The following is a 72,089-nucleotide window of genomic DNA, read 5'->3' as shown; positions in this document are numbered from 1 at the left end:
CTGAGGCCGGTCCCAGTTGTGCCAAATATCGGCCTACGTGCTCGATGGAGCTGGAACCATCTGATCCACTGAATTTGGAGAAATCAGGGAGCCGATATTTAGGTGGTAGTGGGATCATCTCGTAGTCGTCGGGGTACGGCTTGGAATAGCCGATTGCCCTCCTTTTCGGCACCATGCCGAACTGGTCTCTCAGTATGGTACTGATCTGATCCGCTGTGCTGGCTGCAGGAGTTGAACTCTGAAGATTCGCCGGGGTGGCGTACTTAGCCAGCCATGTTTGCTTTTCCAGTTCTGAGCCAACTGCAGGAGCTGAGCTCTGGAGGTTCTCGGGGTGGCGTACTTAGTTAGCCACGTCTGCTTCTCAAGATCTGTTGCTAACGTCCCTCCTGTTTTCCCAGGAGTCCCTGATGTTGTGGCCTGGTTTGTGAGCGCCCAGTTACCGCAATCTGGCACATACGTGCACGTGTACCCGTGAGGGATCTCCTTAGGCGCCTCAGACAAGAACTGGTAGTCACTAGGGTCACCACCGATCTTGTAGATGACGAATGCCGGTGAAGTCGGCACTTCTGGTGCTGCCAACGCAAATGGCAGCGGTGGACGGGACTGGAGTGGCAACTCTCCTTGATGCGTCCCGAGAGCTGGTCCTGACGGCGAGTACTGGTGCCTCATGATCTCCTGGATCACGCGAAGAGCGACACGCTCCAACGTGTTGACCAGGTTCTCAGAGTGGCGGTGTAGCGAGTGAGCCACCAAGTAGTTGATCTCCTGCCGCAGGGACCTGGTGCGTTCTTCCGACGGGGCAGAGAGATCTATCCCATCGAGCGCACCACTAGGTGAGAACCCCTTCCACCTGATGCCATGTGAACGGGTTCTGTGGAAAGAGCCGATGAGGTCGGCTTCGAGGATGACTTTGATCTCGTCATACTTCTTCTTGAGCTCGTCAGTCAGATCCTCGTACGTGACTGGAGTGCCGTCCGCCATCTCAGATGTAGATGGCGATGTGGTTGATGACGAAGCTGGTCCCACCGGGCGTGCCAGAATGTGTTGCTGCCAAAACCCACCGGCGGGCAGCGACGGGCAACACCGTAGAGCCGGGAACAACCTAGGGCTGCGGCTGGCCGAGGTCCCTCCGAGCGACGGCCCGCAAAGCCTTCTGGTCACACGTCCGATGCTGATTGCAAGGGCGTGCCACCTGACCTATACCTGGTCAGGAAGGTGATGGAGATGCCTCGCTTAGTTTCCTGCATGGCATACACGTAAACATTAAATACGAGCCTCGATCGGCTATCAGGTTATCCTGTGAATCGGCTCAGGGAGCCGATCCACCCATGATTCGTACGAGGTGCACGAATATATGGTGGTCCTGCTTGATCAAGATAAAGCTAATGAGATCTACGACGATTTAGGGCTTTCACCGCATAATCGGATCATCCTACTCAGGATTGGGCCTCGCGGCCACGCACGATGATCATAAGCCGATCCTAGACAAGGCCTAAAAACCAACACGAGGTTGATCCCCGGAACATCCTGTCTAGGACTAGCAAACGACACCCTACGTGCCGCTGGATCCTCCAGCCCTTTGTAAGGCCTAACTATTGCAGATATTAAACTAATCCTCGATGAACAAGGAGCAATCGTAACGGATCAGATCTACTAAATAATGATCAAGCGGGGTGCCGCCCCTACACCTAAGATAGGTGTAAGGGCGGCTAGACATGCAAGAGTTGCACTACGATAGCATGTTACGCGAAGAACTATGCTAACCCTAACACATCTATGATAACTACGTTGCTCGCCATCAAAAAGGCTTCAGTACGAGCAACGCATGAACAACGTGGAGCTTCTGCTGCCTAGATCGCAAGATGCGATCTCGGCAGCATGGTGCTTACCGGTAGAAACCCTCGAGACGAAGGAGTTGGCGATGCGCCGAGATTGATTTGTTGGTTGAACGTTGGTTGTTGTTTATTTCATAAATCCTAGATACATATTTATAGTCCAGGGGACTTTCTAACGTGGGAATAATCCCAACCGTGCACGAGACAAACTCTAACTTTTAATCTACGATGCAATCTACTATAATTAAAGATACACGGGCAATCTAGCCCAAACTCTTCGTGCGAGGCCGCTTCAGAGATCTTCCACGTGTAATCTTCCAAGCCCATCTCCCTTACGGCCCACCTCCTGATTTGGCCAAAATCTGGTGATAACAACTGCTACTGCTATAAAACTGTTGCTACTGATAAACTATTGCGAGCAAGTCTGTTTCCAGGTGCAGCTGAATTGTCAACTCTGCTGTTAAGGCTTACAAATATTCTTTGGCCTCCCTTGTGTCGAATCAATAAATTGGTTTTTACTTCCCTCGAAGTCCGTTGCGATCCCCTATACTTGTGGGTCATCAGGTTGCTGTGTTGGGTGTTGTTCGGATGCTCCATAACACGTGGGGTAACTCATCAATCCAATTGTGCAGCGCTTTTTCCAATGGTGTTAGCAACCTCTTCTTGATGCCATTGCAGATGACACCGTTTGCTTTCTCGACTTGGCCATTAGTTTGCGGGTGTGCCACCGATGTGAAATGTAGTTTGATGCCTACTTCTGCGCAATACTCCCTGAATTTTCGAGAGGTGAAGTTGCTACCATTGTCCGTAACTATGCTATTAGGGCACCAAACCGAAAAACTATCCCCTTCACGAAGTTCACTGCTGATGTTGCGTCTGCCGAAGTTACTGGCGCTGCCTCTATCCACTTGGTAAATTTGTCGACAACTACAAGTAAATATACGTGTCTTCCTGGACAAGACTTGTGTAATTTTCTCACCATATTGAGCCCCCATTGCGCGAAAGGCCACGCCAATGGTATTGGCATCAGTTCTGCTGCCGGTGAATGAGGTTTAGCCGCAAATCTCTGACACATATTGCACGTGCGACTATGTCTTTGGCATCTTCGACTGTTGTCAACCAATAAAATCCTGCCCGAAAAGCTTTGGCTGCTATTGCTCGACTACTTGCGTGGTGGCCACATACTCCCTCATGTATATCTTTTAATATAACTTGCCCTTCTTCGGGTGTGATGCACCGTTGCGTACTCATGAGATGCTCCTTTTGTATAATTCTCCCTTGACCACAATGAACGCTTTAGATTGTCGAATAACTCGTCGTGCTTCTACCAGATCTTCGGGTATCTCTTTCCATGTGATGTATTCCACGTAAACCTGCATCCATGGAACTTGTATCATCATAACCTCTTCAGGTTCCTCTTCATATTCCGATGCGTTTGTTTCTTGAGCTGCTGGAGCCCCCGAGCCTTCCTTGGCATTTTCTTTTTTTCTTCGGCTTCTTTGGTGCTTTCTTCGCCTTAGTTGATCTTTCACTTATCTCCTCCCAGAAAACACCAGGTGGTATTGGTAAGCATTGCGAGCCGATGTTTGCCAAAACATCGGCTTCATCGTTGCTAAGTCTGCTAATGTGATTTACTTCGCAACCATCAAAGAGTTTCTTGAGTTTATTGTACACCTCCTTGTATGCTATCATGCTATTGTTGACTGCGTCGCACTTGTTCATCACCTGTTGATCCACCAACTGGGAGTCGCCGAAGATTTTTAATCGAGTTGCGCCGCACACCTTTGCCATCTTCATCCCGTGTATGAGGGCTTCATATTCTGCCTCGTTATTGGACGCGTTGGGGAACGTCATCCGCATTATATATTTAATTTTGTCGCCTTGGGGTGACACAAGTATCACGCCTGCTCCAGCTCCTTCCAATCTTTTGGACCCGTCAAAGTTCATATCCCACGTACTCGACAAATCTGGGGTCCTATATTTTGTAGTTCTATCCACTCTGCGACAAAGTCCGGCAGAATCAGCGAATTGATCGCCTTTCTTTTTTCGTAAGTGATGTCCCGAGGGAAATCTCAATGCCCCAAAGGGAGACACGTCCTGTGGCTTCGGGATTGTTCAGGATGTTTGACAGAGGTGCCTCATTGGCTACTATTATCGGGTGTGCCAAAAATAATGCCGTAACTTTCTTGTTGTTGTGAATACTCCATACGCAAGTTTCTGATAGTGCGGGTAACGTTTCTTGGATGGTGATAGCACCTCGCTGATGAAGTATACTTGCCGCTGAACTCCGTGAATCTTCCCTTCTTCTTCTTGTTCCACCACGAGAACTGTGCTGACCACCTGAGGTGTGGCCGCAATGTATAGCAGGAGTGGTTCCTTTTCCTTCGGAGCCACCAGCACTGGAGGTGTCGAAATTGTGCGCTTCAGATGCTCGAAAGCTTTGTCTGCTTCTTTGTTCCACTCAAACTTTTCTCCTTGCTTGATGAACGCGTAGAAGGGTAGCGCTTTTTCTCCTAGCCTGGCGACAAGCCTGCTCAAAGCTGCGACACGGCCCGTCAGCTGTTGTATCTCCTTGAGCTTGGTTGGCTTCCTCATCGTCACGATGGCCTGTATTTTTCGGGATTTGCCTCGATTCCTCTGGCTGATACCAAGTACCCCAGGAGTTCTCCCGCAGGAACACCAAAAGAGAATTTTGTCGGATTTAGCTTGAGGCGAAACTTGTCGAGGTTGTCGAAGGTTTCTCTAAGATCATCGATCAGAGATGACCCTTGCTTTGTTGTTATGACGATGTCGTCGATGTATACTTGGACATTCTTGCCAATCTGTGTGGCGAGACACTTCTGCATCATCCTCTGATAGGTAGCTCCCACGTTTTTCAACCCGAAGGGTATTGTTCTGTAGCAAAACACGCCATAAGGGGTTATAAAAGCTGTTTTGACTTCATATTCTTCTTTTAGGCGGATTTGGTTGTAACCAGAATACGCGTCCAGGAAGGAAAGACGTCTGCATCCCGCTGTGGAGTCGATAATTTGATCGATCCTCGGGAGGGGAAGTGATCCTTTGGACAATGTACGTTTATTGAGACACGTGAAGTCGACGCACATGCGAAGGACATCAGTGTTTTTCTTCGGGACCAACACTGGGTTAGCGACCCATGTAGCCTCTGTGTGTAGTTCTTTGATGAAATTTACTTCTCGAAGTCGATTAATCTCTGATAGCATAGCTTTGCGGTTTGGTTCCGAGAAACGCCGCAAAGGTTGTCGAATTGGCCTGGCTCTTGGATCCAAATTAAGGGGGTGCCCGGCAAGTTCCCTGGGTACTCCTGGCACGTCAGCTGGACACCATGCGAAGATTTCTCAGTGCTCACGGAGGAACTCGACGAGCGCTCTTTCCTATGCGCTATCCATGTTTGTTGCGATAGCTGTCATTTTCTTAGGATTCGTCAGGTGAATCTGTACTTCCTTTGAATTCTTAGAGGTGTCGAAGGTTTGCTCTTTGAGCGGCCTTCCTCTGTCGGGTAGCACATCGTAGTCGGTGGTTAGCCTAGAAGCTGCATACTTAGCTTGCATCCCGAAAGTTTTGGAAAGCTTATGAAAGTCCTTGTCACATTTATCTGCTAGAGCAAAACTTCCCTTCATTGTGATTGGACCTTTGGGACCAGGAATCCTCCATAGCAAGTATGTGTAGTGCGGTACAGCCATGAATCTGGCATACGTGGGTCGACCCAATATAGCGTGATACTGTGATGGAAAATCGATAACCTCAAACTCCAACTTCTCCCTTCTATAATTTTCTCGAGTTCCAAATTGCACGCACACGTCGAGGTTTATCTTTCCCAATGGATAGTTCGGCTTCTCTGGTGTGATGCCATGAAAGCGCGTATCTGTTGGAGTCAGATTTGCTAGGGAGATATTCATCTTCCTCAAAGTGTCTGCATATATGAGATTCAAGCTGCTCCCTACATCTATGAATATACGCGAGACCTCGAATCCCGCGATCACTGCCGGTAAAATCATGGCTGCTTGCCCTGGTCGTGGTACTTGGGGTGGGTGATCTGCTTGAGTAAATCCTATGTCCTGTCCTGACCAATTGAGGTGCTCGATGGTTGGTGGAGGAATCTTCTATGCCATGTATACCTGTCGCGAAATTACCTTTTGAGTTCTTTTCGAGGGTCTCCCCTTCTGAATCACCAACACTGCTCCTATTGTGTCAATGTAAGGACCGTTGTTTGTTGTAGCTGCCGCCAATTGTAGCTGATGTTGATTTTCACTAGTAATTGCGGGTGGTGGTGGCAGGTGAACCTCACTCCTTGGTCCCCGCTGCTTGTGCATTTGTATGCTCCGCATATCTATGCAGAGCTAGGAATGTTTGGCAGACCTTCTGAAGGTGCCCTGATACGTCTCCGACGTATCGATAATTTCTTATGTTTCATGCCACATTATTGATGATATCTACATGTTTTATGCATACTTTATGTCATATTTATGCGTTTTCCGGAACTAACCTATTGACGAGATGCCGAAGGGCTTGTCTTTGTTTCTGCTGTTTTTGGTTTCAGAAATCCTAGTAAGGAAATATTCTCGGAATCGGACGAAATCAACGCCCGACATCTTAGAATCCCCAGAAGCATCCAGAACACCCGAGAGTCGCCAGAGTGGACCCACAGGGGGCCCAGGAGGTAGGCCGGCGCGGCCCAGGCCCTGGCCGCGCCGCCCTATCATCTCACCGCCTCTTCGACCCTCTGACGCCGCCTCTTCGCCTATTTAAGCCCCCTCGACCTAAAACCTCGAAAAAAAAGCCACGGTACGAGAAACCATCCAGAGCCGTCGCCATCGCGAAGCCAAGATCTGGGGGATAGGAGTCTCTGTTCCGGCACGCCGCCGGGACGGGGAAGTGCCCCCGGAAGGCTTCTCCATCGACACCACCGCCATCTTCATCAACGCTGCTGTCTCCCATGAGGAGGGAGTAGTTCTCCATCGAGGCTCCTGGACTGCACTCGGTAGCTATGTGGTTCATCTCTCTCCTATGTACTTCAATACAATAATCTCATGAGCTGCCTTACATGATTGAGATTCATATGATGATGCTTGTAATCTAGATGTCATTATGCTAGTCAAGTGGATTTTACTTATGTGATCTCCGGAGACTCCTTGTCCCACGTGTGTAAAGGTGACAGTGTGTGCACCGTGTGGGTCTCTTAGGCTATATTTCACAGAATACTTATTCGCTGTTATGAATGGCATAGTGAAGTGCTTATTTATATCTCTTTATGATTGCAATGTGTTTTGTATCACAATTCATCTATGTGCTACTCTAGTGATGTTATTAAAGTAGTTTATTCCTCCTGCACGGTGTAATGGTGACAGTGTGTGCATCGTGTAGTACTTGGCGTAGGCTATGATTGTGATCTCTTGTAGATTATGAAGTTAACTATTGCTATGATGGTATTGATGTGATCTATGCCTCCTTTCGTAGCGTGAAGGTGACAGTGTGCATGCTATGTTAGTACTTGGTTTGGTTATGTTGATCGGTCATGCACTCTAAGGTTATTTAAATATGAACATCGAATATTGTGGAGCTTGTTAACTCCGGCATTGAGGGTTCGTGTAATCCTACACAGTTAGTGGTGTTCATCATCCAACAAGAGGGTGTAGAGTCTAGCATCTATCTATTTATTCTGTTATGTGATCAATGTTGAGAGTGTCCACTAGTGAAAGTATGATCCCTAGGCCTTGTTCCTAAATACTGCTATCGCTTCTTGTTTACTGTTTTACTGCATCTGTACTGTCCACAATATTACCACCATCGACCACACGCCAGCAAGCACTTTTCTGGTGCCGTTACTGCTGCTCATACTATTTCATACCACCTGTATTTCACTATCTCTTCGCCAAACTAGTGCACCTATTAGGTGTGTTGGGGACATGTAACGCCCCAACTATTGTAACCTTGTTTGTTCATCCAGAGTGCAAAAATCAGGGGGAACAAAAACTTTTTTATGTTCTGCGTGCATTGATTTGTTTTTGATTGGAGATGCTTGGCTGACTTTGTTTGATGAGCGGTGTTTGCTAAACAGTGTTAAGCGAAATATTTCGAACCGCAACTTCAAGTCTCAATAAAAATACGCATGCTATGGCCGCTCTTGTATTACCTTAACCTCCTCTCTTCTATAGTATTTGAACTTTTTGACAAAATACAAAACCTCTTCTGTTCTGCCTTATGACTCCCAAATTTTGATTCAAAAGATTTTTGCCAAGAATCTTTCTTTTAAAATTGGCTATGGTCATATCTGATCGTAATATAAAAAAAGGGGTTTCTAAAAGTTATTTTGATACAAAATATTTGTCAAGTGGTTTACCTTTATTTTCCGTGACTTCAAAATTTTACCAAGTCTTTTGTATGCAGATTTTGGTTTCCTAAAGCAAAACGGAATGATCCTCATTTTTATTCTACTTTAACTATGGGTCATTCTACTCCGCCTCCTAAAACCTTCCCTTTTTCTGAAACTTTTCAAAATAAGATTTCTTATCCAGTTTAAATCTAATAAAGGCCATATACAACAAATCTCAATTTTAGGACTAATTGATCTGTGATCAATTACGCATGGCATTGGTTTTGCCACTAATACATATCATTGATCAATCATGTCATCCCATCACTCCACCTATGCTTAATCGTAGTAGATCATCATTTGTCCAACCAATGAATAATTTCCAATTCATCCCTATCTTACTTTGCATCTTTGAAACAAATCTGGACTATGAAGTTAACCCATGATCTTATGGCATTGCCAATTTCGGAAAAAAAAAACTTTGGATTTTCCCTCCGATTTGACCTAACCACTTAAAACCCTATTCTTCTCTATTTTGACTTCCATAATATTTCTAATTGTATCAAAGCTTTTCATTTTGATTTCTCAAATAAAATAGGAAATGTGTGTGGTATTTTGTATCACCTTATTTCCACCCAAAATTAATTTCTATATAATTATTTGCTTTGTTTTCTTTTCTTTTTGACAAAATGCATGTTTATGGTACTTATACCATTTCTTGCCTTTCTCTTGCTTATTATTAAATTTGAGAAAATGTATCTTGCTTAATAGAGTAAGTGGAGTTTTTTTTTTTAAAAAAATAATCTTATGTACTACGTAGCTACTGTCAACTTTCTTCAAATCCTTTTCAAAAATAAATTTCCTTCAAATAAGGCATAGGTATAGAATGTGATCCAATCAAATACCATATGAATTCAAAACTCTTGGACCAGCTCATTAGCAACATCAGCTCCTTTATGATTCTATCTACCAAATTGCATGTGGTGCTCGTCCATTTTTGCATGCACCAGAATGGAGAGGCCGGCCATGTCTAGTTATTTCATGTGACACAATTTCTTCCCCTCTTCTTCGTTTTGCACCATCATAAATCCCTCACCGGGACCTCTTCAATAGCTTTGCCTTTCCCTAATCCAACTCAAACCCATCAACACCATTAGCACCCCACCCCTGATGACCTTTAAGGCTGGCAACCACCATTGACCTCTTGTGCTTGGCAAGGATGGGACCGGCCATGCCATGCATCCCTCTCCATCTCTCTTTAATTAAATAGAGCACTAGCCACTCCAGCAGCCTACTCTTCCCTCTCTGGTCGACCTGCATGGTGACTCTGCCGTTTCTTGTCCTCTCTTGCTTGGCAGCATGGGGAGGAACCAAGCATGCCAAATCGTGACATGAGATGATGACCTCTCTCGGCCCTCTCCCTATTTATCTCACACACGCGCGCACCCAGACTCCTCTGCTGCCAAGGGACCAGCCAGTGGCCGTCGTTGACGCCTTGGTCTCCCATCTCCCTCTGTTCTTGCTCTCTAGCACACCCGAGAAACACCCGATCGCCGCCATGCACGCCGGCATTGAGACGTCCGGGCCGCTCACCCAACGCCCCTTCTCGGTGCATCTCTACCATTCTCCACGAGCTAGATGGGTATTAGAACCACCCCTGCGCGCGCCTGAGACCCGACCTGCCCGTCAACAAGCTCGACCATGCCCGACACGACCATGGTCACCACGACCGTTTCATGCTGTTACGTTCCCGACCACCCACGCCACGCCCCTCTCCGTGCGTTCTGGCCCCGCACCGCAAGAGACACATGCAACACCTCCCTCCAGGACATGCTAGAGCCGCTGCTCGCCCTAGCCTGCATGTTCCCGCCCCGTCTTTCCGCTGGCGATCTGTCGAGCACCTGGCAGACGACAAGACGCGTCGTCATCTTCGCACAGCACACGACCACTCCTCCGCTGTCTCTTGGTCGTCGCAGACCAGAAGACACCACGCCACCGCCTCCCTCTCCCTATCACTTCCTGCCACCCTCTCACCCACGCACGGACAGCCGCAGCCCTGCGCGACCGCACCTTGCCGCTGTCATATCATCGAGCGGCATGCAGGCGGACGCGACCTCTCCCGCCTTCCGATTCCCTTGCATCCCCGACGCTGGCATCGCTCCAAGACGATCGCAGCGACGCCGCATCTCTCGTCCAGTCTAGCCGCGGCCACCTCGCCCATGACTGACATGCACCGCGTCCATGGTGCACCGCCTCTCGCCTTTATAACTCGACCCAACCGCTGCACGGGTCCCCTGCTGGTCACCCTCATCCTCTCCATCTCTCAGAACTCCCAGAACGCCGAGAGGCCTTGCCCTCTTCTTTCTTCCTCGTTCTCGGCGAGAGAGACGAGTTGTCCGTCCCGGCGTCCGTGCGAGCGACGATCGAGCTGGAGCTCGGCATCAGCATCCTCTGCTCTCTCTGTGTTCTACTCTCGTCTCCCTGGTTGATTTCGTCCTAAACCTGCCTTTTTTGTCAGGGGCTGGTCGGCAGGCCGCCGTCGTCGAGCGTGCCCGTGCGGTTCTGTCCGCGGCATCGCTCTCTCCCTCGACCTCACCATCGTGCTGGTTCGAGCCTGCACAGCCGTGGCGACCAGGAAGGACTGACGCACGACGCCGCGACCCCCCCTGGCCACCTCCGTCGCCCCAGGCCCCGGTAGTCGCCGTCGTCAAGGGCGGCCACGCAGCTCCGGCCCGGCGCTAAGCTCTCCTGCGACGTCGCCGCCCACCGCGAGCCCGCCTACGCATACGAGAAGACGATGCCGAGCCTCTCATTCGCACTCCCGCGTCGTCCTCCTGGCATCCAAGCGCCACGGTGAGCTTCCCGGCTGTTTCCGTCGTCGTTCTGGACCTGGACGTGATTTGCATTGTATGTTTATCAGAACGTGGACTAGCTAGCTGGTTGCACGTTTCTTAAAGCATTCATACCCCTTTAAGTTAGCATGGTAAATCTTAGCCATTAGATCTTAATCTAACGGACCCATACTCCATCAGTTTAAGTAAGAGAATGACGTACAGGGTCCATAGTCAGGCTTTTAATATTAATTTTTTTTCATCTACTCTTCAGACCTGAACTGGGCCATTCCACTTTGTGTCGCCCGGACTCGTTGAACAGATCCAGTCTAGCTTTAAATCCACCAAAATCGTGTAATGCTCCAAATTGAGTGATTTAAATTTATTTGTGTTGATAAACAAGTTCCAGATCACCTAGACTTGCATGCATGTGTTTTTCTGCTAGAAATATTTATCAGTATTTAATCTGCTAATATAGTGTTGTTGTAGTATTTAATTAATTGAGATAGTTGTGCTTGTAAATTTTGTGGTAAAGTAAATATTAGTAGATTTGTTTTGGCATAGGTGGTGCATGCAGGAGCTTTCTGGATTTTGTGTTTCTTAGAAAGTTAGATCTAGCAAGTATGGCCGTGTGTGATTTTTAATTTGAAAAATATTTTTTTTGAATCAAAACCAACTCCCGGTGATTAGTATCACATTGGACTTGCTAGGTGCTAGAGGGAATATTTTTGTGAACTCTAGATTATTTCTAGGATTTTTTTTTTTGAAAGAAAAACAGATACCTTTTTAGTATAAAAATTGTGATAATTATTTTATAGCTCAGAAAAATGCCAAACTTATTTTGTTGGGTCTCATTTTTTAGTACCTATCAAGTGGTATGATTGATCCTATTTGTTTCTAATCTGATACATGTGTGCCTTGGAAATGGTTTCCTTTATTTTCTTCCTTGCTAAATTGTTTAAAATTAATTAAAAACTTATTTCTGAAAACTTCCAGTGGATGTGAATTCTTATTGTTATTAGCTTACAGTAGATATCATATTTGTGTTTTTGTGAGAAATAGAAAGATTTAGATCATTTATTTATTTCCTAAGCCATTTCTGGTTTTATAAAAATCATATCTTTTGTTTTAAAAATCTAAATTTAGTGAATCCAATTTCTGTAGCTTTATAAAGTCAAGATTTACTCTCTGTGATTTTACCAAATTTTTGTGTGCATTTTTATAGAGTGGTTTGAAAATATGGTGTTGTTGCTTATTACCCATAGGAAAATTGTGTTGTTTATGCTTAATTTTTTTTTTATAAACCTTGGCACCAGACCCCTACTGGTGGTTTCCAAAAGTCATTGTCCACTAAGTTTTTGTGTAGATTATACGTTGAGTGAAGTAGAACCCTTTTTAGCAAATAGATGTTTATTAAGGTCTTTTCTTGTGACAATAGAAATAGTCCCTTTTATAAATAAAGTGACCATTCTTGCCCTAGGTGTTGTTTGTTTTAAATGTTAAGTGTCCCTGATTTAGTGATTTGCTATTGTGTGTTGTTTGAGTGGATTGATGCTATGGCTAGGGATTGATTGCCTTCTCTTTTATTTTACGACGTTAGAATGCGAACACTATCGGAGAAGAGAGAATCTTGGTGAGGAATTCGAAGAGGAAGGAGGAGCAGATGATTCGTGAAGATGAAGTCCAGGGACAAATAGCCAACAAAGGAAAGCCACCTCTTGATGCATACCTTGTCCTAAATATCTTGCTCTTACATTATTACAATTTTTTATAAATTGCATGGTTTTTATTTTATTTATGTGAGTGGTTTCGCCACTCGAAGTTTTATTACTCCACCCTTACGGGTGCAGCCCTTGTGTTACCTACTGATCACACACTTACTAGTGATGTGGTGCTTAGCACCTTATCATCCTTGTCGCCGCTTTTCAAAGAAAAGTCGGACTATAGGTTGGGAGCCCTCTTTAAAAAAAAGGTTTGTGAAAATGTTTTCACGAAAGAAGTGTTTCGAAAAACCTTGGTATGGGGTAGCTCTGCCCAAGTGTGGTTTTATGAAAGACAAAAAGGTTTATAAAATAAATTTCTGGAGGCAAATGGAGATGATAAGTTGTTTTCGAAAAACTTTGGTGACTGAGTACCTAACCGGACCTAGCCAGTACAACCACATTACCCTTTAGTGGGACGGGGCGTAGCGTAGTAGTTTGTCTCGCCTTAGTTTGGGTCCTGCAAGTGTAGTGGCAGTCCGACCATGGACGCTTCGACCGGGGTTCTTCCCATGAGAAGGGACGCAACCCATTTGCCTATTTAGGTACACGGGGTACAACTTATGAGCTCCCATTGAAAGATGCCTAAGTGGTTGGATGGCATTCCGGAGGGTCAGGTGTCGGGGACTTTGCAACTCCTGGGTAAACGGCATCCCGGACTCTGGTGTTGGGAGGTACAACTCATTCGGCATGTCTTAGGCTAAGGCGAGCAGGCGAAAACTACGATCGGGTACTGGTCGTGGCATATGTTATTATGCAGGGATGATGCCCACACGATGAGTATTCGGATCTTGTGGGGAAAGTGTACAACCTCTGCAGAGTGTAAATCTATTCGAATAGCCGTGTCCGCGGTTATGGACGTGGGAATGGAAGCTGCTTGGCATTAAAGGAAAGTTTTGTTTTACAAAAGTGTTTTCCAAAAAGGTTTTGGAAATGTACCTGGGAGGTATGGAAAAATACCAGTGGGACTGGAGGAAATGTACCTGGGAGGTACGGTGGAAAAATTGGTAAAGTTGTTTTGGTCATTCCGATGGCCGGAAAGAAAATGGGTCTTCCTTACCTATTAGTCTTCAAATAAACTTGTTTTCAAAAAGGTTTTTCAACAAATATATAGAGATGTCATACTCTCGAGAGGAACTACCTCTCGCTCCTTGTAACCCTAGAATAGTGTCTGTTCCTTGCTACTGCCAAATTGCATATCCTTTACTTCTCTCTAAGGTGGTTTGTGAGTACAATTCATAATGTACTCATGGCTTTGTCCCTGGCTATTTACTTGGCCAGACTTGGTGGAGTTCGACAGATGAAGAAGAACTTGACGACGTCTATGCGAGCTAGGAACGTCTTCCCAGTCAGTTTCCTGTAGGGTTATGGCATGACTTGGGCCATGTGAACGCTTTCATCTGAAGTATTTCCGCTGTGTGATTGTTGATCTACTGCCATTGCAGCTCTTATGTAAGTATTGGTCAAGTGACCTGTTGTAATGTTTTTATTCGGTACTGTAATGGATGATGTATTTGATACCAGTTCGGTTATGCCTTCACGACACACTGATCATGGGATCGTGAATGTGTATGCATAACGGGTGTTTCGGACAGCTAGTCCGGGGCCCCACAGAGCTGGTATCAGAGCCATCCTGACTGTAGGAGACCTTAGTTAGCATGGATGTCAGATAGGGCAATACTACTTTGGTAAAATATTTACGAAACTTATTTTCCTAAGTAACTAGAAGCTTAGCTTCTATCTTCTTATCCTTTCAAAAACTTCTCATTCTTACCTTGCTCTCTGATTTCGAAAGATTTTGAAAATTTCTGATTCTACTATCTCATCCTCTTCCAAACCAAACTATTTGATGATGTCCCCAACTCAGACTCGGAGACTCGAAGTCGAAGATGGATCAACTATTCAGGAAGTCTCAAGTATCTCCGACTACAGCTACTGAAGATTGGATGTCGACTTGACAGTACGCGAATAGGGATAATAAGATCATGTCTTTGGTTGTCACCAAAGTCTGTCAAGGAGTTGACCTTGTTCCTCTTTGGACTTGCACTTTTGCAGTTATCAAGGATCAAGTCCTCAGTTCTTGACTAGTAATTTTTAGGCCAGCCACAAGAAGTTGTCGACTTTGGGAGTACCTCAACAGCTACCCTTCCGAAGACCTCACATCCCCGGGAGGTTGAGACTATGAGTTTCGAACAATTTCCGCTTCAACATCGACGACTCAACACTAGACCTGCTTCGCTACCAACTACTCCGAGAATAACCGTTGAAGTCAATATCAGCAAAATGAAGACGTCTACATCTCTGACCAACCCAAGCCTGTAGGATGGATAGGAAAATATCAATTGTTTTTTTTAGCTACCCCCACGTATCAGGCACCCCTAGGTACTTGAAATACCTCGTGTGGTTTTCATGATTGCTAGTGGTGTTGTGAAATTGATGCTTGAGTGCTGGTGATTGCCTTTTGTGTGTATTCTTGCTCTAGCCTTTCGGCCTGAAAAAACCCTTTTTGTGTGATTACCTAGTCTAGGAAACCCTCCCTAATATTTTTTTTCCTCGCATCCGGTCAAAATTCTGGTAGAAATTCTAACCATTAGTTTACAAAGTTAACGAAAAACTCTAACTCTAACTTGGGTAGCAACTAGATCGAACCTTGTTTTCCTGGAGTCCCTAACTTAGTGCGCCATTCAACCGAAGACACCATGCGATGCCAAGGAAGCAGAAGCTAGTGCCTTCAAGATTGACGGCAACCCTGCAAGAAGATGAATCCTACTAACAGGGTCTAACCGTAGGTAGAACGCCGCTAGCCATAAAGAAACCTTCCTAAGACCGAACCATAGGGTATACCATCTTCCGAGTAGAGTAGCCAAGCGAGAAGTCGTATCGAAGCCAAGATAATCTACATGCTGCACCTGGTCATCATCAAGTGAAGATTTTGAAGCGAATTCAAGACTCAAGATTTGGTGTACCTTAGTCAGCATCAACCCCAAGGCTGAAAACTGTGTCGACGACACTTGTTGCTGCTTTATGTGAAGACTCACCAGGAGTTCCGCTGACTCCCTAACTTAATTAGCGCCTTACAAAGTGGTAAACACTGTGTGTGCATCTTGGAGCTACGGACTGCACCTCACCCCTGAAGATTCTTCAACTCAAAACGGGAGATCAATGACTTCCTCAAGAGCGCCTGTCAGGACCCCATTGATGAAGCTCGGAGTTTTTTTTTCGAACACCCGATGAACAATCTTAAGGGTGGAAGACTTCGTCTTCCACTAAAAATTTGAAGCTAATTCTAAGAGTTTAGACCCTTCTAAAAGCCCCGTTTGGATGCTCTAACCCTCCAAGAATCATGGACCCCTCGAAGATTGTTAGGAAGCTACAGATCCAACACCGACATGGAGAAGTCAACCTATTCACGAAGTTTTCCCTCGCCGAAAATCTATCGTGTCTCTCAGAAGATGAAGCTGTGATCTTCCGATGACAACACGTCCACTAGAGGATGGAGTCTAACTTAGGTTAACCTATAAAACCTTTCTAGTCCTACACCTAGTAATCTCGGGACGAGATTATTTTAAGGGTGGAAGGATTTGTAACGCCCCAACTATTGTAACCTTGTTTGTTCATCCAGAGTGCAAAAATCAGGGGGAACAAAAACTTTTTTATGTTCTGCGTGCATTGATTTGTTTTTGATTGGAGATGCTTGGCTGACTTTGTTTGATGAGCGGTGTTTGCTAAACAGTGTTAAGCGAAATATTTCGAACCGCAACTTCAAGTCTCAATAAAAATACGCATGCTATGGCCGCTCTTGTATTACCTTAACCTCCTCTCTTCTATAGTATTTGAACTTTTTGACAAAATACAAAACCTCTTCTGTTCTGCCTTATGACTCCCAAATTTTGATTCAAAAGATTTTTGCCAAGAATCTTTCTTTTAAAATTGGCTATGGTCATATCTGATCGTAATATAAAAAAAGGGGTTTCTAAAAGTTATTTTGATACAAAATATTTGTCAAGTGGTTTACCCTTATTTTCCGTGACTTCAAAATTTTACCAAGTCTTTTGTATGCAGATTTTGGTTTCCTAAAGCAAAACGGAATGATCCTCATTTTTATTCTACTTTAACTATGGGTCATTCTACTCCGCCTCCTAAAACCTTCCCTTTTTCTGAAACTTTTCAAAATAAGATTTCTTATCCAGTTTAAATCTAATAAAGGCCATATACAACAAATCTCAATTTTAGGACTAATTGATCTGTGATCAATTACGCATGGCATTGGTTTTGCCACTAATACATATCATTGATCAATCATGTCATCCCATCACTCCACCTATGCTTAATCGTAGTAGATCATCATTTGTCCAACCAATGAATAATTTCCAATTCATCCCTATCTTACTTTGCATCTTTGAAACAAATCTGGACTATGAAGTTAACCCATGATCTTATGGCATTGCCAATTTCGGAAAAAAAAAAACTTTGGATTTTCCCTCCGATTTGACCTAACCACTTAAAACCCTATTCTTCTCTATTTTGACTTCCATAATATTTCTAATTGTATCAAAGCTTTTCATTTTGATTTCTCAAATAAAATAGGAAATGTGTGTGGTATTTTGTATCACCTTATTTCCACCCAAAATTAATTTCTATATAATTATTTGCTTTGTTTTCTTTTCTTTTTGACAAAATGCATGTTTATGGTACTTATACCATTTCTTGCCTTTCTCTTGCTTATTATTAAATTTGAGAAAATGTATCTTGCTTAATAGAGTAAGTGGAGTTTTTTTTTTTTTTAAAATAATCTTATGTACTACGTAGCTACTGTCAACTTTCTTCAAATCCTTTTCAAAAATAAATTTCCTTCAAATAAGGCATAGGTATAGAATGTGATCCAATCAAATACCATATGAATTCAAAACTCTTGGACCAGCTCATTAGCAACATCAGCTCCTTTATGATTCTATCTACCAAATTGCATGTGGTGCTCGTCCATTTTTGCATGCACCAGAATGGAGAGGCCGGCCATGTCTAGTTATTTCATGTGACACAATTTCTTCCCCTCTTCTTCGTTTTGCACCATCATAAATCCCTCACCGGGACCTCTTCAATAGCTTTGCCTTTCCCTAATCCAACTCAAACCCATCAACACCATTAGCACCCCACCCCTGATGACCTTTAAGGCTGGCAACCACCATTGACCTCTTGTGCTTGGCAAGGATGGGACCGGCCATGCCATGCATCCCTCTCCATCTCTCTTTAATTAAATAGAGCACTAGCCACTCCAGCAGCCTACTCTTCCCTCTCTGGTCGACCTGCATGGTGACTCTGCCGTTTCTTGTCCTCTCTTGCTTGGCAGCATGGGGAGGAACCAAGCATGCCAAATCGTGACATGATGAGATGATGACCTCTCTCGGCCCTCTCCCTATTTATCTCACACACGCGCGCACCCAGACTCCTCTGCTGCCAAGGGACCAGCCAGTGGCCGTCGTTGACGCCTTGGTCTCCCATCTCCCTCTGTTCTTGCTCTCTAGCACACCCGAGAAACACCCGATCGCCGCCATGCACGCCGGCATTGAGACGTCCGGGCCGCTCACCCAACGCCCCTTCTCGGTGCATCTCTACCATTCTCCACGAGCTAGATGGGTATTAGAACCACCCCTGCGCGCGCCTGAGACCCGACCTGCCCGTCAACAAGCTCGACCATGCCCGACACGACCATGGTCACCACGACCGTTTCATGCTGTTACGTTCCCGACCACCCACGCCACGCCCCTCTCCGTGCGTTCTGGCCCCGCACCGCAAGAGACACATGCAACACCTCCCTCCAGGACATGCTAGAGCCGCTGCTCGCCCTAGCCTGCATGTTCCCGCCCCGTCTTTCCGCTGGCGATCTGTCGAGCACCTGGCAGACGACAAGACGCGTCGTCATCTTCGCACAGCACACGACCACTCCTCCGCTGTCTCTTGGTCGTCGCAGACCAGAAGACACCACGCCACCGCCTCCCTCTCCCTATCACTTCCTGCCACCCTCTCACCCACGCACGGACAGCCGCAGCCCTGCGCGACCGCACCTTGCCGCTGTCATATCATCGAGCGGCATGCAGGCGGACGCGACCTCTCCCGCCTTCCGATTCCCTTGCATCCCCGACGCTGGCATCGCTCCAAGACGATCGCAGCGACGCCGCATCTCTCGTCCAGTCTAGCCGCGGCCACCTCGCCCATGACTGACATGCACCGCGTCCATGGTGCACCGCCTCTCGCCTTTATAACTCGACCCAACCGCTGCACGGGTCCCCTGCTGGTCACCCTCATCCTCTCCATCTCTCAGAACTCCCAGAACGCCGAGAGGCCTTGCCCTCTTCTTTCTTCCTCGTTCTCGGCGAGAGAGACGAGTTGTCCGTCCCGGCGTCCGTGCGAGCGACGATCGAGCTGGAGCTCGGCATCAGCATCCTCTGCTCTCTCTGTGTTCTACTCTCGTCTCCCTGGTTGATTTCGTCCTAAACCTGCCTTTTTTGTCAGGGGCTGGTCGGCAGGCCGCCGTCGTCGAGCGTGCCCGTGCGGTTCTGTCCGCGGCATCGCTCTCTCCCTCGACCTCACCATCGTGCTGGTTCGAGCCTGCACAGCCGTGGCGACCAGGAAGGACTGACGCACGACGCCGCGACCCCCCCTGGCCACCTCCGTCGCCCCAGGCCCCGGTAGTCGCCGTCGTCAAGGGCGGCCACGCAGCTCCGGCCCGGCGCTAAGCTCTCCTGCGACGTCGCCGCCCACCGCGAGCCCGCCTACGCATACGAGAAGACGATGCCGAGCCTCTCATTCGCACTCCCGCGTCGTCCTCCTGGCATCCAAGCGCCACGGTGAGCTTCCCGGCTGTTTCCGTCGTCGTTCTGGACCTGGACGTGATTTGCATTGTATGTTTATCAGAACGTGGACTAGCTAGCTGGTTGCACGTTTCTTAAAGCATTCATACCCCTTTAAGTTAGCATGGTAAATCTTAGCCATTAGATCTTAATCTAACGGACCCATACTCCATCAGTTTAAGTAAGAGAATGACGTACAGGGTCCATAGTCAGGGTTTTAATATTAATTTTTTTTCATCTACTCTTCAGACCTGAACTGGGCCATTCCACTTTGTCTCGCCCGGACTCGTTGAACAGATCCAGTCTAGCTTTAAATCCACCAAAATCGTGTAATGCTCCAAATTGAGTGATTTAAATTTATTTGTGTTGATAAACAAGTTCCAGATCACCTAGACTTGCATGCATGTGTTTTTCTGCTAGAAATATTTATCAGTATTTAATCTGCTAATATAGTGTTGTTGTAGTATTTAATTAATTGAGATAGTTGTGCTTGTAAATTTTGTGGTAAAGTAAATATTAGTAGATTTGTTTTGGCATAGGTGGTGCATGCAGGAGCTTTCTGGATTTTGTGTTTCTTAGAAAGTTAGATCTAGCAAGTATGGCCGTGTGTGATTTTTAATTTGAAAAATATTTTTTTTGAATCAAAACCAACTCCCGGTGATTAGTATCACATTGGACTTGCTAGGTGCCAGAGGGAATATTTTTGTGAACTCTAGATTATTTCTAGGATTTTTTTTTGAAAGAAAAACAGATACCTTTTTAGTATAAAAATTGTGATAATTATTTTATAGCTCAGAAAAATGCCAAACTTATTTTGTTGGGTCTCATTTTTTAGTACCTATCAAGTGGTATGATTGATCCTATTTGTTTCTAATCTGATACATGTGTGCCTTGGAAATGGTTTCCTTTATTTTCTTCCTTGCTAAATTGTTTAAAATTAATTAAAAACTTATTTCTGAAAACTTCCAGTGGATGTGAATTCTTATTGTTATTAGCTTACAGTAGATATCATATTTGTGTTTTTGTGAGAAATAGAAAGATTTAGATCATTTATTTATTTCCTAAGCCATTTCTGGTTTTATAAAAATCATATCTTTTGTTTTAAAAATCTAAATTTAATGAATCCAATTTCTGTAGCTTTATAAAGTCAAGATTTACTCTCTGTGATTTTACCAAATTTTTGTGTGCATTTTTATAGAGTGGTTTGAAAATATGGTGTTGTTGCTTATTACCCATAGGAAAATTGTGTTGTTTATGTTTAAATTTTTTTTTTATAAACCTTGGCACCAGACCCCTACTGGTGGTTTCCAAAAGTCATTGTCCACTAAGTTTTTGTGTAGATTATACGTTGAGTGAAGTAGAACCCTTTTTAGCAAATAGATGTTTATTAAGGTCTTTTCTTGTGACAATAGAAATAGTCCCTTTTATAAATAAAGTGACCATTCTTGCCCTAGGTGTTGTTTGTTTTAAATGTTAAGTGTCTCTGATTTAGTGATTTGCTATTGTGTGTTGTTTGAGTGGATTGATGCTATGGCTAGGGATTGATTGCCTTCTCTTTTATTTTACGACGTTAGAATGCGAACACTATCGGAGAAGAAGGAGAGAATCTTGGTGAGGAATTCGAAGAGGAAGGAGGAGCAGATGATTCGTGAAGATGAAGTCCAGGGACAAATAGCCAACAAAGGCAAGCCACCTCTTGATGCATACCTTGTCCTAAATATCTTGCTCTTGCATTATTACAATTTTTTATAAATTGCATGGTTTTTATTTTATTTATGTGAGTGGTTTCGCCACTCGAAGTTTTATTACTCCACCCTTACGGGTGCAGCCCTTGTGTTACCTACTGATCACACACTTACTAGTGATGTGGTGCTTAGCACCTTATCATCCTTGTCGCCGCTTTTCAAAGAAAAGTCGGACTATAGGTTGGGAGCCCTCTTTAAAAAAAAGGTTTGTGAAAATGTTTTCACGAAAGAAGTGTTTCGAAAAACCTTGGTATGGGGTAGCCCTGCCCAAGTGTGGTTTTATGAAAGACAAAAAGGTTTATAAAATAAATTTCTGGAGGCAAATGGAGATGATAAGTTGTTTTCGAAAAACTTTGGTGACTGAGTACCTAACCGGACCTAGCCAGTACAACCACATTACCCTTTAGTGGGACGGGGCGTAGCGTAGTAGTTTGTCTCGCCTTAGTTTGGGTCCTGCAAGTGTAGTGGCAGTCCGACCATGGACGCTTCGACCGGGGTTCTTCCCATGAGAAGGGACGCAACCCATTTGCCTATTTAGGTACGCGGGGTACAACTTATGAGCTCCCATTGAAAGATGCCTAAGTGGTTGGATGGCATTCCGGAGGGTCGGGTGTCGGGGACTTTGCAACTCCTGGGTAAACGGCATCCCGGACTCTGGTGTTGGGAGGTACAACTCATTCGGCATGTCTTAGGCTAAGGCGAGCAGGCGAAAACTACGATCGGGTACTGGTCGTGGCATATGTTATTATGCAGGGATGATGCCCACACGATGAGTATTCGGATCTTGTGGGGAAAGTGTACAACCTCTGCAGAGTGTAAATCTATTCGAATAGCCGTGTCCGCGGTTATGGACGTGGGAATGGAAGCTGCTTGGCATTAAAGGAAAGTTTTGTTTTACAAAAGTGTTTTCCAAAAAGGTTTTGGAAATGTACCTGGGAGGTATGGAAAAATACCAGTGGGACTGGAGGAAATGTACCTGGGAGGTACGGTGGAAAAATTGGTAAAGTTGTTTTGGTCATTCCGATGGCCGGAAAGAAAATGGGTCTTCCTTACCTATTAGTCTTCAAATAAACTTGTTTTCAAAAAGGTTTTTCAACAAATATATAGAGATGTCATACTATCGAGAGGAACTACCTCTCGCTCCTTGTAACCCTAGAATAGTGTCTGTTCCTTGCTACTGCCAAATTGCATATCCTTTACTTCTCTCTAAGGTGGTTTGCGAGTACAATTCATAATGTACTCATGGCTTTGTCCCTGGCTATTTACTTGGCCAGACTTGGTGGAGTTCGACAGATGAAGAAGAACTTGACGACGTCTATGCGAGCTAGGAACGTCTTCCCAGTCAGTTTCCTGTAGGGTTATGGCATGACTTGGGCCATGTGAACGCTTTCATCTGAAGTATTTCCGCTGTGTGATTGTTGATCTACTGCCATTGTAGCTCTTATGTAAGTATTGGTCAAGTGACCTGTTGTAATGTTTTTATTCGGTACTGTAATGGATGATGTATTTGATACCAGTTCGGTTATGCCTTCACGACACACTGATCATGGGATCGTGAATGTGTATGCATAACGGGTGTTTCGGACAGCTAGTCCGGGGCCCCACAGGACACAAGAGACTTCTAGCTTTGTGGTTGCAGGGTTGCTTGAGAGGGATATCTTTGACCTCTTCCTCCCTGAGATCGATAAACCTTGGGTGATCCACTTAAGGGAAACTTGCTGTTGTTCTACAAACATCTGCTCTTGGAGGCCCAACACTGTCTACAATAATAGAAGCTCCCGTAGACATCAAGCACTTTTCTGGCGCCGTTGCCGGGGAGGAAAGGTAAAAGGCACTCATACTTCGGTTCCAGGTAACAGTACTTTTCTGGCGCCGTTGTGTGTGTGCTCGAAGCTATTTCCTTTAGATCCCGCAATTGCATCTTTTTGTTTCTTGTTTACACTAGTTAGGCATAATGGAAAACAACAAAAATATGAGAGATCTTTATGAACTTTATCTTGAATTAGGACATGATGTGTTTGAAGAGAGAATTAAAAAACCCATGGAACTTTATATGCATGCTAATGGGAATGTTATTAATATGAATGCTTTGAACACTATTGTTGCTAATGCTATGGAAAATTCTAAGCTTGGGGAAGCTGGCTTTGATGAGCATGATCTTTTTAGTCCCCCAAGAATTGCGGAGAAAATTTACTTTGATGATACTTTGCCTCCTATTTATGATGATTATAATGATAGTAGTCTTTTGGTTCCACCTGTTATGGAGCATAAATTTGATTATGATTACAATATGCCTCCTATATTTGATGATAGCTACTTTGTTGAATTTGCTCCCACTACAACTAATAAAATTGATTATGCCTATGTGGAGAGTAATAATTTTATGCATGAGACTCATGATAAGAATGCTTTATGTGATAGTTATATTGTTGAGTTTGCTCATGATGCTACTGAATATTATTATGAGAGAGGAAAATATGGTTGTAGAAATTTTCATGTTACTAAAACACCTCTCTTTTTGCTGAAAATCTTGAAGCTGCACTTGTTTTATCTTTCTATGCTTGTTGCATTATGCTTCTTGAACTTGTTTATTTACAAGATTCCTTTGCATAGGAAGCATGTTAGGCTTAAATTTGTTTTGAATTTGCCTCTTGATGCTCTCTTTTGCTTCAAATACTATTTCTTGCGAGTGCATCATTAAAACTGCTGAGCCCATCTTAATGGCTATAAAGAAAGAACTTCTTGGGAGATAACCCATGTGTTTATTTTGCTACAGTACTTTATTTTTATATTTGAGTCTTGGAAGTTGTTTACTACTGTAGCAACCTCTCCTTATCTTAGTTTTGTGTTTTGTTGTGCCAAGTAAAGTCGTTGATAGTAAGGTTCATACTAGATTTGGATTACTGCACAGAAACAGATTTCTTTGCTGTCACGAATCTGGGCAGAATTCTCTGTAGGTAACTCAGAAAATTATGCCAATTTACGTGAGTGATCCTCAGATATGTTCGCAACTTTCATTCAATTTGAGCATTTTCATTTGAGCAAGTCTGGTGCCTCAATAAAATTCGTATTTACGGACTGTTCTGTTTTGACAGATTCTGCCTTTTATTTCGCATTGCTTCTTTTGCTATGTGGGATGGATTTCTTTGTTCCATTGACTTCCAGTAGCTTTGAGCAATGTACAGAAGTGTTAAGAATGATTGTGTCACCTCTGAACATGTGAATTTTTGATTATGCACTAACCCTCTAATGAGTTGTTTCGAGTTTGGTGTGAAGGAAGTTTTCAAGGGTCAAGAGAGGAGGATGATATACTACGATCAAGAAGAGTGAAAAGTCTAAGCTTGGGGATGCCCCGGTGGTTCATCCCTGCATATTTCAAGAAGACTCAAGCATCTAAGCTTGGGGATGCCTAAGGCATCCCCTTCTTCATCGACAACATTATCAGGTTCCTCCCCTGAAACTATATTTTTATTCGGTCACATCTTATGTGCTTTACTTGGAGCGTCTGTTTGTTTTCGTTTTTGTTTTTGTTTGAATAAATGCTTGTGTGGGAGAGGGACACGCTCCGCTGGTTCATATGAACATATATGTTCTTAGCTTTTAATGTTCATGGCAAAGGTTGAAACTGCTTCGTTAATTGTTATATGGTTGGAAACGGAAAATGCTACATGTAGTAATTGGTATGATGTCTTGAATAACTTGATACTTAGCAATTGTTGTGTTCATGATTAAGCTCTTGCATCATATACTTTGCACCTATTAGTGAAGAAATACATAGAGCATGCTAAAATTTGGTTTGCATAAGTGGTCTCTCTAAGGTCTAGATAATTTCTAGTATTGAGTTTGAACAACAAGGAAGACGGTGTAGAGTCTTATAATGTTTACAATATGTCTTTTATGTTAGTTTTGCTGCACCGCTTCATCCTTGTGTTTGTTTCAAATAAACCTTGCTAGTCTAAACCTTGTATCGAGAGGGAATACTTCTCATGCATCCAAAATCCTTGAGCCAACCACTATGCCATTTGTGTCCACCATACCTACCTAATACATGGTATTTCTCCGCCATTCCAAAGTAAATTGCTTGAGTGCTACCTTTAAAATTTCTATCCTCTACCTTTACAATATGTAGCTCATGGGACAAATAGCCTAAAAACTATTGTGGTATTGAATATGTACTTATGCACTTTATCTCTTATTAAGTTGCTTGTTGTGCGATAACCATGTTCCTGGGGACGCCATCAACTACTCTTTGTTGAATATCATTTGAGTTGCTATGCATGTCCGTCTTGTCTGAAGTAAGGGCGATTTACCACCTTTAATGGTTAGAGCATGCATATTGTTAGAGAAGAACATTGGGCCGCTAACTAAAGCCATAAATCATGGTGGAAGTTTCAGTTTTGGACATATATCCTCAATCTCATATGAGAAAATTAATTGTTGCTATATGCTTATGCATAAAAGAGGAGTCCATTATCTGTTGTCTATGTTGTCCCGGTATGGATGTCTAAGTTGAGAATAATCAATAGCGAGAAATCCAATGCGAGCTTTCTCCTTAGACCTTTGTACAGGCGGCATAGAGGTACCCCTTTGTGACACTTGGTTAAAACATGTGCATTGCGATAATCCCGGTAATCCAAGCTAATTAGGACAAGGTGCGGGCACTATTAGTATACTATGCATGAGGCTTGCAACTTGTAGGATATAATTTACATAACACATATGCTTTATTACTACCGTTGACAAAATTGTTTCTTGTTTTCAAAATCAAAGCTCTAGCACAAATATAGCAATCGATGCTTTCCTCTTTGAAGGACCATTCTTTTACTTTTATATTGAGTCAGTTCACCTATCTCTCTCTACCTCAAGAAGCAAACACTTGTGTGAACTGTGCATTGATTCCTACATACTTGCATATTGCACTTGTTATATTACTTTACATTGACAAATATCCATGAGATATACATGTTATAAGTTGAAAGCAACCGCTGAAACTTCATCTTCCTTTGTGTTGCTTCAATGCCTCTACTATGAATTATTTCTTTATGAGTTAACTCTTATGCAAGACTTATTGACGCTTGTCTTGAAAGTACTATTCATGAAAAGTCTTTGATATATGATTCATTTGTTTACTCATGTCATTTACCATTGTTTTGATCGCTGCATTCATTACATATGCTTACAATAGTATGATCAAGGTTATGATGGCATGTCACTCCAGAAATTATCTTTGTTATCGTTTACCTGCTCGGGACGAGCAGAAACTAAGCTTGGGGATGTTGATACGTCTCCGACGTATCGATAATTTCTTATGTTCCATGCCACATTATTGATGATATCTACATGTTTTATGCATACTTTATGTCATATTTATGCGTTTTCCGGAACTAACCTATTGACGAGATGCCGAAGGGCCAGTTGCTGTTTTCTGCTGTTTTTGGTTTCAGAAATCCTAGTAAGGAAATATTCTCGGAATCGGACGAAATCAACGCCCAGCATCTTAGAATCCCCGGAAGCATCCAGAACACCCGAGAGTCGCCAGAGTGGACCCACAGGGGGCCCAGGAGGTAGGCCGGCGCGGCCCAGGCCCTGGCCGCGCCGCCCTATCATCTCACCGCCTCTTCGACCCTCTGACGCCGCCTCTTCGCCTATTTAAGCCCCCTCGACCTAAAACCTCGAAAAAAAGCCACGGTACGAGAAACCATCCAGAGCCGCCGCCATCGCGAAGCCAAGATCTGGGGGACATGAGTCTCTGTTCCGGCACGCCGCCGGGACGGGGAAGTGCCCCCGGAAGGCTTCTCCATCGACACCACCGCCATCTTCATCAACGCTGCTGTCTCCCATGAGGAGGGAGTAGTTCTCCATCGAGGCTCGGGGCTGTACCGGTAGCTATGTGGTTCATCTCTCTCCTATGTACTTCAATACAATAATCTCATGAGCTGCCTTACATGATTGAGATTCATATGATGATGCTTGTAATCTAGATGTCATTATGCTAGTCAAGTGGATTTTACTTATGTGATCTCCGGAGACTCCTTGTCCCACGTGCGTAAAGGTGACAGTGTGTGCACCGTGTGGGTCTCTTAGGCTATATTTCACAGAATACTTATTCGCTGTTATGAATGGCATAGTGAAGTGCTTATTTATATCTCTTTATGATTGCAATGTGTTTTGTATCACAATTCATCTATGTGCTACTCTAGTGATGTTATTAAAGTAGTTTATTCCTCCTGCACGGTGTAATGGTGACAATGTGTGCATCGTGTAGTACTTGGCGTAGGCTATGATTGTGATCTCTTGTAGATTATGAAGTTAACTATTGCTATGATGGTATTGATGTGATCTATGCCTCCTTTCGTAGCGTGAAGGTGACAGTGTGCATGCTATGTTAGTACTTGGTTTGGTTATGTTGATCTGTCATGCACTCTAAGGTTATTTAAATATGAACATCGAATATTGTGGAGCTTGTTAACTCCGGCATTGAGGGTTCGTGTAATCCTACACAGTTAGTGGTGTTCATCATCCAACAAGAGGGTGTAGGGTCTAGCATCTATCTATTTATTCTGTTATGTGATCAATGTTGAGAGTGTCCACTAGTGAAAGTATGATCCCTAGGCCTTGTTCCTAAATACTGCTATCGCTGCTTGTTTACTGTTTTACTGCATCTGTACTGTCCACAATATTACCACCATCAACCACACGCCAGCAAGCACTTTTCTGGCGCCGTTACTGCTGCTCATACTATTTCATACCACCTGTATTTCACTATCTCTTCGCCGAACTAGTGCACCTATTAGGTGTGTTGGGGACACAATAGACTTCTTGCTTTGTGGTTGCAGGGTTGCTTGAGAGGGATATCTTTGACCTCTTCCTCCCTGAGATCGATAAACCTTGGGTGATCCACTTAAGGGAAACTTGCTGCTGTTCTACAAACCTCTGCTCTTGGAGGACCAACACTGTCTACAAGAATAGAAGCTCCCGTAGACATCATGCCCTGACTCTCTTTTCCCATCACTGTCGATGAAAAAGTGTATCTGGCATGGCCCATTCAGAAGATCTGCGGGTGATATATTGTATGGCTCGGGAACCATGGCCTATTATTTTGTCTACTGGAGCTTGGCGCGTCTCGATGATCATTGCGCTGCTTGTTACCTCTCAGGTAATCATCCGTATGATTTCCTCCACTCTTTCCTCAGAAGCCAGCCGCCACTTGGTTGGGACCGTCGTAATGTGAGAACTGACGAGAATATCGTCGCCTATTTTGATTGTTGTTTCTGTTGCGATCTTCTTCGGGTGATCTGTGTCGTTTATTATGAACAACATCTTCTCCATCCGCCCAGCGATTCGCTATCTCCATGAGATCTGCTATTGTTCTTGGCCTGGATCTGCCCAAATCCTCGATTAAGTCTCTTCTTTGGATCCCCGCGACAAATGCGTCGATTGCTCTTTCGTCAGATATGTTTTCTGCCGAATTTTTTATGACGTTCCACCACTGGATGTACATCCTCATTGGTTCATCATACTTTTGTTTGCAGGCTCTCAACACTTCTATTGACGCGGGTTTCTTGGATGTTGAGCGGAAATTTTTCAAGAACATGTCCTCGAAAGTTTCCCAGTTGTCGATGGATCCTTCCGGTAATTTCTTTATCCATGATCTTGCGGCTCCGCTAAGGTGAACATGGATGCTCTGCATTGCAGTTGCCCAAGTTCTCCCTATTAACTTCACTGTTTCTAGGTAATCTACCAGCCAGTCCTCTGGGTCTTGTAAGCCATCGAACTTTTTGTAATTATCGGGTAACTTAAACCCAGAAGGAACCTGAGTTTTACAGACTCGTCGAGTAAAATAGGGGAGCCTGCACATGTCCTCTTTGTCGACTTCTGGTGATTGCCGACGTTCTCTTCTCTCCTGCCGTGCTCTATCGACTCGAGCTTGTATCGCTGTGTCTCTTGGGTCCCCAGATCGAGGAGGATCTCGCGCTGCCGAAGTAGGTTGAGGATTATTTCACCTTGGTGCGCTCTTGGGTTGCGACGCACTTGCTCCTTGTATCGCTGTCCCCATGACTCCAACTCCTGCCATGGCCATGTTATACAATGTTTCCCTGGGATATCCTGCAGGTGGTTTAGATGCTAATATGAAAGCATGTGTCACCATATATCCTGCTTCCGGTGTTTTGGGGATGATGTGCCCTATTGTATCTATCGAAATAAATGACATGTCGAGGTTCTGTATCAGATTCTCTCTTTCATGCTCAGGCACATTAGCTAGCCGAGATTTTCCTCTCGTGCGTGCTGCTTGGTGACTGTCTCCCGAGGTTCCCGAGTGTTGGCTCAAGTTGGCTCTACGCCTACTCGACGCTGAGGCTGCATCTTTTCTCTGCTCCAGTACAACTTTCTCCTTTTCTATCTCCCGTCTGACACGAGCGAGTCTATATTGATATGCTTGCATCTCCTGTAATGTAGTTGTAGTGGTCATCGGCTCCGTGCCATTCATGGCTCTTGCTGCTCTGTCCCAGGCTACCTCCGGAAGTTGTAATTTCTCCCGCAGTGTGGGCCCGACGTATTTATTTCCCAATCCTCGCATGAGATCAGCGGATCGATGTATGGATTTCCCAAATCATCGAAAGCCTCTGATGTTTCGTCCTCCTGGCGACTTGAGTCACCAATTGCACAGACTTGATGATATTTTGTCATTGTGTTTTCATCTTCGGGGTCGGTGACACCGTCGTAACGATCGGTGAAGACCTCCCGAATAGAAGTAGATCTGTCGATGAAGTCGAAGCTGTCGATGCTCTCAGAGTCGATGTCTAGATCGGAATCCATGAACGACCCGAAAGACATCCCTCCGAGCAGATTGGCGAGTTCTCTGCTGGCGGCGGGCTTGACGTAGCTTGCCGACGAAGTCTCCTCGTTGCTTGACTCGATTGATGCTGATGATCTCGAGAAATCGGAATCAACCGCTAACGGTCCCGAAAGAATAGGTGCCACTAGGCGATGTGATCCTTCTCTCCCAACGCAGAAGTGGAGGCTCCCGAACGTCATCTCCATTGGCTCCTCCTGATAGGCATATGCATCCACACGGGCGGGAGGGTGAGGAACAAAATCAACGAGACCAATTTTGATCTGTTTACCTCCATCCATCGTGTTGCTTGCCACCGATGATGTTGACGATGTTGAACGTGCCATCGAGATCAACTCCTTGTCGCCTCCAATCCCCACAGATGGCGCCAATTGACAAGGTATTAACTTGTCAATGCCTACAAGTTGTAGACTAGGGTTTCGCGGAAAGTAAAGGGCAAGTAGATCTCGAAGGTTTCTGCCGAAAAGGTGCTCGACCGTTAAAAACTAGGGTATGTGTGGACGATGATTCGATCCTTTCTTTCTCCCTCGGATCCCCTTTATATAGGAGGTCGAGCCAAGGGTTTCATATCGTACAAGTTTACAATGTTTGGAAGGTTTACACGAGTCCTCTTCGTATTACATCAAGACTTCCTAATACATCTATCTTCCATATCAATACTTATTGGGCTTCCGAGCTTCAAAGAATTCGGGTCGTGGGCCTTCAGTTATCCCCGGGTACCTTATTCGGCAGGCCCATTAGGGATGCCTATGTCAGTCGTGCCTCCTCTTGCTCGTGGAACTTCCGTCGTCGCCTTTCTCTAAACCGAAGCCCCTCATGGTGGGCATTATCGAGGAACCGCCTCGTCACCGGCTTACAACGATCGAGCCGGCCTACTTCGATCACACCACAGGCAACATCAACAATGGAGATGATGTGGTGGTGGCCTTCCCAGGGCCAACATATATGCTTCCCTTCTTGCTCTTGGCACTAGCAGGTGTTCTACTTGCATATCTACTAGTTGTGCATGTTTGTCTGGTTGTGTTAAGTTGACTAGTGCACTTGTGATGATTCTTTCGCTAATTAAACTCACTAAAAAATTGCTTAATACCTAACAACCCAAAACCCTTATATGTTTAGGAATTTTTCACCATCTAGTTTTGCTGTTGCGCTCGAACCGAGCCCATTATGAGGTCTCATTTAAAGAGATGGAAAAATAAAAACCATCTTTCGGCTCACTGTTATGGCCATGGACATGCACTGGTTAGCGGCTATAACTACGAGAGGTATGCTTTCTCCTGGCAAGGATAAAGTGTTCATGAAGGACACCATTCTATTTGCGAGTTCCATTCTCAGTGTGATGCAAGACAAGTTGGTGGATGCCTATCTGAAAGTGCATGGAGACGCCATGTGTGTTTTGGTAATTAATGTCAATCCCCATAGACTAATGTTTACATTGAGTTATGTTTGTAAAAAAATTCCATAGACAATGCTTGGACCATATGTTGGTTTCAATGTTGAAATAAAAAGATGAAGTGATGACCAATGCATTAATCAAGGAGTGTTCCGAAGATTGGTCATAAGAGGAGATTGAGACTATGGCAAGTATGTCTTATTTAAAGAAGATTGAGTGATCTCTCATGTGTATCTTCAAGACATCAACAAGATGAAGAAAGAAGAAATAACGTGAAAGTTTAAGATAAGTTATCTCGAAGAGGTCATATGCTCGGAGCTTGCCATCCATATGGTGCTCGATCATGGATATGCGAATATGCGCCGAAGAAGAAGCTCTCCCATAGTAGATTATGGGAGAGAAAACCACATGACTTCATCAAGCAAGCACAATCAAGAAAGATGTTTCATCTTCATCATCTATCTCAAGTGGAATGCGCAACTTTAAGATATTTTCTTATCGATCTCGTGGTTTACTTGGGAGACCGATTTATATGATAGATGCTCATACTATCAAAAGGGCCCTCGAGTGAGTAACTTGTTCGTACCATTTGGAGAGAGATCAAACTCTTGTATACTTGGCATCATCTTTCTTGGTTTTTATTTGGATCATATCTATGTGGTGTTTTAGAGCTTGTGCTTATTCTCATGAAAAGCTCTAGTTTATAAAAAAATGGAGTTTGCACGAATTACTTGATGCGTTTTCGATATTGAAGTTTTATCGGTTCTTCGTGTTGTGAAGTTTCACCTCTAAATTTTTGGAAAATCTACCCCACTTTTTTTGGGTTAGCGCATGTCGTTATATTTCCAAAAAAATTGGTTTCAATCGAAGTTTCCAAGCTCTAGATATTGTAGTTTTCGTAAAGAGATTTCTGGAAAAATTGGAGGCCGGAAGTTCCAGCCATACCGGTCGGTACTATCGCTGGGCACGTCGGTTGCTTCCCATTTCTTCCTTCCCCATTTTGGATGAACGGAATCTGCCCGGTGATACCTACCTCCCTACTTTCGGCCAAGTTCGGGAAACTCGATTTGGGGTTGCAGAAGGGGTACTGGGAGCATTTTGCGGGTTCCCGGAAGTTGGCCGGTACTAACAGCCACCAGTAGTACCGCCCTACTTTCGCTCACTCCTTTTTTGCTTTTTTTACCATTGGGATGGTTTTCCTCATGGCTGGTAGTACTAATCCAAAGGGGCGGAAGTTCCGGTCCTACGTTTCTGCACTTAACAGTTAGATTTTCAGGATACCTATTTAAAGGGCTTTCTTCCCTAGTGGTACCCAATCTTGCACATATCATTCTTGCCCCATTGTTTACCTTCCTTGAGCTTTATATATCTCTATTTCCTCAAGATTATTGCTCCCATTTTAGGAAAAGATAAAGGATATCTAGATATACAATTTTACTAATCAAATGCCTTCTTTGTTAGGGAATCCTCTAGATCTAGATCTTGGAGAAATTTGTTGTTCTCCTTTTTTAATTCTTCCTCTCTTGTTCCCTCAACAGATTTAATAGCTTTGGTGGAATTTTAGAGTGAAGTACTTTCCATTGCATTTGGTGCATCATTTTTATTTCTCCACAGTGATACGTGGAAGTGAAATTTCTTTAGATATTTCTCTCTGGTGCTTGTACCAGGAGCTTGTTCATCTTGGGTCTTTGGACCCTAGATGGCTTGGTGATCTTTGTGGTGTTTTTAGGGCATCTGATTAAGTTGTGGAGCTTCCTCAAGAGTGAGGCATTTGTGGCGATTTCTTGAGAAGCCTCCAATTAAATTGTGGAGATTTCCCAAGCTTTTATAGGTTCGGTGACCACCTTCAAGATTCCATAATGGATCGCGAACTTCCCTTTTGGTGGGAAGGCTCGAGGAGAATATATATAGTGAGGCTTTCACGACGTTTTGGGTGCTTCGGCCTCCAGACCGCTCAAACAGAGAGTAGCACTCGCAAGAGTGTGAACTTCGGGATACATCCTCGTCTCGGTGTGCCTCGATTATTTCTATACTCAAGCTCTTTACATATGCACTTTACTTTGTCATAGCCTTCATGCACGAAGTTATGTATCTTGCTATCATATAGGTGCTTATCATAAATTTTTGGTACACATAGTTGAACCGTAATATATATAGGTTTTATGCTTGATAAATTAAATGCTAGTTTTCTTCCGCATTTGTTCAAGCCATTACCATAAAAAATTTAAACTATTCACCCCCTCTAGGCAGCATCCATTTCCTTTAACTATCTTCAAATACGAGACAAAAAGTAATTGTGGGACGCGCCCCTGAGTTTGCATGGATGATGCCATGAACTGTATGCTATGGAGAAGTTTAGCGACTACATAATGGTTGAGAACCAATCTGTAGTGGAACAAGCTCATGAGCAACAGATCATGGCAAATGAACTTCATCTCCTCAAGTGTGTGCTACTGGACAATTTCTCTGTGGGTTGCATTGTCACTAAGCTTCATTCTTCGTGGAGAAACTTTTCCACTTCCCGAAAGCATGAGATGTAGGAGTTCTCGGCTGAGGAACATTTGCATCTCTTGTTGCTAGTTTTGGCTGTGCGGTTGGTCAATTACCATTTACCTATCTTGGGCTCCCTTTGGGTGTGACTAAACCTACTATCCATGATCTTTCACCTCTGGTTGGTTTGGTTGAAAGGAGGCTAAATGCAAGAGCCCGCTTTCTTAGTTATGGTGGATATCTGGAGTTTGTAAGATCAATGCTTTCAACCTTACCTCCCTTCTATATGTCCTCTTAAAAATCAGAAAACGGTGATGAATATTTGTAATAGGGCACAAAGACATTGTCTTTGGGCCAATGATGAAGATTCCTCATTGGTGAATGCGTTGGCAGCTTGCTCCCTGGTTTGCCGCCCCAAGAAGCATGGGGGGCTGGGGGTTTTAAATCTCGAGCTTCAAAATAAAGCGCTTCTTATGAAACAACTGAACAAATTTTATTCTCGAGCAGATGTCCCTTGGGTCAAATTAGTATGGTCTTTATACGGTGATAGTGTACCGCATACAAAATCTCGGAGAGGATCATTTTGGTGGAAGGATATCTTCAGTTTTGTGGATGAATATAGGAGTATTTCTTAGTGCAAAATTGGAAATGGTTCCTCGGTTTTATTTTGGAAGGATTTTTGGGCGAATGGGGAGATTCTTTGTGATAAATACCCACGCCTTTTCTCATATGCACTAGATGAAGATGTCTTTGTGGCTTCATTAGCTTCAAATGGTGATATTACCTCTTGCTTCTCTCGCTGCCACTCTCTGTTGAGGCATTCCAAGAACTCCAGGAAGTGAGCCAGCTTGTGCAAGCAACTACCATTGATGGTGTTGTGCTGGAACAGAGGGTATTTGTGTGGGGAGCCAAATACACTCCGTCCAGCTACTATAATTTCTTATTTGGGCAAGTTCCTGTAGATGAAACACTTAGTGCAATTTAGTCTTCTAAGGCTTTGCCTAAACTCAAGGTCTTCCTTTGGCTGATGATGCATGATCGGCTGAACACCCAAGATATTATGATTCGTAAGAATTGGAATGTGGACACAAATCCGACTTGTGTCCTCTGCAATACTGCACATATTGAGACAAGGAGTCATATGTTCTTTGAGTGTGAGTTTGCAATCAATTGCTGGAATACGGTGAATATTCAGTGGGCGCCAAATTTAACTTTTTCGGGTATTCAGTGAACACACTAAGCTGGTCTGTGCCCAATAATGGAGATGATAATCGACATGCTCTTGAGAGAGTGACGCGATATCTAAAGGGAATCATGAACCATGTAATTGATGATATTGAGTTTCCGAGAGGACCTGAAGAGTATAGTGATTCAAATTAATCTCATATAGTGATGAGATGAAGGACATATGTGGATATGTATTCACTCTTGATGGTGGCGCTATTTCCTAGAAGTCTTGCAATATACCATCTTTACGAGATCAACAATGGAGTCAGAACTCACAACATTAGACAAAACAACATATCGAAGCGGAATGGCTTCATGAGCTTTGACGGACTTCAAGATTGTTGAGAAACTAATACCGTCTATCCTTATGAATTGTGACAACCAAACTATGATTATCAAAGTGAAAATTCAAAGGATAATATGACGATTTCAAAACATGCTAAGAGTAGACTAAGGTTTGCCATAAAACTGAAAAAACTCAGGAGTTATAGCGTTGGATTATGCCCAAACGGCTAGGAATATGACAGATCCTTTTAAAAAGGGACTGTCAAGGAACATGATAGACCCTGCATTGATGGAGATAGATTCATGACCCACGTGAGTTACCGAGGGGGTAACCCAACCTATGTGATGGAAGATACCATGAATTAGAACCTCAGAAAACAAGCTGGAGCAACTGAGTTGAGAGAACTTTATTCCCCCACTTTGCTGCAGATGAAATTCTCTCATAGATACTATATGTCAGATTAACTATGTCTTGGTGTGTTCTAAGCGTCTCTCTATGAGCCAGAGATGCCGTCCTACATGGTGGTCTTGAAATAACGCACTTATATGAGTGAAACTGTTAGTCACAATGCCTGATATTTGGATGAATCTCTAATAAGCTCATGAAAGGCCGAGGTGTATGACTTATAAGCTCCACCCAAGGGGAATCCCATGTTGGCTTAGCACCGAGCAAACATTGAGCGAAACTTGTTGCACAAGAATGACAATTCAAGGCCAAGTCCATTGTTCAATTGTAGTCAAGCGCATATCCTTGCCTAGGTTGGAATTCAACTTAACAGTCTCCACTGAAGTGCATGTATATTAAACATTGATTAGAGCAATTGTGCCATAATATGTGCTTCTAAGATCTGGTGGGGGATTTTTAGATGTAGATAGGTTACATCCCATGTAACCTATGATTACTGACATCTCAAGGTCTAATACTATGGCAGTTGGTTGGGTGGTTGTGGTGGCTGATGTCTACGCCCCCTCCTTTTCCTGTAGACAGTGTTGGGCCTCCAAGAGCAGAGGTTTGTAGAACAGCAGCAAGTTTCCCTTAAGTGGATCACCCAAGGTTTATCGAACTCAGGGAGGAAGAGGTCAAAGATATCCCTCTCATGCAACCCTGCAACCACAAAGCAAGAAGTCTCTTGTGTCCCCAACACACCTAATAGGTGCACTAGTTCGGCGAAGAGATAGTGAAATACAGGTGGTATGAATAAGTATGAGCAGTAGCAACGGTGCCAGAAAATAGCTTGCTGGCGTGTAGTTGATGGTGGTAGTATTGCAGCAGTAGTAACGCAGTAAAACAGTAAACAAGCAGCGATAGCAGTATTTAGAAACAAGGCCTAGGGATCATACTTTCACTAGTGGACACTCTCAACATTGATCGCTTAATAAATAACTCTTTCTCATATGTGCTACATACACTCTTTTGTTGGATGATGAACACATTGCGTAGGATTACACGAACCCTCAATGCCGGAGTTAACAAGCTCCACAATAATGTTCATATTTAAATAACCTTAGAGCATAATAGATCATTGCAAAATAAACCAAGAACTAACATAGTGCACACACTGCCCACATTACACTATGAAGGAGGAATAGATCACATCAATACTATCATAATGATAATTAACTCCACAATCTACAAGAGATCGTGATCATAGCCTACGACAAGAACCACATGGTGCACACACTAGTCACCTTTACACCATGCAGGAGGAATAGACTACTTTAATAACATCACATGAGTAGCACACAACTAGTAGCGATACAAAGCTCATCATATGGATCTCAATCATGTAAAGCAGCTCATGAGATCATTGTATTGAAGTACATAGGAGAGAGATTAACCACATAGCTACCGGTACAGCCCCGAGCCTCGATGGAGAACTACTCCCTCCTCATGGGAGACAGCAGCGGTGATGAAGATGGCGGTGGTGTCGATGGAGGAGCCTTCCGGGGGCACTTCCCCGTCCCGGCGGCGTGCCGGAACAGAGACTCCTGTCCCCCAGATCTTGGCTTCGCGATGGCGGCGGCTCTGGAAGGTTTCTGTGGGTTTCGTCGAACGTATCAGGGTTTTCGCGACAGAGGCTTTAAATAGGCGGAAGGGCAGCCTCGGAGGGGGCCTGGGGCCACCACACCATAGGGCGGCGCGGCCCCCCCTCTGGCCGCGCCAGGGTGTAGTGTGGGGCCCCCAGGGCTTCCCTCTGGCGGCTCTCGGGTGTTCTGGATGCTTCCGGGCAAAATAGGAACCTGGGCGTTGATTTCGTCCGATTCCGAGAATATTTCGTTACTAGGATTTCTGAAACCAAAAACAGCAGAAACAAAGAATCGGCACTTCGGCATCTTGTTAATAGGTTAGTTCCAGAAAATGCACGAATATGACATAAAGTGTGCATTAAACATGTAGATATCATCAATAATGTGGCATGGAACACAAGAAATTATCGATACGTCGGAGACGTATCAGCATCCCCAAGCTTAGTTCTGCTCGTCCCGAGCAGGTAAAACGATAACAAAGATAATTTCTGGAGTGACATGCCATCATAACCTTGATCATACTATTTGTAAAGCATATGTAGTGAATGCAGCGATCAAAACAATGTATATGACATGAGTAAACAAGTGAATCATATAGCAAAGACTTTTCATGAATAGTACTTCAAGACAAGCATCAATAAGTCTTGCATAAGAGTTAACTCATAAAGCAATAATTCAAAGTAAAGGCATTGAAGCAACACAAAGGAAGATTAAGTTTCAGCGGTTGCTTTCAACTTGTAACATGTATATCTCATGGATATTGTCAACATAGAGTAATATAATAAGTGCAATATGCAAGTATGTAGGAATCAATGCACAGTTCACACAAGTGTTTGCTTCTTGAGGTGGAGAGAAATAGGTGAACTGACTCAACAATGAAAGTAAAAGAATGGTCCTTCATAGAGGAAACGCATCGATTGCTATATTTGTGCTAGAGCTTTGATTTTGAAAACATGAAACAATTTTGTCAACGGTAGTAATAAAGCATATGTATCATGTAAATTATATCTTACAAGTTGCAAGCCTCATGCATAGTTAACTAATAGTGCCCACACCTTGTCCTAATTAGCTTGGACTACCGGATCATCGCGATACACATGTTTTAACCAAGTGTCACAATGGGGTACCTCCATGTCGCCTGTACAAAGGTCTAAGGAGAAAGCTCGCATTTTGGATTTCTCGCTTTTGATTATTCTCAACTTAGACATCCATACTGGGACAACATGGACAACAGATAATGGACTCCTCTTTAATGCATAAGCATGTGGCAACAATTATTATTCTCATATGAGATTGAGGATATATGTCCAAAACTGAAACTTCCACCATGAATCATGGCTTTAGTTAGCGGCCCAATGTTCTTCTCTAACAATATGCATGCTTAACCATAAGGTGGTAGATCTCTCTTACTTCAGAGAAGACGAACATGCATAGCAACTCACATGATATTCAACAAAGAATAGTTGATGGCGTCCCCAGAATCATGGTTATCGCACAACAAGCAACTTAATAAGAGATAAAGTGCATAAGTACATATTCAATACCACAATAGTTTTTAAGCTATTTGTCCCATGAGCTATATATTGCAAAGGTGAATGATGGAATTTTAAAGGTAGCACTCAAGCAATTTACTTTGGAATGGCGGAGAAATACCATGTAGTAGGTAGGTATGGTGGACACAAATGGCATAGTGGTTGGCTCAAGTATTTTGGATGCATGAGAAGTAATCCCTCTCGATACAAGGTTTAGGCTAGCAAGGCTATTTGAAACAAACACAAGGATGAACCGGTGTAGCAAAACTCACATAAAAGACATATTGTAAACATTATAAGAATCTACACCGTCTTCCTTGTTGTTCAAACTCAATACTAGAAATTATCTAGACCTTAGAGAGACCAAATATGCAAACCAAATTTTAGCATGCTCTATGTATTTCTTCATTAATGGGTGCAAAGCATATGATGCAAGAGCTTAAACATGAGCACAACGATTGCCAAGTATCACATTACCCAAGACATTTTAGCAAATTACTACATGTATCATTTTCCAATTCCAACCATATAACAATTTAACGAAGAAGAAACTTCGCCATGAATACTATGAGTAGAAACTAAGGACATACTTGTCCATATGCTACAGCGGAGCGTGTCTCTCTCCCATAAAGTGAATGTTAGGATCCATTTTATTCAAACAAAACAAAAAACAAAAACAAACCGACGCTCCAAGCAAAATACATAAGATGTGATGGAATAAAAATATAGTTTCAGGGGAGGAACCTGATAATGTTGTCGATGAAGAAGGGGATGCCTTGGGCATCCCCAAGCTTAGACGCTTGAGTCTTCTTAGAATATGCAGGGGTGAACAACGGGGCATCCCCAAGCTTAGAGCTTTCACTCTCCTTGATCATGTTGCATCATACTCCTCTCTTGATCCTTGAAAACTTCCTCCACACCAAACTTAGAACAACTCATTAGAGGGTTAGTGCACAATAAAAATTAACATGTTCAGAGGTGACATAATCATTCTTAACACTTCTGGACATTGCATAAAGCTACTGGACATTAATGGATCAAAGAAATTCATCCAACATAGCAAAAGAGGCAATGCGAAATAAAAGGCAGAATCTGTTAAAACAGAACAGTTCGTATTGACAAATTTTATCGAGGCACCAGACTTGCTCAAATGAAAATGCTCAAATTGAATGAAAGTTGCGTACATATCTGAGGATCACTCACGTAAATTGGCATAATTTTTTGAGTTACCTACAGAGAAAACAGCCCAGATTCGTGACAGCAAAGAAATCTGTTTCTGCGCAGTAATCCAAATCTAGTATGAACCTTGCTATCAAAACTTTACTTGGCACAACAAAACACAAAACTAAGATAAGGAGAGGTTGCTACAGTAGTAAACAACTTCCAAGACACAAATATAAAATAAAGTACTGTAGCAAAATAACACATGGGTTATCTCCCAAAAAGTTCTTTCTTTATAGCCATTAAGATGGGCTCAGCAGTTTTAATGATGCACTCGCAAGAAATAGTATTTGAAGCAAAAGAGAGCATCAAGAGGCAAATACAAAACACATTTAAGTCTAACATGCTTCCTATGAAGAGGAATCTTGTACACAAATAAATTCATGAAGAGCAAAGTGACAAGATTAGGAAGATAAAACAAGTATAGCTTCAAAAATTTAAGCACATAGAGAGGCATTTTAGTAACATGAAAATTTCTACAACCATATTTTCCTCTCTCATAATAACTTTCAGTAGCAACATGAGCAAACTCAATAATATAACCATCACATAAAACATTCTTATCATGAGTCTCATGCATAAAATTATTACTCTCCACATAGGCATAATCAATTTTATTAGTAATAGTGGGAGCAAATTCAACAAAGTAGCTATCATTATTATTCTCATCATCAAATATAGGAGACATATTGTAATCATAATCAAATTTATCCTCCATAACAGGTGGCAACAAAAGACTACTATCATCATCATAAATAGGAGGCAAAGTATCATCAAAGTAAATTTTCTCCTCAATGCTTGGGGGAGTAAAAAGATCATGAAAACCAGCTTCCCCAAGCTTAGAACTTTCTATATCATTATCAACAATGGTGTTCAAAGCGTTCATACTAATATTACTACCAGCATGCAAATAAGATTCCATAGGTTTTTTAATTTTCGCATCAAACAATCCATGTTTTAAATCAGGAAATAGCATAAGAAGCTCATTCTTGTCCATTATGCCAAACTAGTGTAAACAAGAAACAAAAAGATGCAATTGCAGGATCTAAAGGAAATAGCTTCGAGTACTTATAACGGCGAAAATAGCTTAGTAGCCGAGATCCGGAGTGTGAGTACCTTTTACCTTTCCTCCCCGGCAACGGCGCCAGAAAATAGCTTGATGTCTACGCCCCCTCCTTTTCCTGTAGACAGTGTTGGGCCTCCAAGAGCAGAGGTTTGTAGAACAGCAGCAAGTTTCCCTTAAGTGGATCACCCAAGGTTTATCGAACTCAGGGAGGAAGAGGTCAAAGATATCCCTCTCATGCAACCCTGCAACCACAAAGCAAGAAGTCTCTTGTGTCCCCAACACACCTAATAGGTGCACTAGTTCGGCGAAGAGATAGTGAAATACAGGTGGTATGAATAAGTATGAGCAGTAGCAACGGTGCCAGAAAATAGCTTGCTGGCGTGTAGTTGATGGTGGTAGTATTGCAGCAGTAGTAACGCAGTAAAACAGTAAACAAGCAGCGATAGCAGTATTTAGAAACAAGGCCTAGGGATCATACTTTCACTAGTGGACACTCTCAACATTGATCGCTTAATAAATAACTCTTTCTCATATGTGCTACATACACTCTTTTGTTGGATGATGAACACATTGCGTAGGATTACACGAACCCTCAATGCCGGAGTTAACAAGCTCCACAATAATGTTCATATTTAAATAACCTTAGAGCATAATAGATCATTGCAAAATAAACCAAGAACTAACATAGTGCACACACTGCCCACATTACACTATGAAGGAGGAATAGATCACATCAATACTATCATAATGATAATTAACTCCACAATCTACAAGAGATTGTGATCATAGCCTACGACAAGAACCACATGGTGCACACACTAGTCACCTTTACACCATGCAGGAGGAATAGACTACTTCAATAACATCACATGAGTAGCACACAACTAGTAGCGATACAAAGCTAATCATATGGATCTCAATCATGTAAAGCAGCTCATGAGATCATTGTATTGAAGTACATAGGAGAGAGATTAACCACATAGCTACCGGTACAGCCCCGAGCCTCGATGGAGAACTACTCCCTCCTCATGGGAGACAGCAGCGGTGATGAAGATGGAGGTGGTGTCGATGGAGGAGCCTTCCGGGGGCACTTCCCCGTCCCGGCGGCGTGCCGGAACAGAGACTCCTGTCCCCCAGATCTTGGCTTCGCGATGGCGGCGGCTCTGGAAGGTTTCTATGGGTTTCGTCGAACGTATCAGGGTTTTCGCGACGGAGGCTTTAAATAGGCGGAAGGGCAGCCTCGGAGGGGGCCTGGGGCCACCACACCATAGGGTGGCGCGGCCCCCCCTCTGGCCGCGCCAGGGTGTAGTGTGGGGCCCCCAGGGCTTCCCTCTGGCGGCTCTCGGGTGTTCTGGATGCTTCCGGGCAAAATATGAACCTGGGCGTTGATTTCGTCCGATTTCGAGAATATTTCGTTACTAGGATTTCTGAAACCAAAAACAGCAGAAAACAGCAACTGGCACTTCGGCATCTTGTTAATAGGTTAGTTCCAGAAACACTACAAGAAAACCTTGCCTACAGCAACGCATTTATGCGTATCTAAATACCCATTTAGGCGTTGCTAGGGACTCTACCAACGGATAATAATGCGTTGCGTTTTTGGGCGTTGCTAGCATGTAATGCAACGCATATAGATCCGTTGGTAACCAATGGATAAAGCGTTGCAGACTAACAACGGAGTTCCAACAACAATTGTATGCGTTGGTAGACAACATACAATGGTTGAACCTTTTATTTAAAAAATAAATATGCTATTTTACTTTCATGTAAATATTATTTGTTGGACTGTATTGTTCGAGCGCTTCATCTTTTTCCTCGGCGAGAGAATATAGTTCACAACACGCAAAAATCATAGAACAAAAATGAACTAGGTGACAAAACAATTCGATTTATATTATTCGAACCACTATCAAAATACATGAGACTTATCCGAAGAGTACACACATCTTACAATCTTGATTCAAAATATGACAATCTAACAACTCATATATATAATTCTACTAATATTCTAACTTCAGATATGTTCATAGCTTATATCCAAATATTGTAAGTCCTTGCTGATCTTCTGGTCTTGCACTAAACATAATTTCTGTCCTGCAATAAACAAAATTTCTATTTTAGTATCTAAGTGGCAAAAGTTGGAATGGTATTCTGAATTCTACTCTTAATTGCACAAAACAAAGAAAATCAAATGGAGAGAAAATGATGAATAAACTGGTCCAATGCTATTAACTTCAGGAATGAAATATTTACCAGAAAATCATATGGAAAACTGATCGTTTTCAGCATCCATGTCTTCATACCAATCATATAACGTTCTGAACATACAATGGAGTTCAGGTAATAAGTAACTGTACAAGGTACCAAACATAAGTCTTTTAATTTATGCATATATAGGTAGACTATTTATGACAAAGTTGTAGCAGCTTGTTATGGTTAACTGCAATAATCTTACTATGCGTTGATTATTGCAGCTCGAGCTCTGAAATAAACAGATATAAGTGTTGATTTCGTAAGTAGGATGAAGTACCTAACACGTTATTCTCCACCTAGTATATGATCATAAATAACCTGGTGTAATAAAAAATTATTTTACTTTCATACGTATATTCAATATGAAGCTAAATGAAACTGCATCAAAATAGATGAAAGTATTTTAATTTGGCTTCTTGCAATGGGAATTTTCTCTGAAGTATGACATGTGGTGTCTACCGAGTACCTGTATGGCTGTACGTTTTCCCTGACGAAGTGCTTATTCCCCACTAGTTTGGTGTTCGTGACAATGGACACCTGCAGTAAAAGAAAACAATGAGTGCACCTTGCAAATCCTCACCCAGCAGACCTCGCCACATAATTGCTTTCTAGGTTCCGATCCCGCGTTGTCGACAAAAACCAACCAGGGATCAATGACTACCGACCAATACGAAAATAAAGACAAAAATAGTGATGAGCAGAATGGAGCTCACTAGTCATAGGTGTCAGCTCATCCTCGACGCATCATCCAGGTTCCAGGCTCAATTTTGTTCATTTCCTGTGTACCATCCAGCGTAGTAAAAGAAACATCAAACGCATCACTGCAAAAATACACCTGCAAGGGCACAGGACAGAGACGGGAAAGAGGTGAAGCTCACCAAAACTTGTAAACGCCAAGGACTTCGCTCCCCACCCAGCAGAATGAACCTTGGTAAAGACGTCGTTGACGGAGTAGCAAGTAGCGAACATGGGTCATGGACCTGTCATATGCGCAGATCCAAGTGAGAAAAAAACGGTATGGGGATGAGGAAATAGAGATCGACCAAGAGGGAGATCGAGATCTCGTTGACGAAGGCTGATGCCTGATGCGATCCTTCATACTCCTGCTACCGGATCAACACGAAATCCACCTACCTGGCTCCGATGCATGAAAACTCAAGGAAGGCGGTCAAAGAGGCCCAGCGGCTGCCGGAGCTTCTGCACTATCGAATTGTTAGCAATCTAGGGTTAGGTAGCGGCCGCGTTTCAGATGGCGGCTGCACAAAACTGCAGGTGAACTGGGGAGATTGTGGGGAGTCTAGATCTGCGGTCTAATGTGGTGGAGGCTGCGGCCGGAAGCGATCGGAACGGTAGGGAGGATGAACTGGTACGAGGGGATAAGGATCATAGATGGGTCGGTGGTAATCGCACAGTTCATGCAGGGACGGGCGTCAACGGAAGTAGATGACGGATTGGTTACTCCATGGGCCTACTTGTAGAGAACAATGAAATTTTCAGCTACGCGCGAGCGTGAGTAGAAACCGCCACCGGGTTGAATTTTTTTCAGGCCCCGCGCTTAAAATACGTGTTCCATCCGTGAAGGTACATATTGTTTAGTGCCAATTATTTCTTTGAGAATTTATTTCAACCTTGCAAAATTATTTTTAGTTTTTTTGAGGGAAAACCATTCAAAAATATTTTTCGTTAATAAAGGTTGTCGCACTCCTACTTATTTTATCCCTCCTTGTCTAATGGAAAACATATGCAGTCGGCAACGCATATATGCGTATCTACCAAAAAGAATTGCAACATATATTCAATTGGTTGCAAAGGATATGTTGCTTAATGGGGAGTCCTCTTGTAGTGAAAATGCACGAATATGACATAAAGTGTGCATAAAACATGTAGATATCATCAATAATGTGGCATGGAACACAAGAAATTATCGATACGTCGGAGACGTATCAGTGGCTATATATGTTTAGTCCCACATTGCTAGTTCGGATGGAGTTGGAGCAACTTAAAAGAGCAGTTGTTCCAGCTCTACTAAGTGAGCGAGAATATAAGGAGTCGTCACACACGTCTCCTCTGTTGTAGCCCGCCTTGCCTCGCCAAGCATCGCAAACACGCGCGTCACATTTCGAGACTAGCTAGGGTTCAAGTTCGGAACCTGTTTTTTTGGAAGACTTCTTTTTGCTCGGTGCATCGGCTGGGCTGGGTGTGTGCGTGTAAACACACATGTGCATGTTCTACATGTGCCCGACTTCGAGAGTCTTCCTTCACCGCGTGTCAATTCGGGTTGGCAAAGTGTCTCCCTAGTCCTAGGCTATATAGATGGCATATATAACATATAACTTGAGTGGTTCTGTCATTCTTTCTCTCCATCACCGTAAGTTCCAGCTGTTGCGCCGTCCTTGGGTCTTCCCCATTCTGGTGACCATGTGCACGGCCGTCGGGAGATCAGGGCCTTCAAAACCCCGCCCGCGAGATCTTGCACCAGGAGGCGAATGAAAAGGTTTTTGGGAAGTGTCTTGGCGCGACTGCTCAATGATGTTTGAGTTCTTTGTTGCCGGCTTACAATCAATCAACCTGACCTACTTGACGACACCATGGTGACAAATGTGTAACATCCCAATTTTCTAAACAAAGAAGAAAATGAATTTTCCTTTTCCAAAAATTGGAGCCAACAAAAACTTTTATTAAATCTTTTGCTATGTATAGTGCTCATACTTAATCTTGGTGTTATTGCCATGATGTGTGTTTACAATCCTTGACAGTGTGCCAAAACCCTAAACCCTACCCCTTTTCAAAACCAAGGAGAAAGCAAGAAAATAAAACAAAATAAAAAGAGAGGCATATGTGGGCATATAGCTATACTTGCAAATATAGGTCTATGCCCTATTACCTTTCCAAAAATGTTTGAAACCCTGGAACAACTCAACCTCACAAGCAACCCAAAACAATGATCTTTGAGATCAAAGGGAAGCAAAGAAGGAGGTGAGAAAAATGAAAAGAACACCACATATGGGCCTATGGCCATTTTTGAAAATCTTTAACCTAGGCCATATAAATTTGTGCCAATGGTTTGGAAACTCTTTTAAACTCAAAAGAATCCCTTTTTCATCAAAGAAACCAAAATCAAATCAAAAGAAAAAACAAATTTAAGTTACATGTGATAATGGTCACATGTGGCAGTTTTAACATCTTACCCTCTTTGATGCCCCTGGATTAAGAGATTCTTAAACCAAACTCTCCCAACTCTTTGCACCTCATCCAAGACCTCATAAAGGTGAATACTTTTGATGTTGACCACCTTGACTAGTTCCTTTTCTATTGCTTAGTATAAGACTGCAAAGTGGCAACTTTGAAACAGATTCTAGATTCCCCCAAATTTTGGAATTTTCACAAAACCTTTCCAAAATTCAAACCAATGCCACCAATAGTTGCCAAACATTATTTATATCACTCCTATGTAGAATTTTGGCCAATTTCAAACACACATGAGACCTTGGCTTATGATCAATTTGTTTACATAGAGGTACAACCACTAGTTCAACCACTTTGTACCCCTCACCATCTGTCTCTTTGGCTCATCTATAGTGCATCATGTACCACAACAACTCCCTTTTGACATCACCTAGCCTTGCTTGCTCACCATGATACAAGACCATGCCAAGGACATGACATATGTCACACACTTTTTGGCTATGATCAAATGTGCACACTCTACCCCTCCCCAACCCTGCTCACCTTGTCAAACACTTTGGTCTCACACCACTCAACCATGCCATGCCCACAGAGACCAAAAGAAATGCATAGGAAGTCCAATGCCATGCCATGCCGGCCACTATGATCACCACCCTGCCAACTCTCACCCTGGTCTTCCCCTCTCTCTAACCTTGTCAAACGTGTTGACCTTGACCCCCTGACCTCACTGGCACACGCCCTGGCCAAGGAGAAGCTGACAATGCCCGTACACGCTCGCGCCCACGATGCCAGGACGCGCCAGAGCGCGCACGGCGACGCCCTGGACGTGTCAGTACATGCACGCGCCCCGCTGACTCTGACCACCTCGCGACCTCTCCTCTCGCCCACGGCTCTGCCACGATGCTACCAACCTCCCAGACATCCTCATTGGCTTGCTCAAGCCCTATCACCGACGCCATCGTCACCGTCCTTCCGCCAATACACACACGGACCTTGACATCGCCTGCCTGCTCCCGACCACCCCCGTCCTCTCCATCATGCGCGTGATGATCACCAAGCCATGCTGCATCGTCCACGCCCACTCCCTTGCTCCTTCGCCGCCCGTAGCGCCATCGCCACCATGACCTGCCCACTCCGCCCCGGCCACCTCTCGCTGCTATAAAAGGGGGAAGCCCCGGCCTCAAATGAGCACACCATTCGCTTCCCCTATCGACCACCTCCCTCGCCACATTATCGTCGGAGCAGCTCCAATCGCTCGCCGGAGTCCGCGGAACCACCGCAGATCAAGCAGTTGAATTAGTCCACCTCAGGCGCTCCCACGACCACCGATGACCTCGCTGTCGTCGACAACCACATCCTACCTCGTTGCCGCCCCTCGCTGGAGCTCAGGTGAGCCGCCGACCCCCTACCGCCGTCGTGTCAGGGTTGCCTCTCATCGACGTAGACGACGAACTACAGCCGCTAGATTTGCTTTTAATCCGACGGCTCACATCACTGCGTACCGCTTCGCGTTTTAAGGCTCGCTGACAAGCGGGGGCCACTGTCAGGCGGCCCGCTGCGTGCGAGACGCGCTAGCTGGGCCGGCCCATCTCTTTTTCCCTCTCCCTGGCCCAACTCCGTTTCCCGCCTAGCCCAATCATTTGAATTTGAGTTATTTCATTTCAGTCAAATTCAATACTGGAGCGAAATTCAAATTTAAATTTAGAAAAATCAATTGAGCCAAATTTGGTGAACTTTATACCTCTGGAAAGCTTATGAAATTCTCTAACAAACCCCACTGGTCTCTAACCCTAATTCATCATATATCTTCTGCAACAAAAATGACAAGGCATGAACTTTTCAAAGTTCAAACAATTATTAAAAATCAACCATAAGTGATTTTGAGGTGATTCCACCTCTCATAATTCACATTTCAAGTAACCTAATTGTTTATGTAAAAACATAGCATAGTTGTTTGCATGGTCATGGGCTAGAGAAAAATAATGGCTATGTGGCCATTTCCAGTCCATTTAAATTATCCAAAGTTAGTTATTAACTGGTATGAGAGGTTCTCTCTCATTTAAATCTTTGTCTCAAGTGATTCAATAGGAGGAAATGATCTTAGCTGTAGCACCTCATACTTGATTAATTTGAGATATTAAATTGTTGCAATAGTAGTGTTTAAATTGCATGAGGTGTAGTACCTCACTTAAATCCTCTTTCTCAAATGATAAATGTGAAGTATTGACCTTGGTCAACATGATCTCACACCTATTAATTGAGGAGATTAAATCTTAATAAGATTCAATGAGAGGAAATTAGTCTTCTTACAAGTTTTGTTAAAAGAAAACAAAGCCAACCATCTTGTTAGTACTGTGTGATGATAAGGATAGCTAGTGTGATACATGTGAGTGTTAAGTCTAGCACTTAAGCTTTTTTTGGTGATTGTATGCCTCGTATCCGTTTATAGATGCTAGTACCGAGGACTATCAGGAGGAGGAGGTCTACCACCAGGAAGAAGAAGAAAGCTTTGATCACTGTACCAATCAAGGCAAGCTATACTCTTGCAAGTTACCCTAGTGCAAGATCCATTTGAGCAAGGCACTCATACCATACTACCTTGTGTTTTACTTTACAAGTCCCAGTTTTTATCTCTCAAAGCTTTTACTTAAATTTCCAAGTCTTACTTTTATAATTAACTTGAGTCTAGATAAGGAGTAGTGCAAGAACATCAAAGTTAGCTCAGAAGGCTACAAGCTAGTTAGCACCCCTCATGACTAGTTGCTAGTGATAAAATTTAAGTTGACTACTCTAGCTAGGAACATGTGAAACTTTTGATTTTGAAAACCTTGGAATGATGAGTCATTCTATTGAAAGATTTTGAAGGTGAAGGTGACTTGAATGAAATGGTGAACTTTACAAAAACTGATGGTTGGGTTCGGATGCGATACCATTCCAATTTCAGGTACCCCCACAATACCTGAATCTGGGTAAGGCTTAACTAGAAACTTATGTACTTTAGTATGAGTTCCCGCTGAACAAGCATCATAGGGGTTATGCCGAGGCTGCCTCCGTTGAAAGTGGAATGACGTGAAAATGAGGTGAATGTCGTACCCAAGCCCTGTGCAGTTCCCAGGTTGGTGGTTTGCCCTCACTGGGAGGCCAAACTCATGGGGAGAGGTGCCTATACTAGGGTATGTAAATGAAAGGTTATGATTGGTAGTCCGCGCACTGAGTGTGATAAATCGGGGCCTGTTACCCCTGACGGATTACTGCAATTATTGTGGCACAAGTGTACGACCTCTGCAGAGTGTAAACCTATTCGAATAGCCTCGTCCGCGGTCATGGACAGTTGGAAAGGCCATACTGTTCCGTCATCAGAACTTTTCAAAAGTGTTACATGTGACGGGTGACTTGTGATTTGAACTTGAAAGGTGAATTTGACTTGAATCACAATAGAGTTGTGGGAATGACACTAATGTTCCCACTTGAGTTAAGTTAGGCAAATGAGGAGTCTTTGTTTACTAAATGTTTATGAAATAAAACTGGCTTTATGCAAATGAACCTAGAGCTTAGAATTCCATTGATATAGTTGATAGTGCTTACACTAGTTTTAGTTTGCGAGTACTTTAAAGTACTCACGGCTGTGTCCCTGGCTATTCAAATGGCCAGACTATGAAGAGGAGAACCAGTACCATGAAGATGGACAACATGACGTCTATGATAACTAGGACTACTCCTGACGTCAAAAGTTGCCTGTGGAGCAGATGGACCGCTACTACGTTTCTTCCGTTGTGTGTGTTTTGTAATTGATCATTAGATCAACTATTATTGTAAGACAGGATCGTGTGATCCTTTGTTGTAAGTCAATTATGAGTTGTAATGAATGATGTTCTGTGATATCAATCTATTATGTCTCGCAAAAACAATATTCCTGGGATTGCGATGAATGGCATAATAGGCATCTGGACTTAAAAATCCGGGTGTTGACAATATGTTCTTCCTTTCTTACTCTTGGCACTAGCACATGTTCTACTTATAGATCTGCTACAGGTGCATGTTTGTCTGCTTGTGCTTAAGTTGACTACTGCACTTGTGATGATGCTTTCGGTAATTAAACTCACTAAGAAATTCCCTAGTATCCTAACAGTATCGGCAATTATTTTTTAGTCTTATGTGTTGTAACCATACATTCCTAAATATGTGGGGAGAGAAATTGTTGCTAAAAGATCATCTCTTAATTAAGAGAAGGCAAACCTTTTTTCAACTTTATTTTTCCTCGTGTTTATCGTACATGTCATATCTAGGACATCACCATTGTACATGCCCTAAACCCACTTAGTTATTACTTTCATAGATATTTGTCTTTAGTGTTTCTCAGCCATGCAATGAATTTTTGTTTTACTAGAAAAAGGATGACATTTTAAGAAGGTTTTTTTTGCCTCCCCACACAAGTGGCGCGGTGCGGGGAGTCATCTCCCCTGTCCCCATATGCCACTTGTTGTGCTCACGGAAACTCCGTGTGAGTGAGCGCACTAGTTGAGTTTTGGTAGATATTTTTCTATTCTTTCTTGGATTTAAATACAATAAATAAATATATTTTAATATAACATCCAAAACTAGATCTTATACTGATATACTTTTTTTGTACTATCTTGAGTGCATGCTTAGCACTTCGGGCTTGCCTGCGCCCGCGACTGTGTGCCCATCCATGCAGCGCCCAAATATAAATGGAACAATGCATTATCTCTTATTGTTATCTCTAGCAATAAATGAGAATTAATTAAATTTTAGGAATAAATTGAATTGCTAAGGGAAGATAAATGGTACAATGGAGAAAATAGCATTCTCTTATTTCATAAGAGATCACCCCTTAGGGAAGGTAGGCTTCTTTTTCTTCAGCTCTCTCCGCTAACTAATCAAAAATCCTACGTGGCAACTGTAAGAGAAAGCTGACGTCACTCTATTGTTTATGCCCTTAGTTCATGTCTCCTCACGAGAGTTCCTATGATAGCTCGCTACACCTCTCCCGCAAAGCAGAGGACGAAGAAAGTCCTCAGATGGAGGCGACTAGCGGCGTCTTCCACGCAGGCGAGCAGGGATCCTTCATGCTAGACCTCGCGGGCCGCCACCTCGACAGAAAAAGATAGAGCGCCGTCACGCGTCAAGGAGCCGACCGCCTGCCCAAGCGTTCCCATCCTACTTGCTCGTCGTTGAACCTGACCCATCCTCCGGTGATAGGAGATTTACATAAAAATAACCCTTTTCTGAAAGAAAAGCACAGACTGACCCTCCGGCCAAACTATTTCACCCATCTAACCCTTTTGTGTGGCACCCCTCCCATCGGCGCCACACCTCACTGTGTGGCGCTTTTGCGAGCGGCGCCACTCATCCATCCGACGTGGCATGGTCGACGCTGACCAGCCGACGTGGCAGGATGTGTGGCGCCCTTCACATCGGTGCCACACATTAAAACTGTGGCGCCGCTCTGAAGGGCGCCACACATCCACTTATGTGTGGCGCCCGCGCCCGCTCCAGCCCAAGTCCTCCTCTCTTCTCCTCTCTGTTTCGGCGCAAGAATAAGGCGGCCCGGCGGTTCCTCCTCCTCCCCACCCTCTCCCCCACCAAATCGACCATCAAATTGTCAGATCTACCCGGGCAATTTCTTCCCAACCCCTTCCTCTAGGTATTCTCATCCGATCCCGATGTTTTCATCCACTAATTTCATAGATTATGCTTGATTTGGATATGAACCATAGATGTGAAATCCTAGATTTCGATATGAACCCTAGATGTGAAATCCTAGATTGTGCTTCATTTATGTATGTATGGAACCCTAGATATGTATGTATGGAACCCTAGATATGTTTTTTTGGAACCCTAGATATGAATGTATGTGTGTATGTATGGAACCCTATGTATGTATGTGTTGAAATGCAAAATTGGAGCTTAGCAAATGCATTCTATTGTCTTACATATGCCTACTATGTGCTTAGGAATGGTATGTCTTTGGAAAAAATCCTAAATTTTACATGTATGTGTTCAAACCCTATGTATGTATGGTTTGAAATGTCTAATATTTGCTTAGCAAATGCATTCAAATGTGTTACATATGCCTAGTATTTGCTTAGGAAATGCATTATATTGTCTTACATATGCCTAGTATTTGGTTAGGAATGACTCATATTTGTTAGGAATGCCTCCTAATATGGTGTATTTGTGATTTTTTTAGGATGGTGTATCTCATAGATCATGAGTATGACAGAGAACACCGGGCATATCATATGAAGGAAAGGGGGAAGGTATTAATATTTATTTTTGTTAACACCTCTTGTTTTATTCCATTTGATAACACCGGGCATATCCATTGTGCTCAATATCTTGCAGGATTGATAGGCAGTGGCAGAGGAAGATCACGAATTGGCCTGTCCATCATAGGATTCACGTGACAACGTTCCAACACTGTTTAGAAGCGATACATAATGGCGGACTTGTCGAGGTTGTCCCGTACGACGCGGCCGCTTTCAACAACTATCTCCAATGGTTTCATGAAAACACACGTATCAAGTTAGTGAACCACGCGTATGATGAAGACATCTTTGACGACCCCATCGCGTTCGATGAGGTTGCGCAAAGCTAGTACGACAGGACTGCTTGAGTAGGCCGATCGACTTCTATTGCTTCCTCCCTGAACTTCGTGGTAATGTATTATCTCATTAGCTAGTACATCATCTATATTGGCATGTGCTCGCTCAAATTGTCTATAATATGTTTGTCACAGCGGTCCGAGATCCAAAAACAGCCGAGGAGTGTGAGGTTATTTGGGATCAGAGCCAGGGAGATAAAAAGCCTATTGGATCGATGCGGCATTTCATTAAGGTATGGTCACCAACTTTGAATGTAAGCTATTGCGTTTGGCGGCTTTGTAACCATGACTTCCATGACGCAGAACACTGCACGGAAGTTGCGGTGGTTAGCCAACTTGCTAGGTTGCCGCGAAGGCGAAATTGCTACATCCTCTTCTGAAGAGACGGAGATTTGGACTATTTTGTTGCCGCGAAATATGTGCTTAGTAATTTTAACTTTTGTAATCTCATGTGTTCATGTTTGTGAAGATTCCTGATGACACCATTCTGAGTCAAGGCATTCTGAGTCAAGGCAAGAGTCAAGGCAAGAAGCAAGCCACACGGTCTGCGTAATAGTTGAAGCCAAGGGGCAAGGCTCCAAACCATTAAACTCCGGAAGATTATGTGAACCGAGGAAAGAAAGTTGTGATCGAGTCCGATGAGGAGCCGCCGCAGAGATCAGCTTTGAGGAGGATGAGGAACGATGAGCCATCATCTTTAGAGGAGGAGGAGCAGGAGGTGCAGCAGGAAGAAGAGCCACAGTAGCAGGCGAAAAGGAAGGCCGTCCGGAAGCAGCCCGTGTGGAGGGGACGTCGAGCTTAGATGGATTTGCTACATGTTGTGAACTCTATCTTCATTGCTACATGTTGTGAACTCTATGTCATTTCGAACCATGTATAAATCTATGTGCTACGATGTGAGCTATCTTAAAATGTATGAATCTATGTGCTACGATGTGAGCTATGATGTGTTTTATGTGTATGATGTGTGTATGAAATTGCTATTGATATGAGTATTCACTTTGCAACCATGCCAAGGCAGTTTTCTTGATTTTTATACCCAAGTCACTGTGTGCCGCCGATGCCATGGACGCCACACACAACCCGAAACATACTGTAAGACAATTATCCAGGTCCTTAGCCGTTTTGGCGAGCCTGTTTGTGTGGCGCCGATGCCATGGGCGCCACACTATTATGTGTGGCGCCCATGGCATCGGCGCCACACAAACAGATTCGCCAAAACGGCTAAGGACTAAGCATCCGGAGCTTCTAGATGTTTTCGACATATAAGTTTCAATGTCTGGCGCCGATGTGAAGGGCGCCACACATCCTGCCACGTCGGCTGGTCAGCGTCGACCACGCACGTCGGATGGATGAGTGGCGCCGCTCGCAAGGGCGCCACACAGTAAGATGTGACGCGGATGGGAGGAGCGCCACACAAAAAGGTTAGAAGGGTGAAATAGTTTGGCCGGAGAATCAGTCTGTGCTTTTCTTTCAGAAAAAGATTATTTTTGCCAAAATCGCCCCGGTGATATGAAGGCCATCCAGGCCGCCGACGACTCACTCTTGCTCATCAATCTCGTCCGGCCGGTATACTTCATTACCCTGTTTGCATTGCCGGTTTTATTTCCCCAGCTGATGAGTGATGATTCATGCATAAGACCATGATCGTGTATATCTCATGCATGCGGCCGTATCATGGCTTGAGGGAGCACAGCACGGTGGTGCAGTGGGGCGACCGGGGACACCGTGGACACGCCGGCCACGCTGATGCCTCCCCACCCCCCCCCCCCCCATGCCCCATCGCAGTAATATATCAACGCGTCCATCTTATTCTCTTCCGCTCTTAGTTCCTCCTACATTTAATTTGGGAATCGGCCAGTTCGTTGGTCTGAGGCTCCTCATCTTTGTGTGTCCCTCTTCTTTGGCCTCTTGCTCAAGAAGCGATGCCCCCGACAGTGAAGCGATAGGCAGATAGGAGATCGCCCACCGTCCGTGTGGCGCCGCCTTCTCTCCTAGATGCCTCCACGGCGTTCTACTTTTATATGGCGGTGACGCACGACACTAGTGAGGTCCAAGCATGAGAGAATCCCTACTCACCGGCGTGAGGTTCAAGGATTGGAGAATCCCTTGCTCGCCTGTGCGGAAGACATCGTCGTCCGTCATCATCTGATGACCTTCATCCTCGGCGTCGCGGGAGACATTGCGAGCCATCATAGCTCACTCTATAGGATAGAGACACGTATTTAGGACGCTACTTGCGATTTGTTCTAATCGAAAAAGGGGTTCTTTTCTCGCAAAAAAAGAAAAAAGGGGTGTTTGAAAAGGGAATGAAGCATAACCATACGATCCTAAGAAAGGGCCAGAGCGAACGGATGGGCGCACAGCTGCGGGCGCAGGCAAGCCCCATCTTAGAGTGCCTTGGGTTCATGATAACAGAAATCCTTTTTTTTTGGGAGACATGATAACAGAAAGGAAAACGCTGACGTTCCCCCGGGGGATCAACGCTCCGATCCCCCGCCTCATACGCACGCCACGCGTCTCTGCGGGAAGGAAGAAAATTAGCAACACACGATGGCGGGGCCCACTCCATCCTTTATCTTCTCCTACCGCTGGCTCTCCTCCACTCGTTTCCCTTCTTTCTCTCTCATCTCTCTCACACAGTACGCCATGGCTCCCGCCGCCGGTGCAAGGCGCCGCCATGGGCCTCCCTCCGCCGCCGCTGCAAGTCACGCCACCATGGCTCTCGCCGCCGCCATGATTTCCACCGTCTCCGCTGCAAGGTGCGCCGCCATGGGCCTCCCTCCACCGCCGCTGCAAGTCACGCCGCCGTGGCTCTCACCGCCGCCGCTGCAAGGTGCGCCGCCATGGGCCTCCCTCCTCCGCCGCTGCAAATCGCGCCGCCATGGCTCTCGCCGCCGCCGCCCATGGGCCTCCCTCCGCCGTTGCTGCAAGGCGCGCCGCCATGGCTCTCGCCGCCGCCTCAGCAAGGCGTGCCGTCATGGGCCTCCTGCCGTCGTGCTGCAAGGCTGGCCGCCATGGCACTCGTCCGCTGCTTCAGTGCACTGCGGGGCTGCTCCCATCGTGGAGACGCCTTGCTACCAAGGCATGAGGCATCTGCTACCGTTGCGTAGGTGCCTTGCGCGCTACCAAGGCACAGGCGGGGATGCTACAACGTCCTTTGTAGTTTGCTACTTTTCTTCTATATTGTTGCTACTATAGCATATATTTTTTGCTACCCATTCTCCGACGAGGTTTTCCGGCGAGGTCTCCAGCGACGCCACCAGCGATGTCTCCGATGAGGTCGCTTTTGCTACATTGGCAGATTATTTTTGCTACAATAGCGTAACGTTTTTGCTACGCGGTCTCCGGCGAGATCTCCGGCGGTCTCTGGTGAGTCTCCGGCGAGTTCTGTGTTTTTTTTAGGGGTGAACCTTTTTTGCTACAATTGGGCTAGTTTTGCTACAATGGTGCATTTATGGAAGCAAAAGTGGGATTTTAGGTGAAAATAGAGTTTGCTACAATTGAACCGTTTTTTGCTACTTTGGTACATCATGGTAGCAAAAGCGGGAATGTGATGTGATGCTTTGATCAGATAGCCCAAAACGCTCCACATAGACCGATCCAACGGCTGGGGACCCGGGGGATCAGATTTCTGATCCCCGGGGACGCTCAGCGCTCGCCTAACAGAAATCCTACATGCCTACCGTCAATTTTTTTCCTACCTGCCTTGTGGTTGGTTCTATCCTCTCTAGATGGTTGTGGAAGGGATCTACCCACCAAATTTCTTGCCTCAAATATTATGATAACAAAATATAATTTACTGGTGTAAAATATCACTTTCCACATTTAAGTACCATGTTGCAATTACGGAACACACTGGAATGTAATGAAGATCCCAGCCAAATGGTCTCTAGTAAATCTGTAAGAAAAGGCATGGACGGGTTCACATTTCTGTGGTCAGAACGCGCCTGCCTCGGTGGACTGACCGGCCGGCTTCCTCAGGTAGAATACTCTGTTCGTACTGCATGTCTATCTCGTATGGATATCATTTACGATTTAGTCTAGCACTCTCGAAGCGGCTTTTGTCCCATACACGGGCCTTACATTACATGTTGCGAAATGAAAATCATCTACGGGGCCCGCCAGAGTTTTGGTCGTATTCATCCCGTGAGCAGGGCATACTACGGCCTTTGGGCCTTTAGTTGTCCAGAAGAAATTTAAAGTAGAGGCTCAGTTTGCAGGTGAGTTGTTTATTTTCTCTTATCCCATCATTTGTTCCCAGATAAGGGTGTGGTTTTTTTTTGACATGTAAGGGTGTGGTTATTGATAGGATAATATCTGGTTCTGAATCCGTTGTACAACATCCATATCCGATTTTAAAAATCCAGCATGCGAAAATAGATTATCCGAATATTAACTAGGACTATCCAGATGTTTTGAACCAAATTATTCAATTTTCGAGTCAAAAGTCAAGGTCGGTATAGCAATTTTTTTGTAGTTATTGAGTTATCCAGTTCATTCCCCGAGCATGACTAGCACTGAATTTTACCACTGATAGATTAATGTATCAACTATTCAGTTACTTACGAGAATGGATTTTGTGGGTGTGTTTTAGACCGTTGATTTATTCCCCGAGATTCCCACTCGCAGTGCTAAATGGAAAATAGCTCTCTCTCCTCCTTTTGTTTGAGCCTCAAAGTAAAACAGGCAGGGACGGAAATACCCACACCCGTACATGTAGGTACAAAAATATTTTCGTTCACCATCTCGTCAATGCATGTATTCTAGTTTAAAGAATGTTTCTATTAATTTTCTTAACTAATTGACACTCATGTAAGGCTGAAAGGTTAAATTCTTATTAAATTTTGCTAGAAACGTAATTATATGCATACAAAATATTATCAGACTACTTTTATTGCCGTTCCGAGACAGCCCCAATTTCGATTAGGATCTGCGGTCAGATATATCTGCATCCGAATTCGCAACCAATAATCATCCGCTTCTCCTGGAATCTAAGCAAAAATGTTCTGATAATGAATATATAAGCGCGAAATACGATCTGAACTTACACCCCTACTCCCAGGATATCCTTGGACAAAGCTTCTGGTAGAGTCTATGCACTCCTAATTCATACCAAATCGTTTCCTTTTAGCGTCTCGAAACATGTATAAAAGGAATATGAATTAAATAGTTCACAAGGGACAATACAGCACTCCCTCCTAACTGAAAATGTGTACGTACATATACGCGCGCACCTAGGAAGGCATGAATGTTTTTTGTTTTTGCAAAACACATTACTCCCAGGATATCCTTGGACAAAGCTTCTGGTAGAGTCTATGCACTCCTAATTCGTACCAAATCGTTTCCTTTTAGCATCGAAACACGGAGAAAAATCCTATGAGACCAGGTCTATCACCCCAAAAGGATAGACCCATCCCAGGAGATGACACGTGTACGTTATAATTTCAAAGCACTCTCAAATTAGTTTTAATTCCGGATATGTTATTCCTGATTCTCAGCCTTTATTTCCGTCTACTAATCTGGAATTCCATGGAACGGTTGCTCGATCAATATCAGCCTTTATTTTGACGGCCACACACTCCTTCATTCCCCTGTTGGTTCCAGTATTCTAACCATGCCAAACAGGTAACATAGAGCTTGGTTGAGTTGCGGGCGGCCATGCGAGTGCGCGGCAAAGCCATACTTCCCTGTGGTGACAACGGAGGCAACGGCGAGGCAACTCGGCTAGTCGGCGATGTACCTGATATCGGTGGAGCAGCTGGCCGGCGCGGTGGCTACACGCCGGCAGCTAGGCGACACCATTTTCTGAATGCTTGTGTTGATGTATTGGATACTCCTATAGTAATATTTTCTGGATGCTTGCGTTGATGGAAAAGTAGAGACGTTCAGATAATGTATATCAGGATGTACTACTCTCAAGTATATCAAATCATCTTAAGTGTTCAATACTCATTGTCAGTATAGAAGTGGAATGTGTCGAGTGAGGTCTGTTTCTGTAAGTAACTGATTTAGTAGTGCAAAAGGCGCATAAGGATTTCAAAAGCTTCAGAAGACATATATGTTCAGCTCGTGAATCTTAGTTTGGCTGATTGCCCACAGAACATGTACTAAGATATATTTGTTTACATGTCTTCATAAGAAAATCCACACAATAAAAAAAGGTAAAGACAGAAAAGGAGCTCGGTCCTATTGCATTTGCCCCTGGTTCTATCATATCTGGCTGATGCATGACTAAAACATGTGTGACCCGTCAAACCTTGGTGTACTAGTTCCTTCACTGAAATTCAGTCGCCGACTAGTGGATGGTGTTATGTTATGCCCATGAGCTTGAAGTAATAGACTTGTAAATTCTCCTTGGATAGGTGGAGCAAGAAATGGATAATCACCGAATGTCATGGCTGCAGCTGAGATGGAGCTACATCATTAAAATAAGCAGCCGAGTGAAACGACCCCTGCAGAAATAAAGAGGGAGCAAATAAGTTATATGTCCAGGCAAAACTGGAATGTAGTACATATTTTTTCTGATAAGCTTACAGTAAATTCTGAAGGTCCACCAGAATGTATAAATTCTGAAGGTCTAGCTACATGCCTTGGCAATTCCATTGTATGTGACAGTGTTGTATTTCCTGTACCTTCCCCTGCATCAAGTTTTTTCGTGTATATATGCATCTATGAAATCATAGACATAATAAATTATTCAGAGATAGATAAATAAGTAGAAGACATACCTTTCTTTTTTCCACCTTTAGATTTTCCTTTCTTTGGTCCCTCAAGTGGATCTTTTGATCGCTTCTTTGATGGTCCTTTTTTACGTACATGAGCTTGAATTGACACCACTGTATTTTCAGCATCTTCATTAAATTCAGCGTCACATTCTACGTCCTCGTTATCCTCCAAGCTCACCTTACTAAGTAAGTCACATGCTTCAGAAGCCAACTTATCAATACCCTCGTCTAGGTGTCTAAGAACCTCCTTTGAGGGTTTACACTTCAATGCAAGAGATATCATCTTTCGAGAAACATGTGCAAAGAGGAATTCTAAGCTTTCATTTCCCCTTGGCTTGGAACTAAAGATATCTTGTTTTGCATATTTTGTCCATCTATTCAGTATGTATTGGCTTGGCAAGGTGATAATATTGCAAGAAGTGAACACTTTGTGAGCATGCTTGCATAGGATACCTAAAAGATTCAAAGAAGCTCATAATGTTGATCTAAGAAGCTCATAATTGAAAAGGTGATGTACAGAGCATTTATGCATACCTACACATCCATACAACTTGCATGAACAAGATATATCCAATGTTGTTGGGTTAAAAACCACTATGGCTTCTTTGTCCTCACGGAAAAAAGATGTAACTTTGTAAGTGTTAGTTGTAGTTTCACTCGACAGCAGAGTGCATGACAAAGTAAACTGCCTCTGGAATTCTTCTTCAAAAAAAGAATATAGTGTCCGCGTGTATGACGCAGCTGCTGCCTTCAACAAAGGATGTCTACGTATGCAGAGAACTGGATCTGAATGACGAGACTTAAAGTCTTCATACTTCTCCTTCCGGCGAAGACGAACAACACACTTGTCAACTTTTTCTAGCAATTCCGAAAGCGACAGTCTTCCACGAAATGTTTTCTTGAAGACATTGTTCATCCCTTCACTCCTCTGGGTTGATGTCATGTCTCCACTAAATGAATCTCGCCTATAAACAGTGGCCCACTTCTCACGAAACTTGAACATATTATTAATCCAAGAATTCTCCTGAAGGTTGTATTTAGCCAACAAATCATGCCATTTCATCTCAAAATGTGCCACTGACCTATCTTCATATACACACTCTTTGAGTTCCGGAAGAAATAGTGGAGTGTTGGCGATAACATGACTGAGATGCTTAGCTGCATTCTGGTATAAATGCCATAAGCAAAGACGATGGATTGTGATTGCAAATACATTTCCAATTGCCTTTATAATTGCAGCACACTGATCAGTAAAAATGGTTTCTGGCTCCTTGCCAGACATTGCTTGCAGGAAGGTCCTAAAAAGCCACTCAAAAGACTCTGTACTTTCGTTGAATATCAGTGCTGCACCAAAAAGAATGGTCTGCTTGTGATGGTTAACACCAAGAAGCGGAGCAAAGGGCATATTAAACTTATTTGTTGAAAATGTGGTATCAAAAGAAACAACATCTCCGAAGGAAGAATAATCCATTATTGATTGTCCATCTGCCCAGAAGAAATTAGCTATCCTACCATCCTCTTTATCTAAATCCACTGCATAAAAGAATGAAGGGTCTTCAGCTTGTTTGTTCTTCAAATACTCCAAAAGAGTTTGTGCATCTTTGGTTTCTAAATACTTCATGCGCTCAGTTCTTATGTAATTATTGGAATCCATTTCTAAGAAAGGCACATTTTCAGCTCCACCACACCATTCTTCATAAAAGTTGTATATTTCAGATGGTCGAATTCAGGCAGTCCGCATTTGGTTGATCATATGCTTATCAGCATCTATCAGTTGTCGTTGGGACTTAGCATGTGTGACTTATCTGGAGTTACCATAGGATGGTTGTGTTCAAGGATAACTTTCTGAATATTCCAAATGCCCTCTCGAGTGATACGGAACTGAACACGAGCCTTGCAAGACGTCCTTGTAACAGCTTGTTCTTTCCTGGTCTCATGTGTGCAATGTTTATCCTTTACACCATCCTTACTGCAAACTAAATATCTGGCAGATATGGTACCATCTGCTCTAGTTTTTTTGTGTGTCCACCTGATACTAAATCCTTTCGTTTTGGCATATGCATTATAGAACTTGTATGCCTCTTCTTCAGACTGAAAACACATTCCTTGTACTGGCATATTCTGACATGAAGATGCATTTGGATGATCCTGCTAAACACATGGAATACACCAATGTCATCATCCAACTAGCATAGTTACTTCACAAAATTCAATACATTTTTTCTATACCTCTACATTGTATCTATTACCTTAGTTGGACAATTTCCATCTTTTGTATAACCATCGGCGAACTCTAAGTCAGGATCATGATTCAGCATGTTGCTCGTGCCATTTTCTTTCCTCGGTGCCATAGGCTCACGGCTGCACTCACCCATCGTCGTATTTGTCGATTCATGATTCACAATATCGGCATGTCTGGTCGCCTCCAGCCCATGTCCAGTTGTGCGATTCATATGCATAGTCTGAACAAATGCCATCTGTTCTTCTTGACTTCGGAACTGCATAGCCTTCAACATTACCAAAATGATTTATTTCATCAGAGAACTAATGCTACGAGAGTTTAATCTAGCATCAGATTACTAAAACCAATCACCAACTTAGCAACAGACTATGGAGATGCATAGATACGTATCTTATGTATTCTTTTCATACTGACCATAAGAGGAGTAGTCATTGACGGACAGGGCCCTGCAATCGGCATTTGCACGGCCTGTGTGGAGTTTGCCGCCATGACCGCTGTTGGATTTACCGCCAGGACCAGCGGCGGCCTTATTGAGCAGCTCGGTGCATCTTCTCGCGTCGCCATCGTCGACGAGAAAGAGCTGTACTGTCCCGCGCCGGCACTGCCAACCAGGTCTCGCCGTGCGGCCGCCATGGACGAGAGACGAGGTCAGCAAGAGAAGACCTAAGTTCGTACGGACTAGTTTATCTCTGATATTGAGCAACCGTTCCATGTAATCCTAGATTGTTAGACGGAAATAAAGGCTAAGAATCTGGAGTAATATATCCGGAATTAAAACTAATTGGAGATTGCTTTGAGATTATAACGTACAGGTGTCATCTCCTGGGATGGGTCTATCCTGTTGGGGTGATAGACCCGGTCTCATAGGATTTTCTTCCTCGAAACACATGTATAAGCGGAATATGAATTAAATAGTTCACAAGGGACAATAGGGCACTCCCTCCTAACTGAAAATGTGTACGCACATATATATGCGCGCACCTGAGAAGGTCTGAATGTTTTTTGTTTTTGCAAAACACATTACAGACGTAAACGCTCTCAAATACGTATATCCACTTTTATAATACAGGCACATACATCTTATTTCTATAAGCACTTTCGAGAGAGTGAGCCATGAAATTACTGATGGCCTAAAAGTTGGCTAGCTGGGACTGGGAGACGAATGATTAGTTCAAACTGACCAATCAAAACCATTGTACGTCGGCATACCCAGCTCACGCGCGGCTATATAAGTCGTGACCTACACACAAGTGCACCAGGAAGCACAGCAACACAACACAGACGAGCACTCGTGAACTAACCATCAAGCATGGCCACCACCTACGCGCTCCTCCTCCTGCTCACGACCACCCTCCCCCTCATAGCTCTCGCCACCACCTTCCCTCACCGCGCCCTCCTCCAGACCTGCCAGTCGAGCGGCAGCATCTCGGGCGAGTCCGGCAGCTGCAGCACGGAGAACGACTCCGAGTGCTGCGAGGACGGGCGGCGCTACAGGACCTTCGCCTGCTCCCCGCGCGTCACCGGGACCACCCGCGCAAGCCTCACGCTCAACAGCTTCGCCGACGGCGGGGACGGCGGCGGGGCGTCCAGCTGCGACGAGAAGTTCCACCCGGACTCTCAGATGGTCGTCGCGCTCTCCACCGGCTGGTTCTCCCGCGGACGCCGCTGCGGGAAGCGCATCCTCATCCGGGCCGCCAACGGGAGGACCGCGACGGCCACCGTAGTGGACGAGTGCGACTCCATGCACGGGTGCGACGACGAGCACAACTTCGAGCCCCCCTGCGCCAACAACATCGTCGACGGGTCCCCGGCCGTGTGGAAGGCGCTCGGCCTCGACACGGACGACGGGGTGGTGCCCGTTACCTGGTCCGACGCGTGATCCAAATCCAACACGAGCTAGCTTATAGCGCCAGCACAAGGGAACAGTGCTATACCACAAGTGTTGCCTCAGATAACCAGTGGTTATGTGAGGTATACGAATAAGCTTAAGTGCGCGCAATCGGTCGATGTGTAACTTGAGTGGCCTTTGTCCATTTACATACATGTGTGTAATGTTTCTCGCTACTCATCTCTTCGGTTTCAGGCTTCAGATCATTCACATTTTGGCCACCACATCAAGACTAATACGGTGGTTTCGGAACCGAACAAAGCAGTTACCTAAATGACGGCAAAATCCAGTTGACCTGGTGTTACCAGGTGGCACCAAAATTCTGGATTCTGTTGACCTGGTGTTACCTGGTGCCACGAAACTTGAAAAACAAATCACAAATGCTGGATTCTGTTTAAATTTGACCTGGTGTTACCAGGTGGCACCAAAATTCTTTCGACTTATTTTTTGCAAAACCGAAAGCCACAAAGATTCAGCAAGGAGAGAAGGGTTCAACTCCATTATCGCCAACAACCAAACAATTCCATCTTTAACTTAATTAACTATTGAGTTCTTAATTAAGTTAATCCATTATTGAGTTCTTATCATAAACAGGTTCAGTTTGACTCCATGTTAACTTAATTACCAGGATTCTTATCACCAGGATTAACCATTATCGCCAACAACCAAACAATTACCGTCGGTTCAGGTCCCACCACGTGGCCCTGCGATCCCAGGCGTAACGGCCGATAACACCAACGAGCTACGCCAACGGTATAACAGTCTATATCGTCAGTGTACACTAGTAGAAAAAGAGGCAACCGTCTAAGCCTTTAGTACCGGTTCCCTTACGAACCGGTATTAAAGGGGTCATTTGTACCGGTTTGTGCGCCCAGATGGGCGAGGAGCATCAATACCGGTTCGTGAGGGGCTTTCGTACCGGTTCGTGTTACGAACCGGTACGAAAGTTCTTCGGCCCGCATTTCAGGCGCGTGTGGGGCCAGGGCTGGACCTTTGGTACCGGTTCGTAACACGAACCGGTACCAAAGGGTGCCCACCTATATTATCACATCGCACCCATCCCTAGCTCCTGGCTCTCATTTTTCTCTTCTTCCTCTCACACTCTAATTTTTTTTTTGCACGTCTCACACTCCAACAAATTTCTATTTTTTCTCCACCATTTTAACAAGATTAAGGGCATACATCTATCCAAGGGTTAGCAATATCATCCTTTCTTCCAGCATTCCTAATTTAGCTCATTTCTTTGGTAGTTTTAACTCGTACTATTTTTCTAGTGCTAGCAAGGTGTTCGATGAAATGCCTAAGTTAGGGATTTTTTATGCAATTTGAGCTGAAATTATGGTATATTTTGTAGGTTTTAATTAGTATCATACCCGTCCTCACCGCCGTCGATCGCCAGCGTCGTCCCCTAGCCGGCACCGTACCACCTCGGTGAGCCTCTTCTTTTTTATAAAAAACTTAGTTTTATGTGATGAACTTGAATATTAATTAAGTTGGTCACTCATATATCCACGATGTTGTGTAATTAATAATTTTTGATATACATATATAATGCAGATGAGTCGACAATGGATGTACGGTGACCGGTGTCATCTCGACTTCATTAATGGCATGCATTATTTTCTCAACGTGGCTGAGGCAAACAGGTAGCCGAATGGTTTCATCTATTGTCCATGTAGTTCCTGTAAGAATATGAAGGATTACTCTACCTCAAAGATCATTCACGTCCACCTGCTGGAGAACGGTTGCCTCTGTACTTTCTGTTTCCCACCTACAGAGGACCAGGAACGCCACGTCAAAGCTATGTTGACGGTTATACCGTCGACATAGCCTCAATTATATTTTTTTCTAGGTTTGGCCACTTCAACTAGGTTTGACTCCATATTTTTCTAGGGTTTCCTTTTTTTTTTTGCTTCTAGGGTTTTGCTCATTTCTTGTGTGTACTTAGTAATGTTTGCATGTATGAGACTTTATGTGATGTTTTACCTTGAGCACTGATACATCGCAAACGTATCTATAATTTTTGATGCTCCATGCTTATTTTACAACAATTTCTATATGTTTTGTCTACACTAACTTATTGACAAGATGCCACAGTGCCAAATCTATGTTTTCTATTGTTTTTTATTTAAGAAAAGTTATACATAAAATATTCTCGCAATTGGACGAAACAAAAGCCAAATATCTTATTTTTCCGTAACGAAGACGAAGTCCGGATGAGACACGGAGGCGTGCCACAGGGCAGCCACACGACACCATGGCGCGGCCAAGGGTGGGCCCATGCCATGGTGCTTGCGACGGTAAAGCACACGTCCGTTGGGAACCCCAAGAGGAAGGTATGATGAGTACATCAGCGAGTTTTCCCTCAGTAAGAAACCAAGGTTATCGAACCAGTAGGAGATGAAGATCACGTGAAGGTTGTTAGTGAAGGAGTGTAGTGCGGCGCAACACCAGGGATTCCGGTACCAACGTGGAATCTGCACAACACAATCAAACTACTTTGCCCCAACTTAACAGTGAGGTTGTCAATCTCACCGGCTTGCTGAAAACAAATGATTAAACGTATGGTGTGGAAAATGATGTTTGCTTGCAGAAAACAAAAGAGAACAATGATTGCAGTAGGTTGTATTTCAGATGTAAAAGAATGGACTGGGGTCCACAGTTCACTAGTGGTGTCTCTCCAATAAGATAAATAACATGTTGGGTAAACAAATTACAGTTGGGCAATTGACAAATAGAGAGGGCATAAAAATGCATATACATATCATGATGACTACTATGAGATTTACTTAGGGCATTACGACAAAGAACATAGACCCCATCTAGCATGCATCTATGCCTAAAAAGTCCACCTTCGGGTTAGCATCCGCACCCCTTCCAGTATTAAGTTGCAAGCAACAGATAATTGCATTAAGTACTGTGCGTAATGTAAACAATACAGATATCTTTAGACAAAAAGCATTAATGTTTTATCCCTAGTGGCAACAGCACATCCACAACCTTAGGGGTTGCTGTCACTCCCCCAGATTCAATGGAACATGAACCCACTATCTAGCATAAATACTCCATCTTGGAGTTACAAGTATCAACTTGACCAGAGCCTCTACTAGCAACGGAGAGCATGCAAGATCATAAACAACACATATATGATAGATCAATAATCAATTTGACATAGTATTCCATATTCATCGGATCCCAACAAACACAACATGTAGCATTACAATAAGATAATCTTGATCATGATAGGCAGCTCACAAGATCTAAACATGATGGCACAATAGGAGAAGACAACCATCTAGCTACTGCTATGGACCCGTAGTCCAAGGATGAACTACTCACGCATCAGTCCGGAGGCGGGCATGGTGATGTAGAGCCCTCCGGTGATGATTCCCCTCTCCGGCAGAGTGCCGGAGGAGATCTTCTGAACCCCCTGAGTTAGGGTTGACGACGGCGGCGTCTCTGGAACTGTTATGGTATTTTGGCTCTCGGTACTATGGTTTTCGGGGACGAAGGAATAAATAGCCTAAGGGGCAGCGTTGGGGGAGCCAGGGGGCTCCCTCCCCGCGTCTCGGCGCGGCAGTGGGACCCCTCGCGCCGCCATATGGGGAGGGCCCCCTGCTGGCCTTCCTCGACTCCTCTTCGGTCTTCTGGAACACTCCGTGGAAAATAGGGCCGTGGGCTTTTGTTTTGTCCAATTCTGAGAATATTTGTAAAACAACTTTTCTGAAATCAAAAACAGCAGAAAACATGAACTGACACTGTGGCATCTTGTTAATAGGTTAGTCCCAGAAAATGCATAAAAACATTATAAAGTGTGAATAAAACATGTAGGTATTGTCATAAAACTAGCATGGAACATAAGAAATTATAGATACGTTGGAGACGTATCACATGGCATGGTGTGGGCCACCTAGACGGCCACCGACCTCGCCCTTCCATCTATCAATTCCCTTCGACGCGAATTCCCTGAAACATCCGAGCCTCCGTCCACTAAAAGTTCCGTCACCGCCGCTATTGTCCAAACAAGTTTCGGGGGTCAGAAGTTCCTGTTCCGGCACACTGCGGGGATTGGTATTGACCCTCGGAGCCATCTCCATAGACTCTACCGCCTTCACTTCGACTCCATGATGGTTCGTGAGTAGTCCCCCCTGGACTACGGGTTCTCGGCTGTAGGTTGTTCATACTCTCTCTCCCATGTATTTCAATACAATGATCTCATGAGCTGCCTTACATGATTGAGATCCATATGTTGTGATCGGTGTTGTATTTATTGGGATCCGATATATTGTGGAATTGTGATCAGATTGTTCATCATATTATCATACTACTGTTATTTAAGATCTTGCATGCTCTCCGGTACTTGTAGTTACCTTGATCAAGTAGTTGCTTGTATCTTCAAGAGGGAGTATTTATGCTCGATAGTGGGTTCATGCCTCTAGTTTTCTGGAAGGGTGACAATAACTTCTAAGAGCATCCCGCACCCCCCTAAACGCAGAAACCTAGCCGCCTCCCGCACCCCCTAAACCTAGCCGCCTCCCGCCGCCGCCGCCGGTGGCGCCGCCGGCCAAAGGCCGCGGGGTGTGGCGGCGGCGGCGGCGGCCATCCCTCTTTCCGCGCTGGGGACGGCGACCTAGCCCCCTTCTCGACGCCACGACCGGTCGCGTGATGGCTGGGCGGCGGTCTGCACTGCGGCCCTCCTGTCTCCCATCAGCTCTTCCCCCGCCGGTGGTGGCTGATGGTGGTGGCTGGTGGTGGCACGCCGGTGGTGGTGGGCGGCGGCTCTGAGCCTTTCCCGCCCGCCTCTCACCGGCGCGTGGAGGTGGTCTTCGGTTTCTCCCGCGGCACGAGGTCGCCCGGGGCAGCAGCCTTAGGTTCGACGGTGGAGGCGGCCTTCTTCTTCGCCGGAGGAGGTCGGCTCGTTGCCGGGGTGGCGGATCACGAGATCCGTCTACTCCGGTGATGAAGATCTAGTCGACAACGAGATGGCGGCGAAGGGGCCGCCGGTGAAAACCGCGCCTTGACTTCGTTCTTGGCCGATGATGGCGACGGCTTTTGGCGTCGTTCCCTTGCGAAGGCATCATCTTTGCTGGCCCTTTTCGCTTGCTCTCGCCGAGTTGAGGATTCGCGGCTGTCGGTGAAAATCGTGCCTCGATTGGTGGGCGATGGCAGCATTAATCGTCGTTTCCTTCTTGAAGGCATCGTCGTCGCAGTCTGCGGCTATTCACTCGTGCTGCTCCGGGGGAAACTCTAGATCCAACCAGGATCGGACGATGACGGCGCTCCCTGCGTCGTTCTACCTCTTGGGGCATCGTTTTTGGAGCAGCGGCTAGATGGAGGTGGATCTTGGTGGTGTGGTGTTCATCTGCCACGTTGTCGTTGATGATTCTCAGCGGTGTGGAGCTGCGGGGTGTCGAAGACGGGCGTGGACTGCTGGACGCGTGCAGGATGGCGGGGCCGTCTGGCGTCATGGTGGCATCGACGGCAGGTCTTGCAAGGTTAATGCGATGATCTCTCTTGAAGATGGAGTCGAGGAAGACGGCGGTAGCAACTTCTGTGGCGTGTGCGTTGGCATGCGCGGAGAGTCTGCTTGACTGGATGTGCTTCTCACCTGCTATTGGGCGGTTTGGGAAGGCATTTGGTTTTTGGATGATGTCAGTTGGTGTATTGTCACCCCCTTCATCCCACTGTAGGTCTAATGAGGTGGCTTCGAGGCTGATTTTTTGTATTACTTCTTGTAAGGTTTGCGAATAATCTAATAAAAAGCCGTGTGCATCCTTTGGATGCAGAAGCTGGGGCGATTTTTCCCCCTTTTCGAAAAAAAACTTCTAAGAGCATCTCTAGCCGCGTCCCCCAAACCGTCCCCCAAAGGTATTTTGGGCACGCCGGATTAAAAAACGTTCCCAGCCGCGCGCCCCAAAGGCCCTTTTTGTCCGGCGCGGCCCAATACGGTGCCCGGCGTCCCGAGCGCGTCCCCGCTACACAGGGGACGCTCCGGCCACGCCGGACACAACGAAATGAAAGGCGAGGAGGCACGGGCCCGACGTGGCTCGGATGCTCAACCGTCACCTACGTAGCGATGGTGCAGTTGCCGGGAAGCGGAACCATCACATTGGCAACGGCGTCGACCGACGCGCCAACCGCCGGAATGGAGCGCGGACTCCTCGGAAGAGTAACCGCCGCTCTCTTCGAATTCTACGCCGCCGTTCATCCGCACTCAATAAGACCCGTACGTAGGCACTTTCCGATCTTCAACCGGCCGCCATTCATCCAAGCTTCCATCCGACACCTCCAGCGACGATGAGCTACATCTCCCAGCTTCCATCTGACACCTCCAGCGAGGGCAAGTCTGCTGGAAGGCGCCATTGGTGGGACAGAACCCAGACGCCCAGGAGCGGCGAAGATTCCCCGCCGCCAGTTGACAGCGAGGAGGAATGGCTAGGCGGGGAGGAGGACGCGGAGGAGGAAGGGTCAAAGGAGGCGGCGGCGGCCCGTGCGAAGGCGAAGGCGGACGCGAAAGCGAAGGCCAAGGCCAAGGCATAGCCGGCGAGCACCGACGACGACGAGGAGTACACTAGTTCCTCCGACGCGTCGGCCGATGTGGCGACCCCGGGGGTCGTAGGCTAGACAAACCCAGATCTCCATCTGGAATAAGCCTAACCTAGATCTCTAGGGCCTACGGGGTGAGAATCGGTAACACAACAGTGACTCTACGATTCAAAGAGTAACACAAGCTCATAACTAAGCCAAGAACCAAAGTATTACAAGCAGAGGTCACTGACCTAACATTTCATCAATCAACGGAAGCGAAGTTATGCTATTCTAAATAGCAAGATAGCAAAAGGCCTAAGAGGCCAGGAGCATAACGGCGATGTCCCAGCCCATAGATTCCAGGCTGCCACCTGGGAATCCCAAGCTACTCGTCGATGTCGACCTAGAAACCTTCATCTGCTGGAGCGACTTCGTCTGAAACAAAGCATGCAAAGCTGAGTACAGGGACTCAGCAAGACTTAATACAACCTTTTAGCAAAGCTGGTATGCGAGGCTTTATGTGGAGCTTATTTTGCGGAAAGCCAGTTTTCCTTTATAAACAAGAGAGCGATATCACTAGCTCTACTGATCATCATATTGAATCCACCAAATCTTCATCATCAGCTCAACCTATCAACTAGGAGCACCCCCTCGATACCCTGAGGAGGGATCCATATCACACATTGATTCCAAGTTTTACGATTAGGTTAAAGTTGTCTATGATCAACAAAATCCATCACCAAGTCGTCCGTAACCGTGAACACGACTTTTCGAAAGATTAACCCTGCAGGGGTGTACAATTTTACCCACATGCGCCGACCGACTCTTAGCGCCGTACGTTACACACTTCCTTGGTGTGCCGGCAGAGGGTGGTCGACCAAAACCTTTCCCTTGCTTCGCCTATGCCATTAGTCAATCTAACTGGGAAACTTCGTCATCGTAGGTAGCCAGTCTCCGAGGCGGTCCCGGTCATTGTGTACAGGGGATCCAGTTCAATGCCTCCAGCATCCTTCACCCTAGCCACGTCCCTGTTTGATGCACCTCTGAAAACCTTTTCCACGCCTGCGCCATGCAGAATGCCAAATGAAACTCGCGAACTAATTGACTCATGGGTAAGCTAGGCAAGTTCGGGCCAAGGGGTTCCCATGGACCCCGTGTGGCTGTACGCTCAGTCTTGGTTCCGAAGGCGAGAA

At 44.5% G+C, this 72,089-nt stretch overlaps 1 protein-coding gene, 1 long non-coding RNA gene and 1 pseudogene across 2 annotated transcripts; 1 reads left to right on the top strand and 2 right to left on the bottom strand.

The window, feature by feature from the left end:
* Window positions 1–43,318: 43,318 nt before the first annotated feature.
* On the bottom strand, window positions 43,319–45,149 carry LOC127293290 (uncharacterized). Its single transcript, XR_011745728.1, has 3 exons — window positions 44,166–45,149; window positions 43,700–43,797; window positions 43,319–43,540 (listed from the first exon to the last, which is right to left on the bottom strand). It is a non-coding gene; the product is annotated as an uncharacterized lncRNA (long non-coding RNA).
* Window positions 45,150–60,102: 14,953 nt separating this feature from the next.
* LOC139833011 (protein FAR1-RELATED SEQUENCE 5-like) lies at window positions 60,103–62,969 on the bottom strand (annotated as a pseudogene).
* A 772-nt stretch (window positions 62,970–63,741) lies between these two features.
* LOC127293200 (kiwellin-1-like) lies at window positions 63,742–64,569 on the top strand. The gene has a single exon (XM_051322805.1). The coding sequence runs from the start codon at window positions 63,790–63,792 to the stop codon at window positions 64,357–64,359; it is 570 nt and encodes a 189-aa protein (XP_051178765.1). The 5' UTR covers window positions 63,742–63,789; the 3' UTR covers window positions 64,360–64,569.
* The last annotated feature ends 7,520 nt before the right edge of the window (window positions 64,570–72,089 follow it).

Source organism: Lolium perenne, chromosome 1, assembly GCF_019359855.2.
Source record: "Lolium perenne isolate Kyuss_39 chromosome 1, Kyuss_2.0, whole genome shotgun sequence".
NCBI lineage: Eukaryota > Viridiplantae > Streptophyta > Magnoliopsida > Poales > Poaceae > Lolium > Lolium perenne.
The sequence above is the reverse complement of the archived record's forward strand: the minus strand, read 5'-3'. Positions and strand labels throughout refer to the sequence as shown.

What these genes read in the sequence shown, in the direction of transcription:
- LOC127293200 (XM_051322805.1), top strand. Translation starts at nt 63,790, where the DNA reads ATGGCCACCACCTACGCGCTCCTCCTCCTGCTCACGACCACCCTCCCC.